General features: G+C 35.8%; 1 protein-coding gene and 1 long non-coding RNA gene across 11 annotated transcripts; one reads left to right on the top strand and one right to left on the bottom strand.

The window, feature by feature from the left end:
• Nucleotides 1–308: 308 nt before the first annotated feature.
• On the bottom strand, nucleotides 309–45,868 carry EXOC1 (exocyst complex component 1). Of its 10 annotated transcripts, none has more exons than XM_032497916.1 (21): nucleotides 45,732–45,868; nucleotides 41,453–41,586; nucleotides 40,606–40,736; nucleotides 37,550–37,709; nucleotides 34,639–34,659; nucleotides 32,940–33,127; nucleotides 30,907–31,134; nucleotides 30,563–30,695; nucleotides 29,818–29,927; nucleotides 28,942–28,995; nucleotides 23,522–23,671; nucleotides 18,707–18,812; nucleotides 14,329–14,373; nucleotides 13,369–13,532; nucleotides 12,677–12,784; nucleotides 11,427–11,503; nucleotides 10,671–10,899; nucleotides 7,322–7,505; nucleotides 5,024–5,223; nucleotides 2,645–2,839; nucleotides 309–991 (listed from the first exon to the last, which is right to left on the bottom strand). In XM_032497916.1, the coding sequence occupies exons 2-21, from the start codon at nucleotides 41,574–41,576 to the stop codon at nucleotides 839–841; spliced, it is 2,760 nt and encodes a 919-aa protein (XP_032353807.1). In that variant the 5' UTR covers nucleotides 41,577–41,586; nucleotides 45,732–45,868; the 3' UTR covers nucleotides 309–838. The 10 variants fall into 10 exon arrangements, with proteins under 10 accessions (XP_032353807.1, XP_032353815.1, XP_032353801.1 ...); XM_032497924.1 differs by lacking the exon at nucleotides 14,329–14,373 and adding an exon at nucleotides 17,632–17,655 and having other exon boundaries at nucleotides 45,563–45,838; XM_032497910.1 differs by having other exon boundaries at nucleotides 45,563–45,838.
• A 16-nt stretch (nucleotides 45,869–45,884) lies between these two features.
• LOC116669085 lies at nucleotides 45,885–49,760 on the top strand. Its single transcript, XR_004326477.1, has 3 exons — nucleotides 45,885–45,951; nucleotides 47,611–47,713; nucleotides 49,550–49,760. It is a non-coding gene; the product is annotated as an uncharacterized LOC116669085 (long non-coding RNA).
• Nucleotides 49,761–55,116: the final 5,356 nt, after the last annotated feature.

Below are 55,116 nucleotides of genomic sequence, written 5' to 3'. Positions count from 1 at the left end.
TTTTTTTTGTTTGCTTGTTTTGGGGGGAGGAAATTAGGGTTATTTATTTACTTACTTATTTTAATGGAGGTATTGGGAATTGAACCCAGGACCTTGTGCATGCTAAGGATGTGCTCTACCACTGAGCTATACCCTCCCCTACCCAAATGCTAAATATTTTTGATGCTAATGGTTTTATATTTCTTATTACACTTTTAACTTTTAAGGTAATGGGCATGTAATTAATTTTTATAGATTGGTTTTATAAGAACTTGCTTTTACATAAATGACAGCATATGACAGATCTAAGAATAATGGTATCAAATTTCAACTTTTTTGAAAATTTCTTTATTTTAGATACACTGTTACACAGAGGAACATAATCCTCAAAATCCAAGTTTATAACTGATCATCACAAGATCCCTATTCATATACACATTAGATAGACACAGGGAAAAAATTCTATACAATATTTTAGTAGTTAGATGATTTGCAAGCAATACTGAATTAGTCAAAGTTGAAGAACTCCCAATGCCTTACACACAGGATGACCACTCTCAAATACAAAAGTGAGGCAATAAAGGAAAATTTCCGGTTCAGTCATAGAAAAATGCTAACAGTATTTATGATGCAATAAGTGCATTAAGTTAGTACACAACCTATTGGGCAAATAAAACTACTACCTAGGTTGGTATTTTCACTCCTGAATATTTGTGGTACGGTATTACCCATTTATCTGACCTTTAGTAATACACAAAATTTCAAGACTGAATTCTCAAAAGAGCTGTTTGATATTCTTGAATAGTGTCTGGTGTACTCAGAATACTTTTTTCATTTATCTTTTCTTCCTTTATAAGGTTTAGTGGGACTGTGCAATGCTGGAACAATAATCCAGAATGTCCTGGATAGTGAATTCCATTGTAACACCAGATCCAGGATAACAGCGAGCTATCAAACCTTCAAAATGCTTGTACTGGCGTATAAATTCATCCTGCATGGAGTGCCACACCACCTACAGTAAAAATGAAAATCAAAGTCATTGAACTATGAATGGAAATAATACATGATCAAGTACGTAGAAATAACATCAAGACATTCTAAGAATTTAGTACAGCATAATAGTTAAGAACACACATGCTGGAGCTAGAATCCTAGCTCCTTCCACTTGTAAGACTGGTGACCATGAGTACGTTACCTCACTGCTCTGTGCCTCAAGTTCCTCATCTGTAAACTGGGATAATGATAATAATACCTTCCTCGTAAGTTTTGTGTGAGGATTAAACGAGTGAATGTATGTAAAGTGCTCAGAACAGTGTTTGGTACAATAAGCACTCATTACATTTTAGCTACTATTATATTTGTTCCAATATTCAATAGGGATGTGGTTGCGCACAACTATGTATGAAACTAAGACTAGTGAGATTAAATGAAATGCAACAGTTAAGGCTGAAGTTTCACATCAGATGAAAATTTAAAAATATCTTTATCTGAAATTGATGATGTAGAACATTGCTTAATGCCACAGAGGACACCAAGATGAGTCAGACCAATCACCTGCATTCAAAGGAATTTATAATCTGAAAGTGGAACTAAGATATGGACAAATATCAAGACAGAATATGATACAGACATATTAGCTCATATTAATAGGTTACATTTATTGCCACTTACTCTATATCAGCACAGTACAAAGTACTTTACGTGTGTATTACCCTATTTAAGTCTCATGACAACCTAGTGAGGGTGGGTGCTTGGAATATCATCCCTATCTGCCAGTTATGGCAATACATTCTTCTAGGAGTTTTCCTCGCGAACCCTAAATCTCATAAATCCTAAATTCCTAATAGTCAACTTAAGACTATTTACTAAAGAGTTTAACACTTTTTGTTCATCATCTTTTAGCTCCTGGTATTTCTTCCATCTGGAATGCCACTACTCCTACTTTTTCTGTTAAATTAGTATCTGACTTTCAGAGGCTAACACAAACGCTTTACTTTGTGAAGCCTTCTGTGATGTTAAAATCAGAATTATTCTCACTCATCCCTGGGCCTTTCAGTATGGCTTATGAAATATAATGGCTTGATTTGTGGTTTAAATCTGGTCTACCATCCACTAGCTATGGGATCATGGTCACATACTTCACCTCTCTGAGCTCTGATTTTCTCATGTATAAAATGAGCTATGACAATAATAGTAATGCCCACTATACAGGAGAGGTATTATTTCCTTTTTTTCAAATAAACTGAGGCTCAGAGAAGTTAAGTAACTTGCCCTAAATCATGCAGCTTTATCTGGAGCCAGATTATGAACCCATTTCGAATGTCAACCCCCATGTTCGGAATCACTCCACTGTACTATATGCCATTCCGTTTCCTTTCTACCCTCAAAACTGAAACAAAACAAAAAAGCAACGAAAAAACCCCATCCCCAAGCAAAGAAAAACCAACTTAACACCTCAAAACAAAAAAATTAAATAAATAAGAATAGCCATATAAAATATAAATATTCCTTTCTTCTTCACAATTCATAATTTGGTTCATACTTTATGGAATTTTCCTCCTGTACTAAAATTAGAAAATGTGTAGCATTTCAGAGGAATATTTTGGAGAAAAAAGATATATATAACGATGTGCAATTTAGGATGATAAAAAGAACTAAAGCATACCTGAAGTAAGTTCTCCTCTTCACATAAATGTTTATCAACCTTCTTGTAAAGGTTATCTAGACCTTTTTTCACTTCTTTTCCAGGATACTCTTTAATAACTTTTCGGAGTTCTTGTTTGTTAAATGCAAGTTGATAGCTTACTTCCTCCTCTCTTATACCCTGTGCTACTCGAGCTTCAACGCCTTCAAAGAAATGCTTCAAGGAAATGAAGAGAAATAATGGCTAAGAACTGCTTTCATTATCGCTTACATTTTTTAAAAAGTCTGATTATAAAATAGTATATTTTCACTGTGTAAAAATTAGACAATGTGTGAAAATATAAAGAATAAAATAATAATCACCTATTACATACCACTGTGGGATAATCACTGTTAACATTTTAGATTTCCTTCTAGTCTTTTGATGTGTGAGTACATAAATGAGATTATAATTTTATATATTTTCCATTTAATATTTTTTTTTCCAAAGTATAAATTTTAATGGCTGCATAATATTCTATCCAATAACTGAACTACAATTTGTTTATTCATCCCCCCAGTATTAGGTATTTAATATTTTTCACTTTTTTCTTGGAGTTAACTGAATCTACTCATTAAAAAAATCTATTATAAATACAGCTGTCATAAATAATTTTCATACATAAGTATTTACCCACATTACTGATTACTTTCCAGCATAAATTTCTAGGGTTATAATTCTTCAATTGAAGAGTATAATTTAAAGTATTCTGAAGATTCTTCATATACACAAATTGCTTCCCAGAAAAGTTCAATCAATTTTATTTCTGTCAACAGTACATGAGACTGTTACCTTAGCATACAATCACCAGCATTATCAAAATTGAAAAAAATCTCTGCTATTCTGAAAAGTGAAAAAAGTTTATCTGTCATTTTATTTTGAAAATTTTTGGCTATAAATGAAGTTAATCTGCTTTTCATATGCTTTGTAGTACAATCAGAACCATCATGTATTTACATACCATGATTTTGGTGTTTTTCTTACTGAGTTTAAGAAGATCTTCTATATCAAATATGCTGACTGTTATACTGTTACAAATATACTTCTTGGGCTGTCTTTTAGTATAATTGACTTTTTTATATGTATATTGATTGGCAAGTCTTTATTTGAGCATCACACAATATGATTTAATACTGACAAGCCAAATCCCCTCTCATTACTTTTCTCTAAAATTTTCTTAGCAATCATCATTTATTTATTCTTCATTTAATTATTAACTTCTTGATAGTAATGTTTCGGACAAGACTATTCCTGGTGCTTTTAAAATTTTGTTTCTACAAGGACTTTTAATTGGTTATTATAATATATAGGAAATAAGTTGTTTTTGATCTATTTATTTTGAACCCCTACCACTTTACTAGACAAAATAATTTCAACATATTATATACATATATATATTATAATATATATATATATAATATATATATTATAATCTTGACTCTCCTTTCAAAATTTTTTATGTTTCAGGTCTTATTGAATTGGCTAGAGATTCCATAACAATGTCAAATAATAAAGGATCTATCAATGTTTCTGTTTTAAATTTGCTTTCAAAGGAAATGCTTCTACAGTGCAGTTAAGTATCATGTAGGCTTTAGGTCTGAGACTGACCTTTTACCCTAGGGAATATCTGGCTATTCTTAAGTTTTATAAAGAACTGGTTCTGCATTTGATTAAATGTCTTTTAAGTATTTCCTTGAACTGTTGAAAACATATATATAATTTTTATTTGACTCTAATTTCAAGTTAAAAACTTATGAAAGATACTAATCACATTGTGGGCAAAGTTAATTAGAAGGGTCCATTTAATCTTCTACTATGTTGCAAACTTCTCTAAAATGATCATTTCTCACTTTTAATAATCAGACATACACTGAGGAAAGACTCAAGTCAAGAAAGGAAGGGAAAGGAAAAGGCAATGAATAAAGTAATTTTTGGTCTTCTATTTATCTTAATAAAGTTTTCAAAATCTTCATCTGAACTAGGGATAAAGGTTAACCATTTATGAGGTAAGAAATGGAAGAGTCTGGTATAATGGAAAAGCCTGAATCTAAATCTGAGTTCATCCCCCAGCTTTGCTACTTGCCAGCTATTGTAACATTTATTCCCTTTAAGTTTCTTCATTTGTAAAATGGGGATAGTATCATCTTACCTCACATCATTGCTTAAAAGAATTAAAAGAAATAATGTATATAAAACATCTAGCAGTGTCTTGGCACATTGGTAGCGCCAGGATCTGAGTCCCCTCCTTCCTTATTCTCCTGCATCAATACATGAGCAAATTTAAAGTGAGTGTCTATTGTGTTATTCAACTGTACACAAGTTCAAAACCAGGAAAAACATACTGAATGAAAATACACTTACATTTAGTTTTTCAAGAGGCTGTCCTAAAGAGTATATGACATAAGACTGAAGGTGATCTGTGTATTTTTGTTTGGCTTCTTTTTTTTCAGCTTCTAGACATGAGATTTTCAAACGAGAAAGTGTTGCAAAAATATGGTGAAAGTTTTCCATCATCACTACATCCCTGGGCGTCTTCTGGCTTTCGTTTGCTACTTTCTCCACTAAAGTGAAAATGGAAAACATATAACAACATCCTGATGTAAGTATGACCATAGTTAACTATAAAAATTTACATGATTTTTTTAAAATTTGTAAGTTTAAGAAGTAAGTACACTGCTGGATTTAATAAGATAAAATATATTGTATTGAAGGATCTTCACATTCACCTAAACCTAATAAAAAAAAATTCTAAAATAGTCCCATATATATATATGGAAACATAGCAGAGAATAAAGGCGGCTTTTCAAATCAGTGGGGAAATGATGAATTACTCAAAATGTGTTAGGACAGCTAGCTGGTCCCTTTGAATACACTAAATTTGGATTCCTATTTCATATCTTTCAACCAAACAAATTCTAAATTGCTCAAGTACTTAAAATGTAAAAAACAAATACAATCATAAGCACTAAGAAAAATAAAGCTAATTAAAGAATTAATTTTGTGATAGTATGACCTTTCAAAGAATGGCTCCAAACTTAGAAGTCATAAAGAGAAAGATGAATAAATTTGACATAAAATTTGAAAGCTCGTCTACACCGGAAATTGACACAACATTGTAAACTGACTATAACTCAATTAAAAAAAAAATTGAAAGCTCTTTCATGGTAAAACATACCATAAACAAAACTGATTTATAACCTATTAGGCTGACAAAGAATAAAAAGATTGATAATACCTAGTAATACTGGGTATTGGTGTAGGTGTGACAGAAACTTTCACCAACTGCTCACAGCACTGAACTAGTATAACCTTTCTGTGTGGCAATTTGGCAAAAGCCTTGACATATACATAAAAATTTTGATTTAGTAATTCCATTTCTAATAACCAACCCTAAGGAAATTATTGGACACGTATACAAAAATATATAAAGGGAACTAGTAACAAACTAAATGCCTATTAATAAAATATCTGGTAAATAAATACTGACAAACGGGATAATATGCAATCATTACAAATGATTATAGTTCCTATATTGATAGGTAAGGAAAGACACTAGAATTATAGAGTCTAGAAGATTCCAAGACAGTGTATAAAGTATGATAAAAATTTTTATATTAGAGAATACACACACACACACCATGCACATATATACCAGGGAAAGAGATAAGTTAAAAAGTTTAAAAGGATAAAAACTGAATATTATCTCTGAATGATGAGATTACAAATGATCTTTATTTTCTTCTTAATTTTTATAATCAATTTGCTGATTTTTGGGGGTGTGTAATGAGCATGAATTACTTTACTATCAGACAAAGCAAAGCTACTTTGAATTTTAAAAGAAATATCAACTATATAAACATTCAATCATATGATTTATTAATCTTTCCCCTACACCTGTTTCCATTGAAAATGTTACATGTAACTGGTGAGATAATTCCATTTTCTGTCAATTTTTTTTAGCTTTAAAAATTCCTGAATAGATGCAATCAGATCATTTATTTCAAATTAAACGAACATCTACAGTTTCTGTAACTGTTTCTGTAACTTAATTGTGTGATCTGGCACAGGAATTATAATATTTTAGCATTAATCTCCCTCATATGACAGATACGAAAACTGAGGCCTAAGGAAGTAAGTTGATTTGCTTAAGGTTACACAGACATCACTGCCTATCATGTCCAGAAGGCTCTCTCTAAAATGCAAATGTAATCTGGGAGTCATTTTTTTGTGTTTAAAAATATGAATTTCACAACAAGTTCATGCATATAGTGCAGGGAACTATATTAGATATCTTGTAGTAACTTATGGTGAAAAAGAATATGAAAATGAATATATGTATGTTCATGTATGACTGAAGCATTGTGCTGTACACCAGAAATTGACACTTTGTAAACTGACTGTATTTCAATAAAAATATACATAAAAAAACGAATTTCAATTTTACAGAGTGATAGACCCTTATGAACCCTAAAATATAAGTGATTCCTGATGAATAGGAATGGATTTTATGTAAATTTTTCAAATTTAAGAAATCTTTAATTTCAGAAAACTCAAAAAAGTATATAGAATATGGAAAATAATGAACATATCTGTCCCCCAACTTCTCAGTTACCAGAAACAACCAACCAAAAAGTTCTTTAGAATGTAACAAAGGCTTACCATTAACAAACACTCCTCTGATGAGTTTAGTGTATGCTTTATCTAGATCTCCACGACGCTCAGCATTTTTAAAGATTGATTCTGCGAGTCCAGCAAATTCTTCAAATTCAGCTACAAATGGAAGAATTCCTACTTTACTCTTCTTTGAGATCTTTACTTCTTCCATTTGCCTTATTTGGTTACTCTAAGGTTAGGAAGAAAGCAAGGGAGAGAAACACTTATAAAAGTTAGAAACAACATATAATTAAAAGCAAATGTATATATCATAGAGGCATGACATAATTTAGTACCTAGAACATTTTGGAATATCAGTATTTAAAGATGAATAACAGTAGGGATAACTAAGAAAAACTATTTCTATAGGTTGAAAACTATATATATTTTATTTAAGAAAATAAGAGAAAAAACTAAATTATTTAAAACAAAATTCAATCAAAGCTTGTGAACCTCTCAAGTCTTTGTTCAAAGTAAAAGCAACCAATAAACATTTCTATCACTTATGAAAGATAAGTATGCAGTGATTCCTCATTTGGGGGCAGAGCAGATAACAGAGTATATGCAGGATCTCTCTAGATTATTTCTGGTTTGTGGCCAGATGGTCAAGTTTGAGAACCACAGTCATTTCCAAATCTCATCAACCTAAAATTTGTTTGGTTAGAGAAGTTCTATTATTTTGGGGGTATAAGAACAGTGAAGGAGAACAGGCATTTCTACTACGGATTTGCATTATATAGTTTTCTATGTATCTATTAATTACTTAGTATAAATTTGTTAAGCAAAGTGCTTGTGTATGATGGTGATGAAGTACAAAAGGGATGTTTCATACAGACAGAATCTAGACATTTGGGTTCAAAATGATCCATGGGTTCAATTATGGTTCTGTGTATTTCTTGGGATCTAGGTATAGTCACAGTAAGAATTACATTGCCAAATACTATTGGATCATTTTAAACTCTTACCTAAAATTTCACTGTGTTGCGATTTTGGGAGTATAACCTGAAAACCATGATATGTGGGTTAGACAAGTAACTGTTCTTTTATTCAACATAGTATTGGAACTCCTAGCTACAGCAATCAGACAAGGAAAAGAAATAAAAGGAACCTAAATTGGAAAAGAAGAAGTAAAGCTTTCATTATTTGCAGATGACATGATACTATATATAGAAAATCCTAAAGATACCACCAAAAAAACTGTTAAGAACTAACAGATGAATTCAGCAAAGTTGGAGGTAACAAATTTAACACACAGAAATCTGTTGTGGAACTATTAGAAAGAGAAATTAAGAAAACAAGCCCATTTACAGTTCTAACAAAAAGAATAAAATACCATGAAATAAATCTAACCAAGAACGTAAAAGACTTGTACTCTGAAAACTATAGGACACCTGGTGAAAGACACTGAAGACAACACAAACAAATGGAAAGATAAACTGAGCTCATGAACCGGAAGAATTAATATTGTCAAAATGACCACACTGCCCAAGGCAACCTACAGAGTCAGTGCAATCCCTGTCAAAATACCAATGGTATTTTTCACAGAACTAGAAATGTACTGGACTGCAGAGTGCAGCTTAGGGGTACTTAACGTGTCAGTTACTTTCTAATTTTAGCTCTAGTTCGTGCTAGGCTAACCTTCTAAGCCCTGTTCCTTGAGGAACACTTTGAGCATGTTCACCAGATGAAAGCGCCGAACTCAGGTGCTATCTGCTCCATTTTCTGCAGTCATCTGACACTCATGCTTTCGGCTCAGTACACACACACCCATTCATTACCTTTTCAAGGTATGCCCTAGGTCCTGATCTTGTCCCATATAACAAGCGTTAAAACATATAACACTGAGCACACAAAATCTACCAGACGCCATGAGAGGACATGAGTTAAAATAAAAAACAGAGTGAGAACAGGCAGCAGAAGGAACCATCCTTCTCCCTTTAGTCACAAAAGGTAGATCTTTTAGAAAGACATGCAATTTAGGAGAAAATACAAGTTTATACCTTTGTTTAGGTTAGTATTACTTCATTTCTTCACTTCCCACTCAAGAGAAACATGAACATTCTTTAATAAACTATTCTTAATTACTACTATTACCATCATCACCACTACCACCACGACCATTACAAGCTATCAGCTGGTAAGCTCTTATTCTAGGCAGGCTATGTGCTAAGCCTTCAATCTGAACCCATGTCTACACTCCTCTGACCATCCTGTGCTTTTGACAATTATGTTCCATTGGATTGAGAGGTATTACAGAAAGTTACATTTTACTGAGAAGCAACACAACCTTCATATTCTGTAAATGTATAGCGTCCTTATGATTTAGTGTTCCAGCTGTGTTACATGGGACTCACTATCTTAGCCTTGGTAGTTCTTCCTTTTCCTTTCTACTATCAGCTTGCCATCAGACCTTCCAAGTTTATCACCACCTCTAGAGAAGGCAGGGTAAGGAAGAGGATAAGCCTTAAATGATCAAATTCCATAATATTTTAATAACCAAGTGAAATCATTTGGTGAGGGAGGAGGATTAACAAGTCTGTTGAGGTGACACTTAAGTTTCTACAGTGGACACAGATCACTTTTAAACTTTCAGAAACTCAGTAAATATTTTTTAAAAGTATAAAAAATGATATGAATTTTAATTGCCCTTAATATTTTTACTCTTCTCCCATTAGTCTATGGCTAGTCAACAGCTGGATTTAACTTAGAGGTTACGTTATAGAAAAATTCAGATAACTACCCACTTACACATACTAAATATATTAATAAAATAAAACTTTTCTTTAGAAGCTGGCCCAGCCCAGTTCATACCTATAAGCTTACTAAAACCTAACAGAAAAAATAAAGTTGTTAATGATTTTTTTTCCTATTAGGAGGGGGAAAATGATGACTGTCAAAAGTTCTTAAAAGAACAATTTATTCTTAAAGCAGTATGATAATTAACACTCTTAAACTGATAAAACAAATAACTTAAACACTCAATTAAAATAATCTAATTATTAATTTTGTTACTAGAGTATATTAAAAAAGAAAAATAATAAATTCAAGTGATAGTTTCACCTTTTATAACATCTATGGTCACTAATCAGTCAATTACTTAGTGGATCTCTTAAGCAGCTGCTGCTTCTATGCCACCTACCCTAGAACTTGCCAAGATTCACAGTGTAGAAGGGAAACTAGCTGGCACAGCACCACCCAACTAACTCTGTTCATATATACTGTAGCCAACACCTGCTTCAAGGCTTTGGGGATGTGAGCAGTAGATTCCCCAGTGAAAAGCTGGAAATCTCTTGGTTCAAATACATTTTTCTGCAATGGTTAGAATGTCAATTTATTAAAAAAAAAAAAAACTTACAATACACTTGTCAAAGTTCCTTTTGACAGTCACTAAAACATTTCCCAATGTAGTACTTAGAAAAGAAGCAGGGTCCACATTTTGTGCAGTCCATACATGATGACTCATTTTGACTAGCATGTAAAGAGAGTTAAAGCTATCAATTTTGTCTCCTAATGCAATTAGGTTGTTCAGTTCTGGCTCAATGCAGCGAAATATTTTAATCATCATTTGGCGGATCATATCTTTCCTGTTCAGAAAACATACAAAATACAGAAGAGTTATTACAAGCTTCAGGTGTATTCATCTTTAACTTTAATCCCTTAGGTATACTCGAAACGACTAAAATTTGATATTTCAACTAACACTATGACCAAATATGATGAACTAATTATTCTACAGTGGTTTCCAATATAAACTTTTTTTGAAGTTAAGTTCACTTAAAATAACTTTGTCATTTGTACGGCTGGCTGGGTCCTGAAATGTGCTTTGTGATTTCTGAGAAATACACTGCAATTCAAATGCTGCTTCCTAGCAGCAAACATCAAAATTGATTGCATTTTTATTATTATAGAGTGAAGAAGAGCCCAAGAGCCATAAACAGGACCAATTTTAATTCAGTAAGACGTTTACTAAGACACTGGGCACACTGGTCAGTGCTCTGAGTGCTGTCAGTCACGGAGAGTCATCTGGACTCTTCACTGAGCACCACTCCTTTCTGCTCAACTTCAAGTTTATTTTTTTCAAAATAAACAATCGATAGTAACAAACACATACTCAGATGAAACAGGCAGTGGTGTGCCAGAATTATGTTGCCGTGATGATGTTCCTCCATCAAGGTCCTCTGCTTCAGTCTGCAAAAATTATTCAGGTGCTTTACATGATAAAACACCAACAATATAACTAGTTTAAATAGCAAAAGCCTGCTCAGTCTTAAAATTCCTAGGAGAGAATATATCATAAGAAATAATGGCCTTTAAAAGTAGTATTACTGATGAAACTATGTAATTCAGTATGCTATTTAAGAATATTCAGGGAACGCTTTGTTCTCAGATTTTATCCGAGAATTACTGTGGCACGAGAAGTCGTGTTTGTGAGTGTGCATATGAGGGGAAAGTCGGAAAGGGAAGGTAGAGGAGGCTCAGAGAGGTCACAGAAATGGGAGGGCAGCTCAACAGAAAATTAAAAACATCTAGAGACAACTTTCAAAAGAGAATTTTAAAAATTAAAGAAATGTACTGATCACTCTAATAAAACTTTGGCATTAAAAAATGCTATCACAAGTTCTTACAGAAGCTAACAAGTAAACAAATTTACTACCGGTACAACAACAAATCTCCAACCATTTGAAATAATTAATTTCTTATTCATTTTAGAATGGCTTTTTATATGTTGGTTCTCTTTTTTAAGATGATCTGAATTTAAAAGTCACCTGATTTGCACTGTGCTTTTAAGTTCTTCAAAACAGTCTGTCAAATCTCTCATTTTATTTTCTTCTATTTATGCCACAAGAAAGCATGACCAACAGGCATTATTATACCAATTGTACACATGAGGAAAAACAGGGATTAAATAATTGGTTTAAGGTCTCATAGCTAGTTAATAACAAAACCATAAGAATGATTTAGATATGAGGTCTCACCATTTTTTTTTTACTTTCTCATTTTTTTTAAGATCACAGTACACACTCAAACACCTTTTTCATTTTTTTAATTCTATTTTTTTCTTGATTACTAAAATACTAAAATTATTTTTTTAAAGTGTTTTTTTTAAAAAGTAAGTTTAGACATTTTCCCCTCTCACTAATTTAGAGAATATTTAGGTCTAAGACAGTCTAAGATACTACATTAGATGCCCAAACTCAGTCACTGTTTTCATCATCTTGGTTGACAAAAATTATTTAAAAAATCATTACACTGGGAATTCTTTCTTCTTCTGTTTTGATACTGAAATTGTGACAACATATTAATTAGGCTAATCATGCTGCAGATCATAAATACTAGCCAATAAATAAATGTGAGCCATACCATAGTTCCAGGTATACTTTGATGTTGCTGTAGTTTGAAAAATTTACTTATGAAATCCTGTTCTGCCAGACACAGGGGCTCCAGTTCACTCAGTACCTGTTCAAAGATCTGAAGAAAACCAAAATGATCCTACAAAGAACTGAACCAAAATGCTTAAAATAATATTTCACATTTAATTACTTTTCTGCAGGGATGATGGATGCTCTATCTATAATCTCAATAGAATCCCCCAAACACTTGCAAGATTGACAGGACAATGCAGTATTAATGAGGCATAACACATTTAGGGCCAGAACATAGCTAAAACAAAACTTACAATTATTCACTTGAAATCTGGAAAGAGGAACACAGAGATAAACTTTTTAAACTTACTTAATGCATTGCAGAGAACAGGTTAGCTTCATAAAAGCTATTTCATCTTTATCCTGTAGTTGCTCAAATGACTTAGATTTACAATGTAAGCACTATGATTCATAACAAATTTTAATAATGCCTTTATGTCACTTAACCGATAAATTACATTTCAGTTGCCATTTGACCAGTATTTTTTTCAGATTCAGAACTGGAAAGTAAGACATGGTTAATGAAAAGAGCCAACAGAGCCCAAATCTTTGAACACAATTAAAGCAATAACAAACTGATGCTAGAAAACTAGTATTCATGTTTAAGAAGAACTTATTATTTTATTTTACCTTATCAAATTTGGTTCTGTCGGCAACATCGAGATCAGAGGCAGACATGTTTCCCATATCCAACAAGGAAGATGACTGAGATCTGCGATTCCCTGAACTCTGAACACTGAGTTTATTTAGACTAGAAGTAGATCCAGTTAATTTCCCAGAACTTCCATGAAGACCTAAGAAATAATAAAACTTTGAAAGTTGCGACCTTCATGAATAAAGGACCCATAGCATAAATCAGGGCCATCTCTACTGTCTTGGCTTCCAGGGCCCATACTAGTTAGGGCACAAGTCTACCACATGGGACAGGTTGCAGACTGTCCTCCATCAATAACGTTTGTGTCCTACTCCCGAGCATGTTGTATACAGTAGTGAAACTATATAGAATCACAGAATAGGACCAAAAGGGATCTTAAAGATCACAGTATGCTCTGCCCAGTCTCATCATAAATATTACGCTGCCTGATGATATCTCTAGACTAACGTAGATGGGGATTTCCTTCCCACTCAAAAGACATGAATCTGAATTAAATGTAAACAATAGGTATCTTTTTATTCTCCTTGAATATTTCTCAGCTAACCTGATTATTTGCTGATGGTCAGAAGGGACAAATCATATAATAAATGATAAAAAGATATAAGAACAATTAAAGACAAACTTTGGTTTTATTATACATAATCTGACCATATCTATAAGAATTTTTATAGTTTCTAAACACAGCCTGAAAACAAAAGTATAATGGTTAAGACTTTTCACAAGTTTCTGCCTACTCACCATGTATTTTTAACTATGTTACATATTTCTTGGATGTAGTCATACTACTACCACCATGCTGGTTTTCTTTCACCAATACCTGGCAACTCAGAGCAATCAATATTTTTGGTGTAACTTTTTTCAAGACAAATAACTAGTTTCTAGACATTAAACAAACATGCATTGAGAATACCTGCTAATACACTAAGCATACTCACTCTCTGTTTCCTGTTTGACAGCACTTTCTTTTCGAGGCAGTGTAGCTGTGATGGATTAGGTTGCAAGCATCAAAGACAAAGACAAGTTAATAAACTGCAATTTGCACATACCATGCACAAGAGGAAGTTAAAGCTCTAGTTTAAAAGACACATGCAAAGAACCATGAGCATCAAGTAACGAGAGATGCAACATATGTTTAGTCGGTCAGCTATTGTTTGAAAAATTATATGAGAGAAAAAACTTTACTAGTCTTTTAATGTACTATTTTACTCAAATATTCAGATAAAAATATCTACAAATATAAACCTCTCCCACACTTTTAAATGATTTTTTAAAGTTTATGAAGCTGATGTACTTAAATTTAAAGACTATATTATAGTTCAAGTAAATAATTTAATACAGTGAAAATTTATTAGAATGAATTTATAGATTTGGACATTAAATGTATCAATAATCTTGTATTCACTTAAGGTTCCTGAAAGGAATCTCCACTGTACTAAATAATTTTATATACCATCTGATAAAAAATTATATGAGTGGGGCTTTAAAAATCACTTTCGGGTATCTAGCTAAACTATTCAGTAACTTTGGCTTTGTGACCACCTAAAATGAAAAGTGTACATCAAAACACTAATTACCCTAGATGCAAGGGTAAAGCTGAGGGAACAGATTTAATGCAGGAACTGGAGCTCTGTCACAGTCATCTGGTGTTTCTTTTATCTAAAATCTCTCTCTATCTAATATTGACTAGATCAACTGTAGAAATCATCTTGTGAAAAATTCTAAACCCAAATTACCCAAATTAGAAGTTAATGTGAAAGGCAAAGAAATTATAGAATGAAACAGAAAATTAAAGAATATAAATATAATCTAGAAATACTTAAGAAATAGAAAACAATATGTCAACTGTCACTATCTCTGCCAAACTTTAATGCAGAAGCCCAAGCATAAACTGCCAACTTGTCAAACAAGAGACGTGTATCTTTCCAGCCTTGGCTACCTGAAGCTCCAGGGAATATGAAATGATGAAGTTGGACATGAAAGTGGAAAGAAGGGAGGATGTGCTGGAGCTACTGGAGGGCCAACCTGAACAGTACCTTCCGGCGGCCTGAAGGTGTCATGTACTAAGTTCACCAGGTTCAGAGCAAAGCCGAATGCTTCATATATTGTTTTTTAGCAGTCAGTAAAGAACACAGAGGTACTAGGAGTGCTCTATTTGGGTCTCATACAGAGTCTATACTGTTTATCAGCAACAAACAACAATACTCAGGTAAACTTTTAAATGTCTTTAAATAATCCCTGCTAGACTATAAGCTTGAGGAGAGGAGGGTCTTTGCTCATTTCTGCATTCTCAGTTCCTAGCAATGTCTCTTATGTAATGGGCAATTATTAAATATTTATTGAATGAATCTTCCAGCCAGGACTGAATTCAGTCTTGTGCCCAAGATTCCTTTTGGAATCAACCGGATTTCTTAGTTTAGTGGAGAATAGAATGAACAAATGATTTTGGCATATTTTTAAGATTTTGGAATATTAAATTTGGGGAACGCAGTAATTATGTAAATGAATATGTAAATAGACTAAAATAATGTATGTGGGGGAGGAGGTGGAAGAGTGCATGCTTAGCATGTCCTGGGTTCAATCCCCAGTACTTCCATTAAAAAATAATAAAATAGAATAGAACAGAATAGAATAGAATAAAATAAAATAAAATAATAAATTAAATTAAATTAAATTAAATTAAAAAATAAATAAAGTAAAATAAATAAATAAAAATAAAATAAAATAAAATAATAATGTGTGTGTCTACCTCAGCCATGGAAAGAAAAAAAATGGGCAATTTAAAAAATAATTACTGAATTTCCTTTGCCTGCCACTTCATTAACTACACCTGTAGAACACAAAGGGAAAACAAAACACCAGAGTGTCAATCTTGGGGGTTAAATTCCACATCTCTGAGGATATAAAAGTAAACCTACTGATCAAAAAAGACAAAGACCTATATAAAGACCTTATCACAAAGAAAAGATACTGGCATTTTAACATTATTTTGAATTATTTGAACTAAGTCAATGTTAGAGATTTAATCAAACGGTTCAAAAGAAGAGTATTCTCCTGAATCTCTAAGGCTATACTGACTATACAATTTCCTTTTGTAAAATACATTCAATCTGATTTTCTATTCTTATTAGTATCTATGACTCAGTATTTTTATAGCAAGTTAAAAAAACAAAGTTAAATTTTATTCAGAATTACTTAATTTTGATTCATTGAAAAGCTATCTTTCTAAAATTTCAGGTTTCTCTTTTAATTATAATTACTATTAAAAACTGATTTAAACATAATTTAAATCACTGAAAAGATAGTTTTAAAAAATTTACATTCTACCTTATTTAAAGAATTTTCAAGTCATTTGTATTTAACTTAAAATTTATTTTTTAAATGTTGACTAACAAGTTAGATCTTCAAAGATGAAAAAAACCATTTTTAGCCCCTGAATCCTGTTTATTAAATTAGTTTTTCTTCTCTTGTAACTGATATCAAAGTAACAGAAATTATAATTTTTTGGTACCATTAAGTGTCACAAACTATTCTCCTATTCCTTATTATTGAATAGATACATAGAAGAGATGCAATTTTAACACTGTTTTATAACTATAAAAGTACCTTCTAAACTTGTATGATGTCAATTAAAAATTTTTTAACAAGATATTTAAGAACTTCTCAAGGGGTAAGAAAAAAGAAAATTAACATTTCACGTTAATGCAATGGTTCCATTAAGATACTATTGTTCTTGATTTAAGTTATATCTTTATTATGTCATTTATTTCAATGAGAATCTTGGGCTTGATAAACTTATTATGATACTGGGATTAATGACCTCCTAAGGAGATACTTTTAGAAAGATTTCCTTTTACCTTCAGTTTTCACTGTAGAAGAGTTCTCTCAAAATAAAATGGCTCACTAACAAGTGGCGACAAATATACTAAATGAAAACATTAAACATGTAACTGTATTAATAATATGCTGTTTACTTAAAAAAAAAGTATAACATATCCACAGAGAAACATTAACAAGGATATAAACACACTGCTGTTTAAGAACAATTAACCTTTAGGATGAGTTAGCATTTCTGTTTCCAAAAGCCTATTGTCCCAAGATTCTTATCAGTATCTTTACCCAAGTGTAATATATTTGTACACAGATTCAAATCATTTCAAAGGTCTGGACTAGTATAATCAAGACATTAGTGTTGCATTATAAAAAAACAACCACAAACCAGTGAATCACAAAATAATTACCCACTAAAGATAGTCTTCTTTGTCCTAAAGAAAAGAATGGAGAGATGAGCTATGAATTTCAATCCTATTTTCTGATTACTGAAGTTGCTTAGGGCATAGGCTCCTTTCAACAAGCAAATGCTAAACTCATGGTTCTAAAGGGGAGCTATGCAGACACATGAGTACACACTGTAGCCATTTAAGGCCAGGTTTTGACTTGAAGAGGGACAGAACTCCATCCAAAAGGAAGTCCAGAGATGGGTACATGCAAGAGCAGAATGTGGCCTCGGCAAATCACTTCCTTGCAACTTGATACTTTCACTGGTTATCCTTTCAAATCATGTTTTTGTCTATTTAACATATGTAGGAGTGACAAAAAGTAATGTGTTTCAAAAATATCTCTTTGGAAAAATAAGGTATAATCACAGGAGAAATTTTGGTGACATTTTTATAGCCCCTTGGCAGGGAAGAAAAGACTTACATTATAAACTTTCTTTTCAATTCAAAATAGCCAGTGAGAAGTAAGAAGCCAGGAATCACTTTCACTTCCCTGTGGAGAGCAATGACTTAAGAGATCACAGACTTGCCCCCAACTGTTATGAAAGGTCTTTTAGGAAGTCAGAAGCTGAACTCTCAACATGTGTCTCTTAGCCTAGTATTTTTTCCGCTAGACTGCACTTCATTTTCTGGCCAACTGCTTCTCCTATGAATATATACAGTTGTCCCTTGGTATCCATGTGGGACTGCTTCCAGGACCTGCTGCGGGTATCAAAATCCGTGGATGCTCAAGTCCCACAGCTGGCCCTCCATATCTATGGGCTGCATGTCTGCAGATATGAGGCTGACTATACTATTAGTCATAGTAAATAAACAATTGTCAGATTCAATTCTGCAGAATTTTAATTAGTAAAAAACATATTTACAGATACAAACATTTGTTCTATGAAATATCTATAAATCAAACAATGCATTAGATTTATTCTTTAACCCTACTGTATCTCCTTCTACCTTGCCTAAAAAGTTTTAAAATTATCTGTCATAAATAAAACCATTTTTAATAGAATAGAAAGCAGTGGATTGAAGTGCCTACGCTTACCAAACTTCTTGCTTTCTTTAGTTGTGCCAGTCATCTTGATCTTTGCAACTTCAAAGAAATCTTTAATTTCTCTCTCGTAGAGTCGTGATAAATAATCCATGTAATTCTTAAAAATACAAGTAACATGTACTTCTTATTAATAAAACAAATATAACAATTTCCATTTTTCAATCCCCCCAAATCCTTTGTGCTTGTTTTGAATTCTGTGGTCTTCAAGTTTGATGCATTTCATAGGATATAAAAAGAAGGCTATTTTCTGTCTTTTAAAAAACTGAACTGGCATTACAACATTAACAATTTATAAAAATACGAAGTTGAACATATCATACTTGTATTTTCATTTTTATGTATTACCTTTCATATTTTTAAATATAGCTGCAATCGTACTGTACAGGGTATTTGATTCATAGCAATTACACTTCTCCAGTCTCACACTTTAATGACTGCACAGTACTATGCTTTGCTGATGAGCTACAATTTAGTAAATCAATCTCCTAACAGGCCACATAAGTGGTTTCAATGTTTTGCTATGATAGATAATGTTACAATAAGATTTTTATCTCCAATGGATTATTTCCTTACGATAATTTCCTAAGGATGGAATTACGGTGCCGAAGAATATGGGAATCTTTATAACCCTTCCTCCATACCTCCATGCTGCTTTAAAAACAATTATACCAACAGACAGTGTCAATGGCAATGAAGAACATTCAATTTTACTGTACCCTGCCAGCAAGGGGTATTACATTACCCCAAATAGGTTATTTTCAATAAGAACTGAATTAGTACACTGTAGAGTTTTCAAAATTAAATAATTTATTTTTAAAAAGGCAAATTTAACTTATTCTAGTTCAAATGAAAACATCTATTATTTAACATACAAAGTCATTTCTTCATATTTTCTTATTGTCATATAAAAATATTTTATGCCCTCAGGAGATACTCTTCAACAGTGGGATACCATGTATTCTTCTAAATCCTAAATTAAATGCCATAGAGTTTCACTAAATTTAAGTAAATCTACAGCAGAAAACTTGTACCTAGCTATTCCTTCAAATTTATCATGGAATCTAAGCTTCAACTTCCTTTATTATTTCAAATTAACATTCCTAGTTTTGGAGCACGTTTGCTTTGCTTTAAACATCAGATGCAGCTTTCAAAGGTATGTATTATTTAAGTTTTGTATACTGACTCACAGTTTACCACTGATTTTTTTAGATATTTTGTAGATATAACCTTACAAAACAGTTTTTGGATGAAACATAATATAAATTCTACTTTTTTCAACTTGCAGGTCATATACATTTCCCACACAGTGTCTGTAAGAAAAGTTAGTCAAATGGGAAATTCTTTCCTATAATCTTTTTGTAACTTTAAAAGCAAATATAAATTAAAATATACCCTAAAATTAATCCTATTTCACTGGGGTATCTCACTTTTTGTTTTTTCAAGTTTAAATTCTCATAAAAATAATGATCACTGCAAATCAGTACATGACTGACAAATGGGAAATTACCTTCATACAATTTGTAAAATCTTCACTAGTGGCTTCTTCTCAAATCACTCAGAAAAGACGGCATTCCAATATTCAAATTGTTTAAAGTGCACCTTACTACCCAAGCAATTTAAACAGTTTCAAAACAGCTATTTTGATACATAGAAAACAGTGATTTGAGCAGACTACTGAAAATCACCCTCTTTTTCAACGCACCTCAAATGACTGAGTATCCTTCCCCCAGGTCCTCAACAGAACTAATCGGTGGGATGAGGGGGAAAGGCCACAGACAGGTGTGACTATGGGTGCATTAGAAAAATGTCTCTCACTATGAGTACTATTCTTCTTAGCTCCTTGTACACAGCATCTAACTTAAAATTTAACTATTATGAGTTTAGATATTGTTATCTCAGGCAGTGTTGTCAATTTTATTTTCTTCTGACTATAGAATCTTACAGATAACTCCATGTTTCACTTTCTCTTTACACTAAAAGGAAATTCCACAAATGTAGAACTGAGGAGAGAAGATGTCTGAGTAATCTTCAAGACTGACTGTCAACCTCAGGAGGTTACTAGGAGAGGAGAGCTCATTTCCTACCTAAGCATGGATGGACCATCTCTGTTATTAATTGCCCTACATGCATAATAGCTGGGGAGGAGGGATTCTGGGCAGCTGAGCTCCTTACATGAAGGCACCTCTATTTTCCCTAGGCTCTAATTCTGTATACCAAAATCAAATCAGGGCTTTGCTTATTAGATTCAGCCATAAGAAAAGTTGGGGCAGGGCCTAGTGAATCTCATCCCTAAAAAATTTTAAAACAGGCTTTTCCTGGTCCTGCCAGAAAGTGTGAGCTGTGTACAACTAACCAAGTGCAAAGAGTATCTGGATTTAATTATTATTTCTTAAGAAAGAAACACTGGTTTGTCTATTTTCTTCTTTCATTCCTTTCTTCCTTGTTCCTTTTTAACAAAATTCCTGTTTTCGAAAACACTTCAGGAATCCAATAAGATTATGAAGCATAAAATATATGGTCTGTCAAAAGTTCAAACACAAGATCAAGTAACATTCCTGAGAAAAAAGTCAATTACATTAAAAAAATCAATAATGAAATCAATTTCATTAATACTGTCAATTGAAAATATACTGTGAGCACAGAATGATTCCATAATTTACTACCAGACTGGCTATCATCTTGTTTCTTCACCTTAAATTACAATCGTGAATACTACATTATATATAAAGATAGGGCAATAATACTGAGAACACAATCAGGCAAAAAGCTTATTGATTATTTTACTTATCTGAATATTCACCAGGGGACAAAGCACTTGTTGGCACAAAACTCTTAAGGAGATATAATAATGTTTAACTATTCAAAATAATAATCCTCCTAAAACTTCAAAAGGCAAAGATTCCAGTAATGTAAATATTTTTCTTTATGCTATCTCCAAACCAGAATTCTGTTGAATGAAAACCAACGCAAACACGGCAAAATATGACACAACAGTAGGAGTGCTGAACCCATGGGTTCCTGCTACCATAGGCCATTTATTAAATCTAAGTCAGGCTGTGTTATTCCCCTACCCAAAGCCCACCATTACCCTCTCTCCCCATCTCCTGCAAGCAGAAGTCAAATCCTTACAGCGGTGCACAGTCCCGTCCAGACCTGCCTGGCCCCACCCCTCCTTTGGTTTCCCCGCTGCCTGTCCCATCCTGTCCCTGGCTGCTGTGCTCCAACCACGCTGGCCTCCTCAGGCACCCCAGGCTGCTCTCATCTTGGGGTCCTTGCATTGTGCCTGGAAAGCTGTCTTCTGGAAATTCCTTATGTTCACCCTTCCTTATTTTTAAAATCTGTGCTCGAACGTCATTTTCTCATGACGCCTTCTTTGACCATCCTTTTTGAAACTGTGACCTTCCTCAAGTCCTGGCCTTTCCTGCTTTTTGTCTCCAGAGCCCTCAGCAGCACCTTCCAACAGATGACATAATTGACTTTTGTGTCAATCTTTGTCCACTGGAATACGCACTCTGAACAGCTAAGTGCTCCCATTTCCCTCAGTGCTGGATCTCTAGCGCTTACACGGTGTCAGCACGTAACAGGTGCTCAATTCATTTGCTGAGTGAATACATGAAGGACTCTTATCTTGCCCAACCACTGATACTGAGTCAGCGGTACAGACCAATGCTCTTTTCACCCCCAAGCCTGGCAAGTTTGGCATCATCCTGTCCCTTGTCTTTGGATTCCCTCTTTTGGTTTATATTTTCTATTTCCACAATCATCTTCCTGGCTCAAGATTTCATTTCATTTCAATTATTACATTAGGTTCTTAATTCCCTGCATCCAATCTTTTCCCATGTCTGAAGCATGCTGTTAGGTCTCATGGCTCAGATTTTTTAACCTGACTATTCATTTCAGAATACAGAATTTCTGTTTCAGTCAGGGTTGCCTCCTCATAGTCCTGGAAAAGGGCCTATTTTCCCACTTTTGTCTGCACATCCTGCTTCTCATCCCTGGAATTCCTTCCCTCTTATTTTGGTTTATTTAATCCCACTCATTACTTAAAAGTTAATTCAAATCCAATGACTTCCATGAAGTTTTCCCCCATGGCTTCAAGTCATGCATTTCCCGTCTCTAAACGAACACATATTTAAACGCATTTCCAGTTTAGCACTTCATTTTTTGCTAATTGTTTTAAGTATAATTGTTCTTCCCAGTCAGACTTAAAACTCTTTGGAAGTAGGGTCTTGTAGGGAGCCATTTCTTAGTCTTACATATGACAGTGAGTATAAAATAGGCCGCAATGAAAATTTGGTGTTTGACAAAGAGATGTACCATGATACGGTAATCAAGTTTTCCTAGCTAGTTTGTCCCAGAATCGGGAACAGAAATACCCATGTTTTTGTGTGCCTGTAACAGCGGAATGCTTGCTTAATAAAGACGCACATTGCACTCACTTAAAAGAACAGATTATAAATTTTTAGATGGCAAATAAATACCTCACTTACAACATCTTCATACTCCCTAGCTTCTATATTGCACATAAAGAAACTCAGGAAATAATTATAGCATTTACCTAAACTGAATGATGTTTCAGCATGGCCTAATACTATATTTATTGAAGTTTAAAATGTAGCTCTTCTCCATCCAAGTAAACAATATAAATGTTCTCCCTGGCTAATAAGCACTTAGAAATTCAATTATTCTCTGTTTTGCTAAGAATATACAGTATCTCAAATGGCATTTGGGGAACTGAACACATGACCTCTTGATTCTAAAAGATTGTGCTCTATACTCAGTGAGTACCTGACATCAAGTCCATACCTTTGTTAGTCCCTCATATTTTCCATAATCGGTGCTCTTTAGCCACTCCATCAGCTTGGCATATCGGAGCAAGTCTCTATGAAATGGATGATGATTAGGTAAAGTCAGTTCAACAGAGTGTTGAGCAAGAGTTGAACTCTGATCATGACCCTAGAGAGAGTAAATAAGTAAATAAATAGGTATCACTGACAGTATAAAGGAACATTGTTGTAACGAAAAATTATAAGCAATGATCAAATACCGCCAAGCAAAACCAACAGAACACAGAAAAATAAGAACCAAGCACTTGTCTTCTTTTATCATCTTGTGTATATCAACTGAACACCACTACCATAAAATAGTCATAAACACACAAGAACGGCTCTCTGATAAATCAACTGCTCATTTCGTCTCCTGAAGGAATTGAGAATGAATATTCTAATCAAGCTTGCCCCTCCTACCACATACCATTTTACAATTTACTAAACAAATAAATATCATGATACAAACCGTATTAAGAAACACACCAAAGAGGGAAGTCATTCAAAACAAATTGTCTACATCTATGGTATTTCCATTAGAGTTGACAATGTTTAAAACAACAGATGAAAATATGTATGATATAGACTTTCTGAACTAGGAGGGACTACAGATGACTGTAACCTGGGCTTTCTGGATAACCCCTAATAATAATCTAATTAAAATTTTTCCATTAATTTGTTAAATGAGTAACTTTAATCCTTGACATGACTTAATACATAAATTAGTAAGTTTTCAAACAGCCTGAGATAATGATGGCATCCTGACTTTTGTTTTAGAGAATATAGACTTGGTTGATCATCTAATCCAATAACCTTACTTTCTAGAAGAACAAACTAAAACTCAAAGAGTTAAGTGATTTGCTCAGGTCACACAGGAGGAATCATCAGGTCTCTAAGAACAAAAGGAGGGAAAAGGGCAGAGAACAGTTATTCTTTCAAGACAAACCTTTCAATAAACAACCAAAAGAATTTTTAAAAGGACGTACTCCTTTTGCAAATATTTCTCAATTTTATTAGCCTTAATTTGACTGTCTGCTTTCAACATCAGAATCCTAATTAGTGTAACTGGCCTGATTCTCCCAGGTGAATATCTTTCTAGATACATGAATCCCCAGTAAATGTACAAATTATAGGGAAGAGCCTGTCATTTCAGTGGAAGCTAGGCATGGAAGATCTAAAAGAGCCGAAAGATTCTAGCCAATTGTTAAAAACATTACTTTCATATTATGTTACAGTAAGAAATGAATGTTAAATAAGAATGCATTTCAAGTTTCATTAAGATAATGGAAGTATTACTATAAATTGCACCACAGAGAGCACGCTCTGGGTCAGTGAGTGATTCCCAAATGTGAAGACGTTCTCACTGGCCTCCAGCACTAAGAAAACAAGAAAGAATGGGAGCAAGTTTCTCATAAAGGTAAATGCATTAATTTTGAAAGTCTGAAATTATATTCTTCCTTTTCTTTTAGTGCCAAATGTCATTAAAAAAATAAAAAGATAGTGAAAGTAGATGGTTGCTTTTTTTTTTTAAGGTTTTTACTTGGTAAAATAAATTGGTGACTTGGTCAGTCTCTAAATTTTATTTAATCTTATTGATGTGTGAATTTTATAAAGATTGGGAATTAATGCTCTTAAATCACTGTTATGTTGTGATCATTAGGCTATTTCCACTGGATTCTTCCATACAGTAGTTATAATATTATGGTATCTAAACATTTGCTGTGAACTGCATTGCATAAATGCTGTTCAAGTCTTGTCTTCATCCATGATGCCCTATCTGACTAATTAAATCCTCAGTAAGCTCACTTTTGATTAAACCTCTTTAGCACTTATACATACGTGTACAATGTATATGTGGTCATACAATTAGCAATTCAATATACAAGCATATCTCATTTCATTGAGCTTTGCTTTATTGTGCTTTGCAGATACAGCAATTTTTTTTTTTTTACAAATTGCAGTTTTGTAGCAACTGTGTGTCAAACAAGTCTACTGGCACCATTTTTCTAACAGCATTTGCTCACAGCATGTCTCTGTGTCACATTTTGGTAATTCCTACAATATCTCAAACTTTTTCATTATTATTATATTTGTTATGGTGATCTTTGATGTTACTATTGTAATTGTTTTTGGGTACCACAAACCGTGCCCATATAAGATGGTGAACTTAATTGATAAATATGTATGTTCTGACTGCTCTACTCACCAGCTGTTCCCATTTCCCTCCCTCTCCTTGGGCCTCCCTACTCCTTGAGACAAAACAATAAAAGTAGGTCCGTTAATATCCTGATAATGGCCTCTAAGTGTTCGAGTGAAAGGAAGAGTCACATGTCTTCACTTTAAATCAAAAGCTAGAAATGATTAAGTTTGGTGAGGATGGCAGATGGAAAGCCAAGACAGGCCGAAAGCTAGGCACCTTGTGCCAACAGACACGTTGTGCATGCAAAGGAAAAGTTATTGAAGGAAATGACAAGTGCTACTCCAGTGAACACATGAATGATGAGAAAGCAAAACAATCTTATTGCTGATGTGGGGAAAGCTTTAGTGGTCTGAACAGAAGATCAAACCAGCCACATTTCCTTAAGTCAAAGCCTAATCCAGAACAACACCCTAACTCTCTTCAATTCTGTGAAGGCCGAGAGAGGTGAGGAAGATGCAGAAGAAAAGTTTGAAGCTATCCAGGTTGGTTCATGAGGTTTAAGGAAAGAAGCTGTCTCCATAACATAAAAAGTGTCAGGTGAAGCAGCAAGTACTGATGGAGAAGCTGCAGCAAGTTATCCAGCTCTAGCTGAGATAATTCATGATGGTGGCTACACTAAACAGTGGATTTCCCATGTAGATGAAACAGCCTTCTATTGGAAAAAGATGCATTTAGGACTTCATAGCTAGAGAGAAGTCAATGACTGGCATCAAAGCTTTAAAGGACAGGCTGACTCTCTCATTAGGGGCTAATGCAGCTGGTGACTTGAAGATGAAGCTAGTGCTCATTTACCATTCTGAAAATTGCAGCACCCTTAAGATTTAAACTAAATCTCTTCTGCCTGTGTTCTAAACATAGAACAAAGCCTGCATGACAGCACATCTGTTTACAACATGGTTTACTCAATATTTTAAGACAAACTGTTGAGACCTACTGCTCAGAAAAAATACTCCTTTCAAAATGTTACTGCTCACTGCCAACGCACCTGGTCACCCAAGAACCCTGATGGAGATTTACAAGATTAATGTCGTTTTCATGCTGCTAACACAGCATCTGTTCTGCAGCCCATGGACAAAGAGCCATTTTGACTTTTAAGTCTTATTCTTTAAGAAATAACATTTTGTAGGGCCACGGCTGCCACAGATAGTAATTCCTCTGATGGATCTGGGTAAAGTCAACTGAAAACGTTATGAAAAGGATTCACCATTCCAGATGCCATCAAGAACATTTGTGATTCATGAGAAGAGGTAAAAATATCAACATTAACTGGAGTTTTGAAAGAAGCTGATTGCAACTCTCATGGATGACTTTGAGGAGTTCAAGACTTCAGTAGAGGAAGTAATTACAGGTATGGTAAAACAGCAAGAGTACTAGAATTAGAAGTGGAGCTTGAAGATGTGGCTGAATTGCTGTATTCTCATGATATAATTTTAATGAACGAGGAGTTGCTTCTTATGGATAAGCAAAGAAAGTGGTTTCTTGAGATGGAATCTACATACTCCTGGTCAAGGAGCTGTGAAGACTACTGAAATGACAACAAAGGATTTAGACTATTACTAAATCTTGTAGATAAAGTAGCAGCAGGATTTGAGAGGACTGACTCCAATCTGGAAAGAAATTCTACTGTGGGTAAAATGCTATCAGACAGCCTCGCATGCTATAGAGAAACTGAAAACAAAGAGTCAACTGTCATGGTAAACTTCATTGTTGTCTTATTTTAAAAAATTGCCACAGCCACCCTAACCTTCAGCAACTACCACCTTGATCCCTTAGCAGCCATCAACATCGAGGCAAGACCCTCCAGCAGCGAAAAGACTGACTCACTGAAAACTCAGATGATGGTTAGCATTTTTTTCTGCAATATAGTATTTTTAAATTAAGGCATGTGCATTGTTTTGTTAGACATAAAGCTATTGCACACTTAACAGACTATAGTATAGAGTAAACATAACTTTTATATGCACTGGGAAACCAAAAAATCTGTGTGACTTGCTTTATCAAGATACTCGCTTAACTGTAGTCTGGAACGGAACATGTCTCCAAGGTATCCTGTATACAGCGCTGTGGAGCTTTAAGCACATTAGTTTTAACACCTCTTCACAAGCATCTTGAGGGTGGGAACCATTTCTTATTCTTACATGTGAATGACAATGAGCACAAAATAGGCACACAATGAAAATTCAATCATTGACAAAGACATGTATCATAATATGGCAATCACATTTTCCCAGCTACTTTGTCCCACAACCAGGAATAGAAATACCCAAGTTTCCCACCTCTTTTGTTAGATGATATGACGCATTAAATTTAATACACAGAAAAACTTTTCTGTACTTGGGACATCATCCTCCACCTTCTTCAGCACATTCTAGGTTGTTGCAACATTCTGGTTTTCAACGTGCATTGCTCACATGTAACAATACATATCAGATTTTCAGAACTGGGAAGCACTGACTTTAAACAAAGCCATTAGTTTATAAGGCAAAGAAGCAAAATCATGAATAACAGCATGTTACAGCAAACAATTAAGGGTGCAGATAGGACTTCTGTTTACTGACTGGTATTTTCAATACCAGCTGCAAATATGGATAACATCACTGAACAGAGTTGTTTTCAAAAACTAAGGAATTGTATAGAAATTGATATTATTGAAATAATAGCATAAGAAAAATGTGTTTTAATATTTCCTAGATTTCTACATTTACTTTTTTCTTTATGCTTTTCAAGTCAAGTGAAACGTTAAGAGAATCTTCCCAATTTCCCTTTCATATGCTTAGTTGGGTGGCCTTTCTTTATGCTCCCAGGGTACCAGTATCATAACATATACCCTCCCTGAGTGCATCTGTCTATCTCCCTTCTCTAGACTGTGAGCTACTTGAGGGGAGAATCAGCCTCTCATCTAGTCCAAGTAAATGTCTGGTATGTATCTCTAATCACTTGGAAAACGATTTCTAAATAAATGAAGGAGTGAGTGAATGCAAGAATGACAGAACAAAAGGCAAGCAGAATGAGATTAAATGCCTTTCTGGCCAAAATACATTTTTTGTTATGGGACATTAAACTGCTACGAATATGGTTAACAGGTAGCTTATATCAGTTAATTATAATCTATTAAGATTCTGCAACTGTTAGGTTTAGTAAACTTTATTAAAAAAAAAAAAAAGAATCAGAGAAGCTGGAGCCAAAGTTGATGTACTCACAGGCACCGAAAGAAAGTAGGACCTGTTATAGAGCTGAAGGAGGGCCTGAGTAAACTGATCAGAAATAAAATATAGTAAATACAGTTGTTGTAGAATACTGCAAAGTGAAAACAAAATAAGAATCCAATATTTCAGACAGCACTTCTTGATGAACAGAATTTCCCTCAATTTTTTTGGCCCAATAACCCTATTAAAATAAAAGAGATGAAAAGTACACGAAACTTAATTTATTACATCAGATATTAAAATGCTTTCTATTCAAATCTCTCCAAGGTCTGCTTAATCATATTAATATCATTGCCACAACCTTAATTGTAACATCCTTTTTCATATAAAAATGCAGACAAAGGGTTTATATAAGATTAAATCAACTGGCTAACAAAACATTGTAAATCAACTATATTTCAATAAAAAATTTTCAAGGGAAAAAGATTAAATCAACTGAAAATTTCAATTGAGTTACTCATTTTTTCATGTATATAAGTATACGGAGACAATGGAACACTTAAAATATGGAGTCAAGTCCTAGTTCTTACCTAAAAATAGGCCAAAGAGTAAACATGTCACAAGTCTGGACTTACTTTTTTAAATAAGAACTTCTAAATGATAATGTGCAATATGTAAGCAAAGTTCCTTAAAACTCAGAGTTTTAGCTAAAAGGAACTAGACTGTCTTCCTAAGGAGGCTGTTGTAGCCCAAAATACATCTATGAGCAAATATGTGCATATTTAAAAATATTAAAATCAAATACATGTGTGCAGGAATATAGTGTGATCCCAGTTAAACACATTAAAATTTTTTGTAGGAATTTACATTTAAGCTACTATATAAACAAGTTACAGGAACATGTCAGTATTAATAATAAAATAAAATTACCTGTTGAACAAAAACATTGTTGAGGTGACTGGCCAGTCTCCGGGCAAAATGCTCTCGCAAATCACTGAAACGCTGCTGTTGCTGTTTGACTGCCAGAAGCATGTCATGGCCTGAAATCATAACATTTCTTGACTTCTTTAATGGGTTAAAAAAGTTCCTTGATGCTTAATAAATACCTTTCTAACAGTATCCATACTTCAGTTTTGAAGAACCCTAAGTTTTAATGGCTTATTCATTTGCTTCATAAAAGAAAGGTAAGGGGGAAACATAGTATAGCACAGTGTTTCTCAAAGCCTGATCTTGCCCCAGCATCACCCGGGAACTGTTAGAAATGTGGACTCTAAGGCCTCAGCCCAGACCTCCTGATTCTGGGGGTGGCACGTGACAAGCTGTATTTTAAAAAGGTGAATCACCTCTAGGTGATTCTGATGCAAGCTTAAGTTTTGGAACCACTGGTTTAGCAAAACCTTATGTCATCTACTTTGTGTTATGTTCTATGGACGGTACTGAAGAAAAATCATGGTGTTAACTTACAGTCATTGATGGTTAATCAGAAGGAACTGAAATGAAAAAGCTCTTAGTGTCAATGCACATTATGTTTGAGAATAAGTGAAATGTGTTTGAATAGCTGATAAAGTAACCCTAAACCACTTGCCCCATGTATGTCTTGTCAAAAGCTTTATACTATGTCATAGGCTTTAGTCTAGGGTTCTTGGGCAGGTTTTATTGTCGCTAATGAACATACCTGGTCGAAGAGCCACATTCATGCACTGCAGAAGGGCATCTGCGGCATTGGTGCAGGCCTCAATGCCCCTGGAAGAAGCAAGATCTCCTTCCTGAAGGGCCTTTATATGACCTTTGGCCAAGTCCAGGTGGTTCTGGAATATGTATAAATACACCATTTGCATGTATAATCTTGGGAAATTTACAGGCAAGATGCTACTCAATCCTACGACTAGGTCTTTGGATTTACAGTATTTTATATCTTGCTCTCCTCAGGAAATTAGAAAATGTTTACAAATGGGTTTTATATATTCTCATTAGGCCTTTTTGTTGTTGTTGTTGCTGGTAATTTATAATCACACTTACCACAAGGAACTCTATCTCAGACAGGAGTTTTACATTATTAGTGTTACTGAGATGAATCAGGTGGTTGCTTTCAGAGATCTGATCCATTTGTTCTTTTACACTTTGGAGCATTTCCTCGTAACTGCTCAGTTTCAATTCAATCTGATCCACCTCCTTCAGCGCCTCATCCAGCAACTTCATCAGGATGTTCACCTGCTTTTCAGAGGCCATGATTGACTGGATGTTGGCCTACAAAGTTAAAAAAAAAAAAAAGTAATGCTCCGTATTATGCAAATATATAAAAGAAGTACAAAGGTGAACTACCGATAAAGCTCTTTGACAAAGATAACAAAGGCTGATATATACATCTACACATCTACTTTAATTTATCACTTTGTGTTTACATTCTACTTTTTACACTGTATTTCAAGAAGGTACACCTTCTTCTATATCAAGGCTTAGGGACCATGCCTCAGTGCTGTATACTTCTGGGGCCTGAACAAGTAGATTTCTGCCCCACAGTGTGTCATCAGTGACGGTATACTCTCATTTCTGTAATGGAGTGGCTTTAGACTATGTCATCTCTGACACTTCTTCCAATTCTATCAGCTATAAAATTTTTCTATGCTTTGTAATATTTATGTAAAACCCTAAATAAAAGCATAATCATCTATATTAATACCTTAGTCAAGAGAGTAGCAGCAGTATGCCAGTCTCGGAAGGATACATGGAACTAATTGATAACTGCGGTATGATCTGTACTAATAGGACGTGGAAGAGCAAATGGCCATAAGATCGCTCCTTCTAAGGTATTTTTTCTTTTCTCTTTCATTTGAGATTACTATTTTCCCCTCAGGCAAAGCAGTAACAGACCACCATCCCTTATTAATGTTTTCTAAATGATTTAGACTATTGATTCTGAATTTCCTGAAATATGGAAGCTTTCAAATCCAAAATTAAACTGCAAAGCAATATGATGACTTGGAACACATATGCAGTATCAACTAGAAAAGAAAATGCAAACCACTAAGGCACATTAGGAAGGCAGATAACATGATATGAGGAAAAAATCTGGACAAGGAATTAAAAGGATATCATTGTACGGGTGATGCTGTAATTTCACACGTGTTATTTTATATACATTCATAATAACACAACTGTAAGAGCAGCCCAGCTGTAAAGTCAGCAGGGCTCAGACCAACTGACATCTTAAGCAGGAGAGCTGGGGCCTGAACCGACTCAGGACAATTTCCACTTTAATGCCTTAAAGTCTCTTCTAGGCTTTACTTCCAGAAAGTTTTATAAACCTGGAAGCTTGGACTATTCATGTAACCTCTGGACCTGAGTTCAACCTCATAACTACTGTATCCTTCGTATAAAATGCAAATATTCCTTATTCCCTGAGGGCTTTTCTTAAATGCTTACCTTGTCTAAACAAAACAAAGCCACCCAAATGTTCTCATTTTAGATGTTTCTTACAAACGGAGTGCTACTTGTGTTTTTTACTTTCTAAAGAATTCGATACAGACTCAGAAACGTGTGTACAAATGAAAAGGACCCATTCCAAAACATTTTAGCAGAGGAGTCAAACATTCTTCTTCCCTTGGCTCTCCTGTTTTCACCACACTATTCTGCTCTCTATGGGTATTCACTAATTTCAGCCCAATTTCTCTCTTTCTAACTTGTATCTATCTTTTTTTCAAACCACAAAAATGCTATTCTTTTGCACTGAACTATTCTGAGGTGTTTCAGAGGCTGCGGGAATCCACCCCCAAGTTGGTTTCAGGTTGGCTACTTTCACCTCCATCATTTCATATCAAGAACCTCCCCAAATCCAGAACCCTCTGCCATCTGCTTTCATTGGCTTAATAGGAATGGTTCTGTCTTTTGAATAAGAACAGTGAAAGACTGACAGCAGCTGGTAATGCACTACCAGAGAAGGACAGAAATAATCACACTGCATGGGCTTAAGTGCTAAGGCAGTAAAATGTGAACATCACCAGTCTCCTCAATCCACTGCATATCAGTAATCGTAGATTACAAGAAAGGCTTACCCCATCGAGCACCTGCAGCTCTCTGGACAATCGTTCTGCAAAGGCCTCGGCATTAGAAATTGCATATTCACAGCCCTCCATCATTATTTCAATATCCTGCTCTTCTCTTGCATTTAACTCTTGGTACTCATCCACTGCTTCTTCATCGCCTCCTGTCACACTCTGATTTTCTCCACTTGGAACAGATTCTTAGAGGGTAAAAATTTAAAATAAAGTAGTAAAAAAGTGGGAAGGACACTGGCATGGCACTTACAGGTAAGGTCAGTTTTAAGCACAGGTCACATTTAGTGGCTGAAAAATTGGAAAGAATGATTCAAAATAGATGAAGAAAACTTATTTTTATGAAGAACTGCATGTGTTAACATAACGTTTATTATAACAAATAAAAAGCATGCAGTCTAACTCATTGACTTGTGTTAAAATAGGCTTTAGTCACAATTTCCAAAAACATAATTAAACTATAAAACAAATATAAAACGAGAAACAAAACATATGGAAGCAAGCCTAATCTTTTTTTTTTTTCCTACCTGAGATGGTTGTTGCTCTAACAAAACAATGATTATGAATTTAGGACACATGAAAAACAATGTGCTTTCCTTTTTTTTCCAGGTAACATTTTCTTGTTATTTTTGTTCTTTTTGTCTTTGTTACATTTTGGGTTTTTTCCCCAAATAACTTTTAATTGAAATAAAAAATGCACCTGCAATTCACAATTTATTTTGGGCACTGAAAATATTAACTGGATTTTCCATTTTTTTGTTTAAAAATTTTTCACATGCATTAATAAAAGTTAACCGAAACTTCTCAGTAACTGTATACTAAGAAGTGCAACAACAACATGGCTGTTTGAAATTACAAAAATTTAAATGGTCTTCCTGCTTTGTAACAAAAGACCAAGGGGTCAAATTTGAGATGCTTTCTGGATAAGTGTTTCATTTCAATTTTTTGAGAGAATACACTCAGCATGTGGGATCTTATAAATCCTGAAGTTAAGAGAGGTAAAATGAAAAAACTAATTTTACCCTTAAATAAACTTTGAAATAAAGTTACTGATTTTCATCAGCTTATGGGACACGATTTAAGTCACAAACTTTGGATGTTTTAAATATTCATTATTTTGGATGAAAATGGATAGTTACACTCAGCATGACTTGACATATGTTAATTTGTCCTAGAACAAAAACCACCCAATTTAAATAACAAATGCTTACTCTTACAAATGATGATTAGGCAGATTTAGATAACATCACAGGAAAAAAAGGAGGGGGGCTAAAACTTTCGGTAGAGGCAATTATAAATGACAGTATATAAATATAAGTTCTTTAGAGAGGAATCTCTGTGCTCCTTGTCCTTTGAAAGAGTCACTGTGGACATGTTAAACTGTCGTGTGTGACAGCTTCTTAGTCACTAGAGGGCAGGAAATGCCCAAATCATTCGGTACAGCTCCTCACACAAGTAAATATTTAAAATAAACAAATATTTCAATGATCGTAACTGCTTCAGAAGTATTTGCTCTTCCACAAAACAGTCCGTAGGAAGCCAATCATGAATACTATCATTAATTTTTATGACCATATGGATTTTGTAGTAATAAACTTTTCCCTGTACACAATTTCATAAAATATGCAACCAACAATACATAACAATGGCAAGTAATAAAAATATATGGAATAGAATAAGAAGAAAAGGTGTTACGCACCTTCTGTAACTTTAGGCAGTTCTGGAGAGTAAAAAGGTATGAAAAAAGCAGAGGAAAGTAAGCAAAGAATATTAGCTGGGTAGAAATGTATACAGGTTTAAATTTTAAAATACTACCTGTATTTCATTTGAACTTCATGCTAAATTAATGTTTAAGAGACAATGTCAAAAATAACTACAAAGTGGGAATATCCATAAGAAGCTAAATTTCCAGAGTTCATTTTTCTTGTTCATTTTCTGACAGTGACTAAAAATACATTTATTTTTCTCTTTTCTCTTAGTCTTTTAAGAAACAGTTCTGATGAGTCCTTGGAGGAGAAAACTGGGAAACAGATCACTTCCTGGGTATTATTTTTAGGTCAGTTGTGACTCATGCATTTAGTCTAGTTATTTTTGCTCAAGGCCCAAAACCTTTATTGGACACTCCCTCACAATGGATTAGTCATAAAATATTGTTAGAAAGGACAAGACTGAAACAATTTAAAAAAAAACCACACACACAAGATATCAGTTGAAGCTGACTTTTAAAGACTCAAGTCAAAGGTTTTTTGAAATCTGGCTGCAAGAATAAAAAAGACATGGCCAAACAAAAACTTCACTCTACTTCAACTGCTAACAAAGTCCTGCTTTAAAAACCTTATTCTGCCAAAAAGCCCTGATTATCAGCACAAACATTCAATTGTCATCAATAAAAACTACGCACGTTGACATTGCTAACATTCCCAATGAACAGTTTTACTTACTTGAATGATTACTTAGCTCTTAAAAGGAGATGGTGATAATTTCTTGTTTGTTTTCTAACATAACCCAAAGCTTAGAGACATGTTTTAAAAAATGGGAATCAGCAGCCATGATTTTAAAATCCAGGAAAATATTAAACAAATTTGTAGACATTAATAAAGGTACACTCTGAACTCCATTAAACCAAAGCAACAGTTACTGCTTTATAGAAAGTGATTTTCAAAATGAGATCCTTAAGGATCTTCTCAATATCCTTAAAACTGATCTCAATTGGGTTAATATTTATAAAAATAAAAATGTCTACAACTCTCTTTAGGCCCTGAAAAATTAAATGTCATTTTCCCCCTCAAAGCTGGTCACTTCATTATCAAAAAACAGCAGTATTCTTCTCATTGATTTTGGTAATATTCCTTAATGTGATAAATACAGGTAGGGTATGTATTTTCCCATATTGTTGACTGAATGAAACAATGGTTTAAAATACAATTTAGGCAGTAAGTAACATCTGGAAATACATAATATTTGAAAACAGACCAGAAAGTTTATGAATCATTCACTGATCAGAATGTTCAACACTGAATGGTAAAAAAATAAAAGCTACTCAGAACTGAGTAAGCCACTCTTCAACGCATGGAAAATTACCATAAATTTCTTAAAGGTCATTCTCTTAACATACTCCAGCACCAAGACACTGGGGTATCACGCTGGTGAGATGGCAACCCTGAGGGCTCTGACACAAGGCCAGCCCCACTTTGGGGATGAGCACAGGGCATGACAGATGTGACTTGCCTCTGCCGGTTCCAAGCATCAAGCCTGAAACCAGTAGTGGGCTCACTGATTAATAAGTGATAGAAAAGAACACCACATTTAAGGAGAGAAAGATGCATGGCCAAGCAGCAAAGGAATAAGTAAAACAAAATAGAGAAAGGACAGAGGCAAGTGACTAAGTCAAGGAATAGTTTGAAGCATCTGAAATTGTCATTTTTATAGGTCAAAATGGTTGAACATTGGCAGTTTCAGATGTTTCAACCTGACAGAACAGAAGCTTCTATTTTTTCAATGCTGATACACAACTTAGGACAAATCTAAGTTTTCTTTCTAATATATAATTTAGGACAAATCTCTGTTTTTTCCCTCAATAAAGAGGAGTAATAACTCTGCTGTCCACCCGCTGTTACTTCGATTGCCTTCTTGGAGATAAGGAGTATAACACAAAGTGCATTCATAAGGCACACAGGCTTACAGTGTGTATGTCTTTGTAAAAGAAATTTTAAAAGAAAAAAATCTCATTGTACAGTTTCAATAATTAACAGTAGTGTTTGTCTTGTAACACAAAATAATCCCTAGTAATATCCTGAAAATATACTGATCAAAAATACTCTAGTTAATTTCATGTCTAAGGACTTTATCCTGATAATAGAATAATAACAGCTAATATCTGAGTACTTACTATATATGGCTTTGTTCTCATCGTATTCATTTATTAAGTAATTTAATGCTCACAACAATCCTATGTAGTTGACATTATTATGATCTCTATTTCTGAGATAAGAGAAACTGAAACACAGAGTAAGCCAAGGTCATATAGCTAGTAAGTGACAAAGCCAGGATTTAAACCCAGGCTGTCTGACTCCAGAGTTGTGTTCTTAACCACTACACCTACACTCTACACAAAAATACACTTACAAGGATATTCATCTCAGAATTGTTTAAAATAAGCAAAGATTGGAAAATTAAAAACAAATGATTAGTTGAATAAATTATAGCATATCCAGTACAATGGAATACTATGGTGCCATTAAAAGTAATGTTGGGGTAAGTATTTAATAACATGGAAAATGTTCATGATACATTATATGAAAAAATATGTTAGGAAACAATGTAAATTTCTTTATTTACAAAAAGTACTTCAATATGCATAGAAAAAAGACTAAATAATACCTAACAAAATGTTAACAGTAGTTACCTCGGAGGATTAGTTTATAAGCGATTTTCACTTAATTTATGCATCAATTGTCTATAATAAACAAGCATTACTTAGGTGATAAGAAAAATTATTTTATAATTCCTTTACAAAAAAGATAATTCAGAGCTTTAATTACTTTAAACAATGCCAAATTATATATTCACTTATACATACAGTTGACTTTACATGTACATTTTAACTTTACCTTCCAAAAGTTGTGAGCTAACATTGACAAAATCAATTTTCTTCCGGAGATATCGTTGATTCAATTTCCAAATGCATGAAATAAATGCATTCTTTTCAGCAGTGCTGCTGGCAACCCATTTATATATTTTTTCAAAATGTAAATCAAATTCAGGGTTTTCCTGAAATAAAAATATATAAAAGATATTGTTTTTGATCACACCCCCTTTTTATTATGGTAAAATTGACATTTCAATAAAACAAAAAGAAGTTAAAGCTGTTCTTGAAAAAGAAAAATCACCTTTAAAAATCAGCTAAGTGACTTGCGGAGAATGGTTCAGAGAATTAAATTTATAGCAAAAACTTTGTTTATCTCCCCCAAAAAGCTGGATAAAAAAACACAGTGTTCTGCTAATTTCCTTTCTATGTCCCTTAGGTGTATGAGTGAAGGTATAGGATGTCTACTTAATGGCTGTGTCTCAGGTTCCTAGTTTATAAGACGACAGTGGTCTCCAGTTTTGATTTGGATCTAATTTTTCTTTTTAAGTTGCCTACAGGGTTTTAGAGTTACACTTTGTCTTTAACAATGTGCTATTATTCATAACTGTGATTTGATATTAATTCCTTGATAAAATATATATCTTTTCATTGTAACACATGAGAAAAAAATAGTCTATATCCTTGTGTGGTTTCCTAGAACAAATGAGGTGGAAAGTAGGGACTGCTCCTGTTTTCAATTCTGAAAATATAGAATGATTAAAGGTGTCTTAAAAGTCAAAAATCCTAGTGGCCTGAAGGTCCTTTCAAATGAAAAATTAGTTCAGCTGACGTGAGAGAACTGCATTATATTCTCTACATGTCTCTTAAGCCACATTACAGAGGTAATCTCAAGCCCTGATATTCCCCCTTAAATGCAGAACTACTTGACTGCTATATAAAAAATGAAGACATATAGACACATAATTTTCTTCATATCCAAGGAATTAAAAAACCGGTCCTTAATGTTCTACAGAAGACTAATAACATATTCAATTAATTTAAAGTGTTATTTAGGGGAAATAAAATGCAAATAAAGACCATAGAGACAAGGGAAGTTACATCAGACTTCCATTGTGAAGACCGGGATAATTTAGGGATGGAGACTTGACCTAAGGTACAATCATATTACAGAAGCATGGATGTACTAACTAATTTATAGCTCAATAAGCAGAACTGAAGTGTCAAAAGATTAAAAACCTGCATTAACAATGAAAAGGTAATTGCATTAGTGCTTATAAGGAAATCTAAGAGTCTTGGCAACTAATACGAAACTTGATGGGAAATGATCTCTTCCCTGGGAATACTTCCCAAAATGCCATAAAAGAGGCTGAGTGCTCCAGTGGCAACACTCACACAAATCAATGTGTGATGCTAAATGGCTGTTAGGCTACGTATAAAAATTTTATGTTTTATATCCATTTATAGCGTACACACACCAAGGTGCCTGCATAAAATGAAAAAAAAATCCATTAAGCAAGTCAGCAATGAGGCATCAGCTGTGAAGAAAGCATTCAAATGAGCATTTAGCAATGTGAGTGAATTACACAAGTCAATGGGTTACAAGTGTGAAACTACTGAAGAGAAAAAGGCTTTTTAAGAAAGGCGAGTTTCTAAAAAGCCCTGAAAGTATTTTCTCTTAAACAGAAAATCTCTGCTCTTGATCTTTCCCATGATAACAGAAATTATTTATTAAATAAGTTGTTAAAGTGGTTTTTAAAAAAAAATCTCATTTTAATGTTCTTTCCAAATGCATATGCACCCACACTTAAAGCACCTGTTGGACCCTGTTTTCCATATCTCACATTTTTGTAAAAATTGGGTGCTCTTTAGGGAGAAAGTCAAGACCCAGTTTGCCTAAAATACTTAAAGAAAAGGATCTACACTTGGAATTCTCTATACTTGGAAGAAATCTGAACTCTACAGATATGCAGGACTCTCCTAAAGTTGTTTTTGCTTCATTAAAAAATTTTTTTGCATTTGACAAAACTGCCTCTCATTTTGTCCAGCTTTTAGTTCCTCAGAGGTTTGTACCAGGGTAAGGATAAAATCAGACTTTTATCAGACTGCTCTACAAAGGCAGTTTCATTTCTCTGTGCCTTTTAAATAAATGTATAAGACATGTAGAGTTAAATCAAAGGGCACCTGTAGTGACAGCATCGTAAGCCTTGCTATCAGCCCCATCAACAGGATAAGCAGATGTGGTACAAAGCATTCCCTAGAGTTCTGGGGGTGCCTCTGGGTTGCAGAGGAAGATCAGGGGCAGCGTCAGAGAGGCTGAAGAGAGAAGCACCCAGTTTAACCCCAGGAACTCTACTTGATTTCTTTTAAAAAGGGGTATTGCTGTGAAAAGCCTTGAACGGTCAGGAATAAAGGTGGTCCTTTATCACGATCATCACATGATGCAACTTCCTTGAAGTTCGAGTGTTACTTAGGTGAAAGGTGGAAGATTATATTCTTACGTCTCATTCTTTAAATTCCTGAAAATAAGGTGTGTAACTCACCATCATTCCTATTACTTGAGCCACAAGATTCAAACCGTAGCTTCAAAGGGCCAGTATGGCTGCCTCAGCTGGTGACTCTTCATTGATTTGTGAGTCCTACCCAAGGAAGGTTCACTCTGGTTATAGTTATGTGATTTTGAACCAGGTTTTACCAAAACAATGATTTTTGAAAAAACTACTCATACAACACACCACTTTAAAATCCATGCTAGTGTATACTAAGGATACCAAACCTAAATAAAGAAACATACAGGGTCAAGGTTATTTCACTCTAGTTTGTGTAGCTTGTGAACAAACATAATTGTAGTTCAAAACAAAGCACAGACAATGAAACAAGCTTAGCTATGTACTTATTTTTAGTAGTCTGAGAGGGAGGAGTGGAGAATGGATGGTTGGACAATACACTTTAGATAATTATTGGTTATGTGGAGACCCACTGGGTTAAGAACAAGTTTAGATCACCTTAAAAGACATCATACTATGTTATAAAATGAAAGATGCTTTCTGAACAGAGGTCAAAGAACTCAGAAAAACATACTTTAATGGCATCCTTGGCATCTACCACAGCAAGGTCTCGAAGGGTCCAGGCAATCTGCCTTTTGTAGAAATCTCCTTTATCAGATTTCTTGACTTTGACCACCTTCACCTGCACAGGGCGTTCAGTTGTCACTGTTGAATAAAACACACATTTTCATTAGAAACATTATTCATTTACTCATGCTTCATTTATTCATTCACCCATTGCAAATATAGCTGTCAGGTGCCTGTACGTGATACTAAAACTGGAATAATGTTTCAAAACAAACGCTATGATTGAGGAATACACAGAATACAATGGAAGAATCTAAATCAGACTATAGAGTGTCAGAGGCAGATTCCTTGAAAAGTTAAACTCTTAAAACTCAACAATAAGAAAAAAATTTGGGCCAAAGTCACAAATGAATACATGCGCTACAATTCAATTTACGTAAAGTTCAAAGACATGCAAATCTAACAATGTATTATTCAAGGTTACAAATAAATGTGATAAAATGATAAAGAAAAGCAAGGAAATACTAAAGTTTTGGATACTAATTACCTCTTAATGAGGGAGGGAGGGGAATGGGATCAGGGCGGGGCATACAGGACACTTCAGAAGTCACGGCAGTATTCTTATCCTGGGTGATGGGTACACAAGTGTCCACACCTTATACATATATTATAGAAATGCTTTTGTATCTACTTAAGATTTAATTAAAGATAATTGAAAAAGATGAATTTGTTGGCCCAACAGTTTTTCCAATGATAGAGACAATGAGAATATTTTAAGTAACAAGAAAATGTCCCCTAGGGAATAAAAGAACAAAAAAATGCCAAACAAGAACTTTTCTTTACTAAATACCCACCTGTGGCACACAAAAAACAGTTCTTTTTCTTTTTCCCTGCTTTGCAGACATTGACAATACTCAGCAGGCGTTCGTCATTTGGAGTAAAAATGTCTCTTTGTAATGCATGCTTGATTGCTGTCATCTTTACTCAGCTGAAAAAATTCAGAGTATAGATATCAAACTCATTCTTAAAATCGTTCTATCTTACAGTATTCCATTTAAGATTAAAAAATGATCTTAGTTATGGCTAATGAGCATAGATGAATGATGTAATACATTAATACAGATACATCGCAAAAATAAAAAGCTGTATGTTTGGAAGAGAAATAAGAGAACCAGTGTTATTAAACTCTAAAATCTTTGGAAGTGCTTACCAAATATTATAATGTTAAAAAAAAAGATTTATGAAAAAAATTAAAGAACCCATGCTCAATCTTTAAATATGAATTTCCTATATAAGAACTCTCACTAATTAACAATAAAAAGATAAAAAACCCAATTAAAAACTGAGCAAAGGATCTGAATAGACATTTCTCCATGGAAGACATACAAATGGCCAATAAGCACATGGCAAGATGCTCAACATCATTTGCCCTTAGGGAAACGCAAATCAAAAACACAAGATACCTACCACTTTACACCTACTAGGATGGCTAAAATTAAAAAGGCAAGTGCTGGTAAAGGTGCAGAGAGAAAGGAACACTTGTATTTTGCTGGTGACTGTTAAATGATGCAGCCACTTTGGAAAAGTTTGATGGTTTCTCAAAAACTTAAACATGGAATCATCATATGATTGAGAAATTCCACTCCTAGGTATATATTCAAGAGAAATGAAAACATATGTCCACACAAAAATGTGTACGTAAATATTCACAATAGCATGATTCATAATAGCCAAAAAGTTGAAACAACTCAAATGTCCTGAGGAACAGCAAAATGAAATATATCTATACAGTGGAATATTATTTGGCCATAAAAAGGAACAAAGGATTGATACACACTACAACATTGATGAGTCCTGAAAACATTACACTAACTGAAAGAAGCCAGTTACAAAGGACCACATGCTTTATGACTTCATTTATATGAAATGTCCACAGTAGACAAATCCATACAGACAGAATCATTTGTGGTTGCCAGTGGCTGGGGGAAGGAAGATTGGGGAGTGACTGCTAATGGGAATGGGTTTTCTTTTTTGGGGTGATGAAAATGTCCTTGCATTAGACAGCAGTGATGACTGTATAACCTTGTGAATATTCTTAAAAAAACCACTGACTTATATACTTGAAAAGGGTGAATTTTCTGGTATATTACTTACATTGCAATAAAGCTGTTATAAGAAAATGGGTTTCCACTTGTCTCCTTTTCCTCACCTAATTCAATGTTTTTTTCCAAATATCAACTTAAGTTAAATATTTCCAAAAAAATCTTTCAATTTTATTTTTTGAATATACTGTATAGATATTTGTGTGTGTGTATATATATATTTTTTTTCCAATGCAAGTGAATAGTATTTCATACATGTGAGGTTGCTGAAGAAATTTACTTCTAACACTGTTCTTATGGAAAATGAAGAAATTATGAGTTTTAAACAAATGACAGAATGAATTTTTATAACACAATGACATTTTTGTAAACTAGGCATCTCCTATGTTTTACTCAATCATTAAAACTTTTATCTCTGCTGCAATTCAAAAAAATTGCTTTCCTCACAAAAATCCCATCTTCCCACTTCCATCCCTCTTTCATTTCATCTCAGCCTCTGGTCCTCTGACCTCCCCCTCCTTCTTGTTCTCAGTCCATTTGGCCTCTCCAAGCTTAATTTCTTTTCCACCTTAGCCTGGAAGCAGTGTTCATTTCCCTACACCCACACTAGCCCCTTCAAGGGTATTACTCCTGTAGACCAGTTCAGCCTGTTCATCGGTCTCCATAAACTGTATTTTCCTCCACTTCTCTTGGGCTACCATATGCCACATAAGAAGGCCTCACATCCATTTTCATTGTCTTCATTACAAATATTTAAATCCAATCAAAGTTAAGCTTTCAATGTTGCTCAGCAATTCTTTAATGTTTCCTTTGATGATTCCTTCTCTACTCCCCATCGGTGTTGCAAATCCTCATTTCTCTCCTTCAGCCCCCAGCTCTACTGTCAGCCTCCTCCACAAACAACTTCACCCTCTACCCTGCAGAGAATACAGAAGCATGAAGTACAAGTGTTCCCACCTGCTTTCTCCCTCATCTCTACATTGTTACCATCTTAATCTCCATTTCACCTGTTATAAAATGTCCATGTTACCATCTCTTAATAAGTTCTAGGGCCTTCACACTTGTGCAAAAAGCTTGAATCTATCCTATGCCCAAGCCACACTGGATACTGGCCAGTTTGCTTTTGTCTCAGGCTTTTGTTCATGCAATTTCCTCTTCCTGAAATTCTTTTCTCCTTGGGAAATTCCAACTCATCCTCAAGATCCTGCTAAAATGTCACCTCTGCTGTGAAGTAGTCACACACTTAAAAAAGATAATTTCTTTTCTACTTCTCTAAAATTTCCCCTCTACTCTGCTAATACAGCACTTACAAATCATATTGTTCAGCTAGTTGTAGTCTCTCTCCCATTCAAAGTATTTCCTTGCAGGCAAGAACCATATCTCATTCATCTTTGTATTTCTAGAACTTGGCAAAAACATAGTAGGCATTTAATAAATTAACCAAAATGACAGCATCAAAAAACATGAGAACTAAAGCATTCTATTAATTTCCCCTCAAGTTTCTGTTCCCACTGCCAACACACTAACCAGGTTCACATCAACTATATCTATTTAACATGACGGTATGTAGTTCTCTCTTTGCAAGCTTCCGCAATCCTAAAACTCTGAACAATAATTTTAAAACACAGCTTTCATCACAATATGCTCTTACTCAACATTTTCCTAATGTTCCCAAATACAAACCCTCCACTCCCCAAGCCCTCTGTTCATTTTGGTCTTTGAACCTTTGCTTAGGTGCTTTTCTATGCAGGGAATATTACCTATCCAAACCCTAATTACACTCCATGGTTTATATGAAGTTGATTTAATAAAGATCTTAATCCAAATTGATCCCTCTTAATTTCTATGGCACTTACTGCATTTACTAAACAATCAAGCAAATGCTGTCTAATTGGTTCATGAAACTACAGGTTCCTGGATCTCAAGAACTCTCTTGAAAGAGGGGGCTGCTGTAGGGCGGTGGCTTGGTGGTGTGGAGGGGGTTGTCCTAGCAGTTCTGTGTTTTTTCTTAGCAGGTACTTCCCAAAACCTCTTGAGGGCACAAGTTAAATGAATGACTAAATAGTAGCCAGCATCTACCACAGTCCCTCTTTGGTCCAATGCAAGGACTGACTGTATGGTAAGTGGTAAAACAAGAGAGAGGACTGGGCATAGCTCATTAAAGAGTTTGTCATAATGAAACGCACTATGTGACCCTCCATTCGTTCAGCAAATATTGATGCCTACTAAGTACCAGGCACAGTTCTAGGTTACACTGGTGAATACGACAGGCATGTTCACAAAGACAGGATGATCCACGCTCCAGTGGTACCTGCATTCTAAGGGTGCAGTGATTAACTCTCCACTCTTTACAGTACTTTTTGGTAAGCCAGTGAATAAATCATTAGAGATCCTCCAAAACTGTTTTCCAGGTTTAAGCACCCAAGTCCGACCACATTCCAGAGGCAGTCAGCCTCAATACTCGATGTTGGTTCTTATTTCCTTAAATTTAGCTGTATCATTACAGTGTGTGATAACTAACTTGTCAGTGGGAGTGCCGTGTCAGTGAGTGTTGGCTGGACTTCGTGTGCTATAGAGACATCTTAGCACGCGGAGCACTGTCCTCCAGAAGATAACACGGTGCAAGGAGACAGGGAAATTCACTTAAGAGACTGACAATAAAATGTGAAATTGAACAAAGAAGGGGAAGGCACTGCCACGCCCCTTCTCCTGGTCTATGCCAGAGTTAACTGATCTAGGCCAGTTTTTACAGTGAAATCTGGTTCCTATGGGCGGGACCGGAAAGGGATGTGAAAGGCTTGCCCTCCCAGCCCCCAGGACAGCAAGGGGTCGGGGGTGCTCCGCCCGGACTCTGCGTCTTACCCAGACAGGCAGGGAAGAGAAGGGGGCGCGACGGCAGAGGCAGCGGTACCGACCCCGGCCGCTGAGCCAGCAGCGGGACCGGGGAGCCGCCTCAGACCTCGGCGTCCACCTGTCCGCTCGTCTGTCCGCCGCCGCCAGGACTACGGGGCAGCCGCGGCTGAAGGCTTACCGCGAGGCCGGACTGAGCCCTGCCGTGCCGAGCCGGGTCCTCCTAGACCGAGACAGCCCAGGGCTAGGGCGGCCACCGCTCCTAGGATGCGCCCCACAATTGAGCAGCGATCGGGAAGCCGCGGTTCCGCCACCACTTCCCATATCCGGCCACGTGACAAGCCTCCGCGCCGGAAGTCCGCCGCGTAGAGAAGGAAGGAGACGCCGCTGGCCTGGACGAGGTTGGGGGGGCGGGGCAGGTCTCGCCCGAGGGGCGTGTCAAGGACAGGCAGGGGCAGGGCCTCATCGCACCTAGCCTGCCTCCGACCTGGGAGCTCGGTGCTGCATCTTTCTTTACGAGAGTTATTTATTCAGCTATTTTCAGCAACTCATTTAAGAAGCGATCCTGTTAAATGTTTTCTGTTGCACACGTAAAGCTCGGTTAACTCTAGATCCTTCCTACTTATAGTATGGAGAGTTTAAATGAGGTAAATCAGAATCTCGGCGTAAGGGGAGGGTGTCCCAGACACTTTTAATATCTTCCGGGAAAGAGTCTAATATGCAGCTACGGTCGTGAACCACTGATGTAGTGACGTTGATATTTTAAAATGTGGCCTGCAGACCAGCTGCTTGGGCATAATCTGGGGGCTCTTTGGAAAATGCAGCCTTTTCGGCTGGGAATCTACCTCTTAACAAGGTGACGCCTATGTACTTTTAAGTTTGAGAAGTACAGATGATGCCAGTGTTGCTGGTTGCAAGGCAATTGATTTATTGAGTACATATTCTTGGCACCTGTTTTATGCCAGACACTTTGATGGAGGTGCAGAGGTGATTCAGGCCTGAAGAAGTTCATGGTATGGAAGGGCGAAACAAGATATACATGCAAATGCATATAAAATAAGGCAAAATATGTGACCAAAGAGAGGTACAGGTCCGATAAATGTGCTGGTAATTCAAAGGAGCAATTTCTTTGCTGTGGCTCAACACAGTCCTTTGCAAGGGTTCTGCAGGGACCACTTCATGCAAGCATTCGAGAAACAGTACCACCTTAGTGCCGGCACCATGTTAGGTGCTGGAGGTACAAAGACAGGGATCTCATAAGAAGGGGGCACACTGTCACTGGGGAGACAGAATTAAATAGAAGGATGAATGACAGTCTAGTGTGGTAAACGAAACAACAAAAGTAAAAGAAAGAGATGACGTACTATGGGAATAATTCACTCTGTCAAGATGGATTCACTGAGAAAGGGGAAAATGAGCTGTGCAAAGTATCTTTCAGTGTTTATCTGAAGAAATAATTTGGTGGAAAAAGCAGCAGAAATAGTAGGGACCTGTTTGCCTCTGAGATCAATATACTCTAGTCAATGCTACTTGATATGCTTTTCAGTTTCATTGACTTCCCTTTTAAAAACAGAATTTGACCTAATCTTTTCTTTACAAAGACCTCTTAGGTCCTTCCTGCTCAGTCCCAGAACACTTACTGTGGACAATCTTTATATCACAATGCCTGTGCTATTTTGTCCTATTATCTTTTTTTTTTTTTTCAAACCTGTATGTTTATAGCCCTTTTCAAAGTTGGGAAGTGAGTTGCTTTTCAGAGGCCTGGATTTCTTCCCTGAACTCCAAATTTGTGTGTCTATGGCCTCCCCAACATTTCCACTTGGATGTCTATTAGGCATCTCAAACTTGTGTGTCTGAAAATTAAATTCTCTCTCCCCTCCCTTCCTGGATTCCCCACAAAGTAGAGGCTAAAACAAAGGCTTATGTGCAGTATTTTATTTGGGGCTTTGATCCCAGGGATCAATAGTGAGAGAAGGGGAGAGGAAGTAAGGAAGAGGCAGTATAAGGATGTATAATTGAGTTGGTCATCACCATGTCTGAATATTTTCTTGATCCCGTAGGACCTTCTGAGAAGCTTCATGAGATGAGTCTCAGAACTGTCCACTGAAAGCCAGAGTGGAAGAAGCATTTATCTGTCAGCTCCTATCCACCTTTAATCAAAGGGTAATGCCCCTGGCCATTAACTACTCTACACTTTGGAAATGCACAGTTGTGAATGCCAAGCTGACTCCTACATCAGAGAAGTCCTGAGGCAGGAAGTAAGAGGGGAGGTGCAGTCATGTTGTCTTTGCCCAAAGTTCATCAAACTCTGTTCAGAACAGGTTGTCGCAGCATTGGTTGGAATAAGAGGCTGAAAGGATTAGAACTGGTGACAGAAGGCAGACAGGTGGTATCTGTTTCAGTCCACTCTTTGTACCACTTGGCCCTTTGTTAAGTCTAGTCCTTCACAGAGTCCCCTGCAAGGTGATAGCTGCCCATAAACTCTGCAATGACTAATGTAAGAGAGTTATTGGAATAAGCGAAAATCCCTGCTGCTACACTGATGCCAAGACCACAACTGTTTTCAGTAACTCTCTCCCTCCTCTACTACCCATTGTAACCTCCCTTCACCCCTGGCCAGCACATCAGCTAAACTAGGTTGTTTCCTCAATGAGGTAACCTGAAACTTCAGCTTTTATTTTCCTTGCTCTGGTTGGGTCACGATTGTGTAATTGCCTGTTCACCTTATCCCTGGATACAGAAGTAGCCCCAGTTGAATTCTTTGGATTCCAGATTTATTCCTCTCTATTGTTGCTACTATTTTGTAGCAACAATCCCAGATCCTTTTTCTAATCACAATTGATTACTCCCACCAGAGTAGTAACTCCTCTCTTTGCTGGCTGGTCTACTGCCATGAGAAGCCTAAAGTAATCAAATGAGAGGGAATTTCAAGTTTAATGAAGCATCCTCCACCCTACCCCAGGGGAGCTAATTATTGTAATCTAGCAAAGCCTAAATTTGAGAGGCAGGAAACACAAATTCCGTGCATGAGTCACTGGGAGTGATGATAAAATGGGCCAATCCTGCTCCCATTCCTGGCTTTCTGGAGCCATGCCTTTAGCTGTTAGGGGCACTCTTTATTGGCTGGTTTTGAGTATTTACCACATCCTGTAGGACAACACTCCCATCCCAGCCCCAGGCAGGCACATTAGCTGAGCCTATAACAAACCATTCTGCCATTTTTATGTCTGGCTGCTTCTGAGCAATGAGGGATATGGCACTGTCAGTGGATTCTATGATCATTTGTATACTGTCAACTTTTTTTTTTTGGCTATAAAATATATTCCTTGGTTAAGGTAATGCTGATCAGGAATGCTATAATTCTGGTGATAATGGATGTTGGCAGAGTTGCTTCAGGCAAGAAGGACAAACCCTGAAGTCTGTAAGTACTTGTGCTTCAGGCCACTTCCTCTATATAAAAAAAAAAAAAGCGGACAATGGAGACTGCTGCTCCAGGCTCTGCCAACTGGCAAGATTTCCCTTCACCTTTGTTCTTTAAAGCTATCCCTGAGTGCAGCGATGTGCCACAGCAGTCCAGTTTTGCCTATATACCAACAGAATGTGCCAATACATCTGTGAACCAGACTCAGACTTTTTGTTCTGAGATAGTCATAGGGAACTCTAAGAGGCCGTAGGAGTGAGTTGGGGAAGAGATGTTAGCGCTACAGAAGTGCCATGGGAGACTGAGTCACCCATTTGTGTAATTTACTTGTGTCTTCTGCACCTGCTCAGGCTCTGTCCTGTACCATTTACATACTTCAGTAAATTACTGGTGTACTCATGCACTTGTGACTTAGTGGATCTGGCAATATCCAGCTCAAGAGAAGGTAGCTCTAGCATCCCCAGGGGAGAATAGTTCTTTGCCTCAGGCATGGCCTTGCAGAACACTAAGGATCTGTGCTACAACCCTCTTACTGGGGACTTTCCAACAATTTCACACCAGTCTCTTATCCATCATAGATCCCTCCAGCACCATTAGATCGGTGGGAACAAACGGTCTGAGCATCAGGCAGCTCTCATCACAACACTTCTGGGCAACAGATCCAACTGATAGGTGCTTCAGCTTCACAGTAAGTTCATCCAACATCCTTACTTCTGGGAAACGTATTCTGATGGTTCTTTTGTTTCCCATAATAAATTCATTCTAACAGTCCTGCTCTCCTGAATCTTGTGTTTCCTTTCTCAATACTCATTCAGAGTTGTTCTAACATCTCGTTTAGCATGGGCCATTATTGTATCCAAGCTCTAAGGACACAGTAAGGCTTTGTGTTAGGACTGACTCCAGGTGTCCTTGCCAAAATACTAAATCCAGAATCACAGGTAAATGGCCCCATGTCATAAATTCTCCCCTAGTCAGCCTTATAACCTGATTCCTCTGGTTTAGCACTCTAAATATTCACTGTCACATGTAATCCCCTGGTTCCTATTGGTTCATGTTAGACAATTTTGCAATTCTTCCTGAGTTCATCTATAGTTCAGTGGTTCTCAACAGGGGTGATTTTTTTGACTCCCAGGGGACATTTGGTTATGTTTGGAGACATTTTTGGTTGTCATTACCAAGAGGATTCTACTAACATCTAGTGAGTAGAGCCAGGGATGCTGCTTAAGAACCTACAACACTTAAGGCAGCCCTCCATAACAAAGAATTATCCAGCCCCACGTGTCACTAGCGCTGAAACTGAGGAACCCTGGTCTAGTTCTCCCTGGAGCAGGGCTTGTAGTCTCCACATGGATTGTGCTCAAGCTCTGGTTCTGGGCTTGAGGTAATGAGGGTTGGACTAGGTAGGATATTGGGGAAAATAAGGTCATAAATAGGGCACTTGCCTCAAATATATTCTTTGCAGTATTTCCAGACAAGTAGAGGCTGTTTTCCTTTATCAAGAAAAAGGAGACTGCTGGCAAAGAGGATGACAAAGAAATCTGGGGATTTAAGGTTATAAGGCATGTACACACAAATGCCCCCATTCTAGATCTTAAGGTTCCATTCTTTTCCTGTCAAGGCTCTAGCTTTGACATGGGTGGTATTTTTAAGGCTGTGCATTTAGACTCCTTTGCAGCTCTGCCACTCTAATGATTCTATATTGGAGCTGATTTTTAGCACGGTCTTCTCAGTGGCTCTTCTGCCTTAGAGGTTTCTGGCTTTCACAGTTTGCCATGACTTGATTGTTGGCTAAACAGAGCCTGCCATTTTCTTTTGTTCAGATCTCCAAAGCAGTTAACAGAAGTCAGCCCATCTGATAATTACCATTGCTTCCATAATGCTCAAGACCCATAGCCGCTATATAATTCAGTGCTTTATTTTCCGTCTGCACCTCGTTCTAACCTACTACAGTGGAGAGCGTTGGTAATAGTGTATGCCAGGGGTTATTACCACCTGCGATTTACCCAGCCAGTGTCCTTATTATCTTATGATCAGTGTTGTAGGATCAGCCTCCAAAATTCCATACTGGTACTGCTTCCTGGAGTCACTTTTGATTCCCAGAGTTTCCCTAAAGGGGAACATAAACCTACCCAATTTAATCTTCTAAACAACCTGCATGTAAATGGTAACTGCCATTTATTGAGTATTTACTATGTGCCAAGTAATGTGCAAATGCTTTATAAGAAATATACCTCCAAAAAAGACTTATGTGCTGGTACTTTATTTGAGAAAATGAGTTCAGGGAAAAGAATAAGGGGGTCAGGGGAAACAAGATAGAGAAGGCAGAAAAGCCAATGGCTGGATGCATTATTGAGTTGACAAATGCCACGGGCAATTTGTTGATTGGTGCTGTGGTACCTTCCGAGAAGCCTTATGAAATGTGTCTCAGAATTCTGTCCTGGAGTGAAGGGCAAAGAGGAAAGCATTTATCCACTGTCTCCTATCTGCCATCAGTCAAGGTTGCACATCATGCTTCTCGTTGCACATGTGCAAGGAGGGCTGGTTCTTGCAGTGTCCCATGGTATAGGTAGGGAGTGAGAGAGGCAAGGTGCTGGAATATTGAGAGAAGCTGGTTGATGCCTGCATAGAATTGGTCACTGTAGCAACACTTGGAATAAGAAAGAGGTGAGCCTGAAATAATTTAATATGATGCAGGAAAGATTTCCAAGCACTGTTTCTTCTTGAGTTTTCTCCGTTTGAGTTCATGTTCTCTCTCTCTTTTCAGCTGCTAGTCCTTGACTACTCTCTTTCTCTCACATTCTAAATCCAATCTTTCAAGAAATCGCATTGGCTCTACCTTTAGAGTATATCCAGAATCTGATCACCTCTCACCATCTCTGTTACTACTCTCTCCTTGATTATTGCCAATAGCTTGTCCCTCCTGAATTACTGCTTATCTCCCTACAGCTTATTCTTAACACAGCTGCCAGAGAGATCCTTTTAAAAGCATGAACCATATCATGTTACCCTTTGCTCAGAACCCTCCAGTAGCTTCAGAGTGAAAGCCCAACTTCTTACAATGACCTACAAGATCCTGCTTTCCCTGCCCACCAGGACTTCAACTTGCTCAAAAGTTACCCCAATGAGGCCTTCCATAAGAGCACTATTTAAAATAGTGCCCCAGCCTAGCATCCTTTATTTTCCATTTTGGCTTTGTTTTTCTTCATGGTTCTTATTACATCCTGAAATACTATGGCATTACATCGGATATACATGTATCGCTAACATACATATATATGTTATTTGTTTGTTTACTTGTTCTTTCCTTTCCTCTAGAATGAAGCTTATGAAGACAAGGGCTTCTGTCTGTTTTGTTCACTGATGTGTTCCCAGTTCCTAGAACTCATACCAGTTCACTTATGTCCTATGGACTATTCTAAGCACTTTACATGTGTTAACTACTTCAGTCCTATGATGTAGGAATCTTTATTATCCTTATTTTAAAGATTAGAAAATGGAGGCACAGGTTAATTATTTAGCCCAAAGGTGCATAGTAGGAACATGGTAGTATTTCAGTGAATATTTCTCTACATTACTATAGTCGTCTGCAAAAAGTAGGCTTGGGAAGCAACATAAGATAGTGAAAAGTACATGATCGCTGGAGTCATTCAGACCTGGTTTCATATCTGGTCTTTACTGGTTCAGTGACCCAGGGCAAGTTACTTAACTCTTCTGGGCTTGAGTTTCCTCATCTGTAAATTCAAAATAATCATTGCCATCTTTTGGGACTGTCCTGCAATTTGCGGAGGTATATTTATTATGAAGCATTTGCACATTGCTTGGCACATAGTAAACACTCAATAAATGGCAGTTACTATTTACATGCAGGTTGTTTAGAAGATAAAATTGGGTAGGTTTATGTTCTTGAGAAGCAAAATAGTCACAAAGGCCCTGAGGTACTACTTCCCTTTCATAGGCAGAAAGCCATGTATATTAACACATCTCAGGTATGAGACCATCTCATGTTTGGGTAGCATGAAATAAATTTTTTATTGTAAATGCGCTCCAAGGGAAAATTCTCTTCTAAATGGCCAAGGGCAGTGAGTATTGCTGTTTGAACGTTGTTGGCAAAATTATGAAACAATATTGGCTGAAAGGTAATTGTGTCCTCAGAGAATCACTCTTGATGCCTGCACCAAGGAAGCGGAGGTGGGATGCTTGTGGAGACTTGATCTCAGATCCCTCAGAGAACCTGTACTGTTTTTGCCCATTTTAGAGGGGGAGTGCAGTGTCCCTTTTCCTCAGCTGTCCCTGACAGAGGAGGGACAGAAGTGTTCTACTGCCTCCAGGACTCTGCCTGACAAAGCACCAATGTGTGGGCAGTGCCACTGGTTTCGCAGACTTTGCTTAGTGAGAAACCTCACAGATCTCACAGACGTGGACTTAGGCGTCACCCACTTTTACTGCAGCCCAACTGTCCCTTAATTTAAGTCTAATTGATTTCAACTTGACTATGAGGCCAAGAGGGTCTTCATCTGTCTGAAGAAATCATATGGGTTTATATAATCTCATTTTTTCGTTATTTATAACTTTGAGCACTTTATTATGTCAGTTACTTTGCTTTTTCTCTTCTGTTTCTGAGCATTGTTTTCTTATAACTCAATTATGCACATTCCTGTCTAAGGAAGGAGGAGCAGTTTTTCAGAGATGTCAGACCATTAGTATCAACACAAAGAACACCAAGTAATTTTTTTTTTTTTGGAACAAGGATCACTGTGCTCCATTTCCAGATTCTTTATTTATAAATGGCTTTAACAGTGACAGGATGAGAGGACAGCTTCTCCTGTTAGGCACATTAAGCAATGGGTGTTTGTTCTAGGTTTTATAAGAAACAGATGTAGCTACCCCAACATGATACTTTCCATTTCTTTGCAGCTTTATAGAAGGAAGTCAGGTAGACACTAACTGAAGATGGTGATCACTATAATTAAATAAATATTAAAACTAGATATTAACTAGATAAAAGATGCACATTTGAACAACATAGACAAATAATACAATAAGACATACAAATACTACGAGGAAGGCAAAGGTTGACTTGCAGAATAATATTGCATCTCAAAGCCTTTTTTGTGCAGTTGCCTTATTCAATGCACGTGTTTTAGGGTGATATGATAATAAAAGCACAGTGCTACATTCTCTATTTACATTTGGAGAGATTCTCTCAGAAGTGCAGAGATCATCTCTCACCTAATTCTGAACCTCTTGTGGGAATTGGCCACTATGGACAAAAATACACAACATATTTTGGCTTGAAAGTAGAGGTTAATGACTCTCATTGTGACTTTGTTAGTACACTCAGGTTAATCCCTGGACACAGATTTTTCTCTCCTTTGCACTTGGGGAATTCAGGAGTAACACTACTGGCAAGACTAGACCTGTACTCTAGGAGTGTAAGCAAATCAAGATAAATATAAATGGTTTGACTGTATTCATCTTTATGGAAAATCAAATTTAATGTTGACTGACTGCTTTAAACTTATATCCCTTCTTTGTCCCAAAGAGTTATTAAGTTGTTTACCATTTGTATGGATAAAATTCGGTGGGAAGATATATATTTCACATATGCTAAGTTTGTTTAAACAACAGTCAGTAAGTAACTTTCTGGCATGTAGTACTTAAACTGTACAAAGATAAGATTTTGCTGTTGTTATGATTATTTAGTGATAAAAAGTGTAGATAATTAATTTTTACTATTAACATATTTTGGCTTGAAAGTAGAGTCAAGGACTTGAGGGTCAAGTGTTTCCTAGAATTGTGTATAAAATCTGGTACTTCTGTAATAAACTTGTTACCTGTTTTTCCATAGAATCGTCAGTCTTTCAGGAAAAATACTTCAACTTGATAGCAAAAAAAGGGATGGTCAAACCATGAAATAGAAAAGCATGACTGTTAAGAGAAACTCAATAAAAGTGGTCTGCAGAAAACTGTCTAGACTGAAATGGCTATATTAGAATAACATACAAAAACTTGATTTTAGGACTAGCCACCACTAAAAGTTAGTTTATCTGGAACAGAGAACAAATTTCCATCAGCATGGTTGAAATAAAAGATTTGTTTCTGAAACCTATAGACATCTACAAAATTTATTTCATGTTTTCTTGAC

This window comes from Camelus ferus, chromosome 2 (assembly GCF_009834535.1).
Source record: "Camelus ferus isolate YT-003-E chromosome 2, BCGSAC_Cfer_1.0, whole genome shotgun sequence".
In the NCBI taxonomy this organism is placed as follows: domain Eukaryota; kingdom Metazoa; phylum Chordata; class Mammalia; order Artiodactyla; family Camelidae; genus Camelus; species Camelus ferus.
This window is presented reverse-complemented; position numbering and strand designations above follow the sequence as displayed.

What these genes read in the sequence shown, in the direction of transcription:
- EXOC1 (XM_032497916.1), bottom strand. Translation starts at nt 41,576, where the DNA reads ATGACAGCAATCAAGCATGCATTACAAAGAGACATTTTTACTCCAAAT. An exon ending in GAATGTGGCTCTTCGACCAG is followed by an intron (nt 29,928 to 30,562) that starts GTATGTTCATTA and finishes TTATGATTTCAG; the next exon opens with GCCATGACATGCTTCTGGCA. An exon ending in CCACTGCCTGTTTCATCTGA is followed by an intron (nt 10,900 to 11,426) that starts GTATGTGTTTGT and finishes TTTTCTGAACAG; the next exon opens with GAAAGATATGATCCGCCAAA.